Source organism: Jaculus jaculus, chromosome 9, assembly GCF_020740685.1.
Source record: "Jaculus jaculus isolate mJacJac1 chromosome 9, mJacJac1.mat.Y.cur, whole genome shotgun sequence".
Taxonomy (NCBI): domain Eukaryota; kingdom Metazoa; phylum Chordata; class Mammalia; order Rodentia; family Dipodidae; genus Jaculus; species Jaculus jaculus.
The window spans coordinates 99150498-99221148 of NC_059110.1; the positions used below are offsets into that span (position 1 = coordinate 99150498).

At 47.4% G+C, this 70651-nt stretch overlaps 2 protein-coding genes across 3 annotated transcripts; one reads left to right on the top strand and one right to left on the bottom strand.

Annotated features, from left to right (window-relative positions):
- Positions 1–13360: 13360 nt before the first annotated feature.
- On the top strand, positions 13361–23016 carry Mpo (myeloperoxidase). The gene is made up of 13 exons (XM_004669962.2): positions 13361–13445; positions 13562–13655; positions 13931–14106; positions 14280–14403; positions 14502–14631; positions 14720–14926; positions 15924–16242; positions 17486–17646; positions 19207–19462; positions 19830–20000; positions 20974–21211; positions 21870–22081; positions 22928–23016. Exons 1-12 carry the CDS (start codon positions 13370–13372, stop codon positions 22072–22074), a joined length of 2157 nt encoding a protein of 718 aa, XP_004670019.1. The 5' UTR covers positions 13361–13369; the 3' UTR covers positions 22075–22081; positions 22928–23016.
- Positions 23017–25948: 2932 nt separating this feature from the next.
- Lpo (lactoperoxidase) lies at positions 25949–50328 on the bottom strand. 2 transcript variants are annotated; one of them, XM_004669963.2, is made up of 12 exons: positions 50253–50328; positions 48999–49086; positions 44372–44529; positions 43509–43626; positions 43071–43200; positions 41328–41534; positions 39861–40185; positions 36007–36167; positions 30538–30790; positions 27904–28077; positions 26342–26579; positions 25949–26156 (listed from the first exon to the last, which is right to left on the bottom strand). In XM_004669963.2, the coding sequence occupies exons 1-12, from the start codon at positions 50326–50328 to the stop codon at positions 25949–25951; spliced, it is 2136 nt and encodes a 711-aa protein (XP_004670020.2). The 2 variants fall into 2 exon arrangements, with proteins under 2 accessions (XP_004670020.2, XP_004670021.2); XM_004669964.2 differs by lacking the exons at positions 44372–44529; positions 48999–49086.
- Positions 50329–70651: the final 20323 nt, after the last annotated feature.

Genomic DNA, 70651 nt, shown 5'->3' on the forward strand with positions numbered 1-70651 from the left:
GTGTTTGTTTGTAGCGGTTGGAGGTCCTGGTGCACCCATTCTCTCTGTCTCTCTCCTTGCCTGTTTTTCTCTCTCAAATTAAAAAATCAAACAAAACAAAACAAAAAACAGAACAAGGGCTGGAGAGATGGCTTAGTGGTTAAGGCATTTGCTTGCCAAGCCAAAGGACCCAGATTCAGTTTCCCAGGACCCGTGTAAACCAGATGCGCAAAGTGGGGAACACATGCATCTGGAGTTTGTTCTCAGTGACTGGAGGCCCTGACATGCCCATTCCCTATGTGCCTCTATCTCCCTCCTTTCTCTCTCAAATAAATAAGTAAATAAATATTCTTTTTTAAAGGGCTGGAGGAATGGCTTAGCAGTTAAGGTATTTGCCTGCAAAGACAAAGGGCCCAGGTTTGATTCCCCAGGACTCACATTAGCCAGAGGCACAAGGGGGCACACACATCCAGAATTCATTTGCAGTGGCTGAAGGCCCTGGTGTGCCCATTCTCTCTCTGTCAAATGAATAAATAAATAAAAATAAAATATTAAAACAAACAAACAAACAGGAGCTGGGCATAGTGGTGCACACCTTTAATCCCAGCACTTGGGAGGAAGAGGTAAGATGATCATCATGAATTTGAGGCCACCCTGAGACTACATAATGAATTCCAGGTCAGCCTGGGCTAGAGTGAAACCCTACCTCAAAGAAACAAAACAAAACAAAAGAAAAAGAAAAAGAAAAAGAAAAAGAAATAATCCTACTGGGATAGGGAGATGTATCAGTGGTTAAAGAAATTTGCTGCAAAGTCTCTCAGCCAGAGTTCAATTCCCCAGTACCCATGTAAAGCTATAAACACAAAGTGGCACACGGGTCTATAGGCCCTGACACGCCCATTATCTCTATCTGCCTCTCTCTCTCAGTTAAATAAATAAATATAAAACAGGAAAAAGGGTATCTGAGGAACATCACTTGCAAATGGTCTCTGGCCTACACACACGCACACACACATAACACACACACGCACGCACGCACGCACGCACTCACACACACCTAGGAACCTAGTGGGAGGAAGGCAAAGTGACTGATCACTGAACAGTCACATCTTGCAGAGGCTGAGGAGCCTCTGAGTGAGCTGACAAAAGGCAAGGTGTCTGCCTGTAGACGAGAACAGTGGGGGTGATATTTTGGATCAGAGACCTGGTGGTCACCTAGGTGGCTGGCAACACTAGGTAGAAACAAGAAGCATTCCTGCTCAGGGGAGGAGCCCTGGCACTACCATTATTGTGCCTTCCTCCCAGTCTCCCCCAAACCCTCCAAGTCAAAGCAGCAGCTCCCACCTTGTTGTCTGACAGACTCTCAGCCACATCGAACACAGTGAAGACTATCTTTTTTTATTTTATTTTATTTTTTATATTTTGGTTTTCCGAGGTAGGTTTCACTCTAGGTCAAGCTGACCTGGAATTTACTATGTCATCTCAGGGTGTCCTTGAACTCACGACGGCCCTACCTCTGCCTCCCAAGTGCTGGGAATAAAGGCATGAGCCATCACAGCTGCCCCCCACCCCGCTCACTTAAGCATACAAATGAGAGAAATATTCAACTCTATTTGAAGATATCTTCCACTTCTGATGCTCTTTCTTCTTTCCTGATTGCTGAAGTTTTCTTCTGGTGTCAATTTGAAGGTATGAGAGTGAGTGATGTAGTGATTGAGAATGTCAGAACCTTTCTCAGCTCATATGGGCTTAACCAAAAGGTCTAAGGCGGGGCTGAAGAGATGGCTTAGCAGTTAAAGTGTTTTCCTGCAAAGCCAAAGGACCTCAGATCAATTATCCAGGAACCATGTAAGCCAGATGCACAAGGGGGCATATGCATCTGGAGTCCCTGGTGTGCCCATTCTCTCTCTCTCTCTCTCTCTCCCTCTTTCTCAAATAAACTAAGTAAATAAAATTAAAAAAAAAAAACCAAAATATTTTAAAAAAAAGGTCTAAGGTGTTGGGCAAGTCACTGGTCATGAGATCCATGTCCTGAGCCAATGGCTCTCAGCTTTGTCATACTGAAGTGGAACTTAGGGATCCAGACAAGGGGTGAGCAAGCAAAAGTAGATTTATCAATTAGATACTTAGGAGGACTCACAAGAAGGAGGGGAAATGAGAGAGAGAGAGACCGAGGTGGCTGACTTGTAATTCACTATGGACCTCCTCACCCTTACTGCCTACAGGCAGCTAACTCATATCTTAATAGCAGTAAATTCTCATAGTTGTTCCTCATCTGAGAATGTCTTTATTTCACCTTTGTCCCTTAAGGATACTTTACTAGGTAAAGGATTATTTTGGGAGGGGGAAAAAGGAAGGGTTGTAGGAGGGGATTATTATCATGGTATACTGTTTATACTTATGGAAGTTTTCTTTTTCAATTCTTTTTTTACCTTTATTTATTTGAGAGTGACAGATAGAGAGAGGGAGAGAAAGAGGGAGAGAGAGAGAGAGAATGGGCACACTAGGACCTCCAGCCACTGCAAACGAACTCCAGACGCGTGCGCCCCCTTGTGCATCTGGCTAACATGGGTCCTGGGGAATTGAGCCTTGAACTGGGGGACTTAGGCTTCACAGGCAAGAACTTAACCACTAATCCATCTCTCAGGCCCTGGAAGTTTTCAATAAAAAGTTTAAAAAATAAAAAGGAACAATAAAACATTATGGCTGACAGTTATTTTAGTACTTAGTATTTAGAAGCAAAATATTATTTTACTTCTTGTGTTGCATAATTTCAATATTGTTTTCTTTTTAAATTTTTATTTATTTATTTATGAAAGAGAAGTGGAGAGAGAGGGAAGGAGAGAATGGGTGTGCCAGGGTCTCCAGCCACTGCAAATGAACTCAAGATGCATGTACCACCTTGTGTATCTGGCTTTATGTGGGTACTGGGGAATCAAACCTGGGTCCTTAGGTTTTGCAGGCAAGTGCCTTAACCATTAAGCCATCTCTCCAGCCCATCTTTTTTTTTTTTTTTTTTTTTTTTGGCTTTTCAAGGTAAGGTTTTGCTGTAATCCAGGCAGACCTAGAATTCATTATGTAGTCTCAGGGTGGCCTCAAATTTACAGCAATCCTTCCACCTCGGCCTCCTGAGTGCTGGGATTAAAGGCATGTGCCACCACATCTGGCTGATTTTTGTCTTTTTAAAGAATATTTATTTATTTATTTGAGAGAGAGATAAGGGCAGATAGAAATGCTAAAGTGTGGGGCTGGAGAGATGGCTTAGCGGTTAAGCGCTTGCCTGTGAAGCCTAAGGACCCCGGTTCGAGGCTCAGTTCCCCAGGTCCCACGTTAGCCAGATGCACAAGGGGCGCAAGCGTCTGGAGTTCGTTTGCAGAGGCTGAAAGCCCTAGCGTGCCCATTCTCTCTCTCTCCCTCTATCTGTCTTTCTCTCTGTGTCTGTCTCTCTCAAATAAATAAATAAAAAATTAAAAAAAAAAAAGAAATGCTAAAGTGTTTATGTCTAAAGATGAAAGAATGCAATTGGAGTTGGGGATGATACTAAAAACCTAATTCACAGGAGAACTTGAACCTCAACTGCCATTTAAAATCACTATGTATTATTATTATTATGATTTGGCTTTTTGAGGCAGTGTCTTCCTCTACCCCAGGCTGACCTGGAATTCACTATGTAGTCTCAGGGTGGCCTTGAACTTATAGCATTCCTTCTACCCCTACCTCCCAAGTGCTGGGATTAAAGGCATCCACCACCATGCCCAGCACTTTTTTTTAATTAAAAAAAAATTTATTATAAGAGAGAGAATTGATGCACCAGGTCCTTAACCATTGCCAACAAACTCCAGACACATGTGCCATTTTGGGCACATGCATCACCTTGTGCATCTGGCTTACATGGGTTCTGGGGAGTCAAACCTGGGTCCTTAGGCTTTGCAGGCAAGTGCCTTAACAGCTAAGCCATATCTCCAGCCCTTAAATCTTTTTTGTTTTTTTATTATTTTATTTATGAGAGAGGGAAAGAATTGGTGTGCCAGGGCCTCTAGCCACTGAAATCAAATTCCAGATGCAGATGGTACATCTTGTGCACATGCGTCACCTTGTGCATGTGGCTTATGTGGGTCCTGGGGAGCCAAACCTGTGTCCTTAGACTTCTCAGGCAAGTAACTTAACTGCTAAGCCAAATCTCTAGTCCTTAAGTATTTTTTAAAAATTATTTATTTAGTTAGTTAGTTAGTTAAGGAGAGAGACAGAGAAAGAGAGAATGGACGCACCAGAGCCTCCAGCCACCGCAAATGAACTCCAAATGTGTCTGCCACCTTGTGCATTTGGCTTTATGTGGATACCCTGGGTCCTTTGGCTTTACTGGCAAGTGCCTTAACCACTGAACCATCTCTCCAGCACTGTAATTTTAAATCTTATTCAATATACCACCACCTGTAGAATACAGAATTAAATAAAAAAAAAGATTTTGAAGAAAGTTAATGCAAAATCTATCTTTGGGTTGGGTGTGACTGGTATGTCCACACAGTCCCTGTCCTTACTGGTTCCTAGCTTTCAAAGCTTTCTGGAGGTGCCTCCTTCTCTACACACACACACACACACACACACACACACACACACACACACACCTAACATACATCTCCCTGAAATTCAAACTGAATTGTTTCCTAAACAGCATTAAGAAAGACCAAGCTCTTTTGCAAGCAGTAGCTGAGGGCCCGTTATCCCACAGGAAGTTGGGTCAAACCGTGGGGGCAGAGATGTTTTGGAAAACTGGGGAGAAGGGAAGGCAGAAAGAACGGTCTTGAGCTGCTCCACTTCCAGCAGTGACCTCCAGAGGCTGGCCCTGGGACGGGGAGCCTGAGCCCGACCGGTGGGACAAAGCTTGTTTGGGAGCCCTCTTTTCTTCCTAGTTCCTCTGCATTCTCAGGCCTTGAAGTCTCGAGCACACACAGGGCTTGGGGGGAAGCGTTAACAGAGGTGCAGATGGGGCCAGCTGCACACTCAGGCCCACAGCCGAAGCCCCCCGAGGAACAGGTCAGGGTTTAGAGAGCTCCGCCTTGAGACTTCTCCCCTCCCCATGGATAGAGATCTACAGACATGTGCTTTAGCTTTCCTGCATCCCTTGCTTCCTTGCTGCCTGAGGGAAGTCAGGGCCGCCCTCCAGACCATCAGATTGCAAGATGCGCTTGGCTTGTGGGGCAGGGGTGTGAGGCTGCCCCTCTGTGCATCCAGCCAGCGCTGCCTGAGCGCTTGGCGGCCGTTCACTCTCCCCACTCACAGCCCACTCGCTTGCCCGTTAGCTCCAGGCGCCAGTGTGCTCCTTGAGGAGAAGGGTCATACCTTGCTCCGCAGAGTGTGCCCACTGCACAGCCCAGCCCAGCACCCAGCACATGGCAGGGCTCAGTTAGTAATTGCTGAATAAGTGATTGGACTAAGATCAGAGGATGATTTGGAAGTCAGGGGACCTGATAAGGAGATTATTTTGAATTGGGAATACTGATACTCTTGGCCAAGTTATTTCCTTCCTAAACTCCCTCTTTATCACTCTGTAAGGAGATGTTTGTACTAAATCAGGGCCAACCAGGGCAACTGGCACAGGTCTCTCATACCTGATTGATGGAGGGTGAAGTACAATCTTCATGAGGCCACTTGGTAATAAATATTATGAAATCATAGGGCTGGAGAGATGGCTTAGCAGTAAAGGTGCTTGCCTGCAAAGCCAAAGGACCATGGTTTGATTCCTCAGGACGCATGTAAGCCAGATGCACAAGGTGCTGCATATATCTGGAGTTTGTTTGCAGCTGTTGGAGACCCTGGAGGCGCTGGCATGCTCCCCGCCACCTCTTTCTCTCTCTTAAATAAATAAATAAAGGGCTGGAGAGATTGGCAGTTAAGGCACTTGCCTGTAAAGCCAAAGGACCAAGGTTCCATTCCCCAGGACCCATGTAAGCCAGATGCACAAGGGGGCCGCATGTGTCTGGAATTCATTTGCAGTGGCTGGAGGCCCTGGCATGCCCATTCTCTCTGTTTCTCTCTTTCTCTTTCTCTCCCTGCCTATTTCTGTATCTCTCTCTCAAATAAATAAATAAAATAATAAATAAAAATAAAATATAAATAATAAAGTGATTCTTTAAAAGAATTAAGAGGTCCTAAAAACGTACATTCAGCAATTTTACTGCTAACACTTAAAAAAATATATATATATATATATATATTTTTAATTATTTATTTATTTATTTGAGAGCGACAGACATAGAGAGAAAGACAGAGGGAGAGAGAGAATGGGCACGCCAGAGCTTCCAGCCTCTGCAAACGAACTCCAGACGCGTGCGCCCCCTTGTGCATCTGGCTAACGTGGGACCTGGAGAACCGAGCCTCGAACTGGGGTCCTTAGGCTTCACAGGCAAGCGCTTAACCGCTAAGCCATCTCTCCAGCCCTAAAAATATATTTTTTAATTCATTTGCTTGGAAGAGAGAGAAAGTATGGACGCACCAGGGCCTCTTGCACTACAAACTCCAGATGTGCCACTTTGTGTAATTGGACTTATGTGGGTACTGGGGAATTGAACCCAGGGCTCCTAGGTTTTGCAAGCAAGTGCTTTAACTTTGGAGCCATCTCCCCAGCCTATGCTAACACTTAAAAAATCATTTGAAGGCTGGGCATGGTGGCGCACGCCTTTAAGCCCAGCACTTGGGAGGCAGAGGTAGGAGGATTGCTATGAGTTGGAGGCCACCCTGAGACTACATAATGAATTCCAGGTCAGCCTGGGCTAGAGTGAGACCCTACCTTGAAAAGCCTTTATTTTTTTGAGAATAAATCTTGCTATGTCACACAAGTTGGCCTCAAGCTTGGGATACACCTGACTCAGCCTCCCCAGTTCTAGGGTTATAGGCATGCACTATTGCCCTTAGCTCGAGACTTCTTTTTTGTTTTTTTGAGGTAGTGGCTTGTTTTAGTCCAGGTTGACTTGGAATTCACTATGTAGTTTCAGGCTGGCCTCAAACTCACAATGGTCCTCCTATCTCAGCCTCCCAACTGCTGAGATTAAAGGCATATGCTAGCTTTTAAATCTTGTTTGTTTATTTTAGTTTTTCAATGTAGGGTCTCGCCCTAGTCCAGGCTGATTTGGAATTCACCATGTATGTAGTCTCATGCTGACTTTGAACTCACAGTAATCCCCTATCTCAGCCTCCTGAGTGCTGGGATTAAAGGTGTGCACCATTACACCTGGCAAGATTTCTTATTTTATTTTATTTTTTTAAAAAATATTTTATTTTTATTTATTTGACAGAAAAGAGGAAGAGAGAGTGATAGAATGGACGTGCCAGGGCCTCCAGCCACTGCAAACAAACTCCAGACACATGCACCACCTTGTGCATTTGGCCAACGTGGGTCCTGGGGAATCGAACCTGGGTCCTTTGGCTTTGCAGGCAAATACATTAACCGCTAAGCCACCCCTCCAACCCTGTTTTATTTTATTTTAGTTTTAGTTTTCTGAGGTATGGTTTTACTCTAGCTCAGGCTGACCTGGAATTCACTATGTAATCTCAGGGTGGCTTCAAACTCATGACAATTCTCCAACCTCTGCCTTCCAAGTGCTGAGATTAAAGGTGTGTGCCACCAAGCCCAGCTAAGACTTCTTAGTTGTTTTTTTTTAACATATATTTTTTTTTGTTTTCCAAGGTAGGGTCTCACTCTAGCTCAGGCAGACCTGGAATACACTATGTAGTCTCAGGGTGGCCTCAAACTCATGGTGATCCTACCTCTGCTTCCCGAGTGCTGGGATTAAAGGCATGCACCACCATGGTTAGCCTTTAAAAATATTTTTGGTTTTATTTATTTATTTGAGAGGAGAAAAAGAGAGACAGATAGAGTGAGAGTGGGTGCACCAGACCTCCGACTGTGCAAACAAATTCCACATAACTGTGCCACCTTGTGCATCTGGCTTACATGGGTCCTGGAGAATTGAACCTAGGTCCTTTGGTTTTGCAGGCAAGTATTTATTTCTTTATGAGTGTGTGTGAGAGAGACAGAGGGTGGGGAGGGAGAAAGGGAAAGCATGTGTGCACAACCAGGGCCTCCTGTGGCTTCAAATGACCTCCAGACCCATGTGTCACATTGTGCATCTGGTTTTACTGAGTACTGGGGAATCAAACCGAGCTAGGTAGGTTTTGCAAGCAAGCACCTTTAACCACTGAACCATCTTCCCAGCCCAGTTTAAGACTTCTTGCCTAAGCAAATTACTGAAGAGATGGCTAGAGATTTAATTCCATGAATGTTCCTTCAAATGCTATTACAACAACAAAATTGGAAACAATGTAAGTACTTAACAAGAAAGGGCTAGTTTGTAAATCAATCAAAGTATGCAGTCCTGGGTGTGGTGGTGCACGGCTTTAATCCCAGCACTCAGGAGGCAGAGGTAGGAGGCTCGCCAAGAGTTCAAGGCTACCCTGAGACTACATAGTAAATTCTAGGTCAGCCTGAGTTAGAGTGAGATCCTGCCTCGAAAAAACAAAAAATAAAAAAGTAAGCAAAATATGCACACAGAAAGATGAGGCAAATCTATATCATTGACAGGGAGATGTGTCAAAAGAAAGTTGTAACAACCTGAGTGTGGTGGCGCCTGCCTATAATCATATAGCACTTCAAAGGCTGAGGCAGATCTCAACTTTGAGGCCTGTCTAGGTAATTATAAGACCTTGTCTCAAAAAAGTCTTAAAATAATATTTAAAGTTGCTCTTGGGCTGGAGAGATGGCTTAGCAGTTAAGCGCTTGCCTGTGAAGCCTAAGGACTCCGGTTCGAGGCTCGGTTCCCCAGGTCTCACGTTAGCCAGATGCATAAGGGGGCACACGTGTCTGGAGTTCGTTTGCAGAGGCTAGAAGCCCTGGCACGCCCATTCTCTCTCTCTCCCTCTTTCTGTCTTTCTCTCTGTGTCTGTCGCTCTCAAATAAATAAATAAAAAACTAAAAAAAAAAAAATGTTTAAAGTTGCTCTTAACATTGTTTCAAAATTGCTATGATTTCCATACAAAGATACCAAATTATTAAATAGGTATTTGTGAGCGGTACTGAAATATTTTCCTTCCTACTATTTATTTATGTTTAGACTACTGACAAATCTTGAAAGAAAATCACCCACAATTTCACCTGATTATAACTAGGGTGGCTTATATGAGGGAATTGAACCCAGGCAGGCAGGCTTTGTAAGCAAGTGCCTTTAAGTGTTTATTCATCTTTTAAGCCCCATTAAAAAATATTTTAAAATATTTAATTAATGAGAGAGAGAGAGAGAGAGAGAGAGAGAGAGAGAGAGAGAGAGAGAGAGAGAGAGGCTGGGCCTCTAGCCATTGCAAATGAACTCCAGATGTGCCACCTTGTGCATCTGGCTTATATGGGTACTGGGGAATTGATCCTGGGTCCCTAGGCTTTGCAGGCAAGTGCCTTAACTGTTAAGCTGTCTCTCTAGCTCCTCAAGCCCGATTTTTTTTTTTTTTTTTTTTGGTTTTTCGAGGTAGGGTCTTGCTCTAGATTATCACTATGTCGTCTCAGGTTGGCCTTGAACTCATGGCAATCCTCCTACTTCTGCCTCTCAAGTGCTGGGATTAAAGGCATGCACCACCACACCTGGCCCTCAAGCCCTATTTTGTTTTTTAAAAGATTTTGTTTCTATTTATTTATTTATTGGAGACAGGGGAGAGAGAGAGAGAGAGAGAGAGAGAGAGAGAGAGAGAGAGAGAGAGAGAGAGAGAGAGAGAGAGAGAATGGTCATGTCAGGGCCTCTAGCCACTGAAAATGAACTCCAGATGTATGTGCCACCATCTACATCTGGCTTACATGGGACCTGGAGAATTGAACCTGGGTCCTTGGGCTTTATAGGCATGTGCTTATCCACTAAGCCATCTCTCCAGCCCCTCAGGCCTATTTAAAAAAAAAGTATTTTTCAGAGGGCATTACCATGAGATGTTTTTCATAATCATGGAAGATGTTAATAAAAATTTTTTTTGAAGAAAAAAAATATTTTTCAGAGCTGGAGGTATGGCATAGCAGTTAAGGCATTTTCCTGCAAAGCCAAAGGACCCAGGTTCGATTCTCCAGAACCCACGTTAGCTGGAGGCACAAGGGGCGCACGCATCTGGAGTTCATTTGCAGTGGCTGGAGGCCCTGGCGCGCCCATTCTCTCCCTCTCTCTCCATCTCTCTCTGTCAAAGAAATAAATAAGTGAAATATTTAAAAAATATTTTTCAAAGCCAGGTGTGGTGGCACATGCCTTTAATCCCAGCACTCGGGAGGCAGAGGTAGGAGGATCATCATGAGTTTGAGGCCAGCCTAAGACTACATAGTGAATTCCAGGTCAGCCTGGGCTATAGCAAGACCCTACCTCAAAAAATCAATATATATACATTTTTCCCCCAAATTTAAGATGTTATGAGTAAGCCATATGGAAACTTACTTTTTTGGACAATGGCACAGCCAGAAGCCATAGATTGTTACTAGAAAAATTTCAGTGCCAGGGATGGTACATCTTCCAGTGAGTTGTTGGCCAGGGAGGTTCCTGATGCCCCCAAAACATTACAGACCACCACCAAGGCTCTTGATTTCCCACCAGAAATAGATAATAAAGATGCTATTGCTAAAGACTCCACATGCTTGGGCTACAAGGTCCCTGAGAAATCAAGCTGGAGATGAACTGAAAACCTCCTCCCTGTAGACCAGCTGACAGAAAACTGGAAAAAGTTATGCTGCATACAGCCCTATGGGAGAGAGAAGTCATCAGAGGTGATAAACAACAGTGGACACTACAAAATTTAAGTTTGGCCAGCCAGGCCAAATGAGCCAACAGGTGCAATAGTGGCATGTCTGTTATAGGGGAAACCAACCACTCTCTACTAGGACTGGAGGCCCACTCTACGGGAAGTAATACATGGCTGGTAATGAAAACCTGGAATTCACTATGTATTCTCAGGGTGGCTTCGAACTCTCGGCAATCCTCCTACCTCTGCCTCCCGAGTGCTGGGATTAAAGGCATGCGCCACCACACCTGGCTCTATTTTTTTTTTAAACTACTGATTTTCAAATTTTTTTTTGTATCATGCAACTTTTACTGAAACTTTTACTTTTACTTATCAGCTCTGTAAATTTTCTTTTTTTAAAAAATTATTTATTTATTTATTTATTTGAGAGCGACAGACACAGAGAGAAAGACAGATAGAGGGAGAGAGAGAGAATGGGCGCGCCAGGGATTCCAGCCTCTGCAAACGAACTTCAGACGCGTGCGCCCCCTTGTGCATCTGGCTAATGTGGGACCTGGAGAACCGAGCCTCGAACCGGAGTCCTTAGGCTTCACAGGCAAGCGCTTAACCGCTAAGCCATCTCTCCAGCCCTAAATTTTCTTTTTTAAAAAATTTTTTGTTTATTTTATTCATTAGAGAGAGACCGGTAGAGAGTGAGAATGATGGGCATGCCAGGGCCTTTAGCTGTTGTAAACAAACTCCAGATGCATGTGCCACCTTGTGTATCTGGCTTACGTGTTTCCTGGGGAGTTGAACCTGGGTCCTTTGGCTTGGCAGGCAAACGCCTTAACCACTAAGCAATCTCTCCAGTTCCCCCTTTTTTTGAGACAGTGTCCCATGTAGGTCACATGGAGCTCAGATTAGCCATATAGCTGAAGCTGGCTCTTAACTTCTGATTCTCCTGCCTTTGCCTCCCTCATGCTGAGATTACAGTCATGCACCACCACACCTAGCTCAATTTATTTTAATTTTTGCTAATTCATGTTTTCATAGTTTCTCATCAATGAAAATATATTATGTATAGGCTTAAATATTTCTAAAATCCTAATAAATGAGGTATAAAAAATGAAAGATGTGGCTTCCTTGGTAACAAGGTGGCAGAACATCAGAGGTGTGGCCAGACCAAAACAGGACTGCCCCAGGAGGTAGCACAGTCCCAAGTACTTTTCCTGGCTGAGAATGACAGCCCCCCTGCCAGCCTTTTTCAAGGGAGCAACTGCCTCTCTTCTATTTCAGAATAACCCGAAACCTCCTAACTGACTAGTCTTGTACCAGAGGTGCTCTGGGCTGTGTCACCAACTGACCACTAACCACAACCAGCTCCACTCTTCTCTGGTCCTGAAAACCAGGTGCAGAGACAGTCCTCTTCCATAAGCCAAGAACAAGGGTCTGGGTAGAGACAGAGGAAGTTGCTTTGCTTCTTAGCTTGCAGCCCACCCCCTCATCCAGGGTCCTCCTTCCTGTAAAGCCCAACTGTCTCCAGCCAGATTTCCTGTTGCCTTGTGCCCAATGAGAACTTGGGGCTGCCCACTAGGGTTGGTCATAGGGGTCAGGTGACTGTTGATGTGGTCCTGAGACCCTCTGAGGGTTCAATATTTGCTCCAGTTTTTTTTAAAAAAATATTTATTTTTTATTTATTTGAGAGAGAAAGAGGCAGATAGGGGCTGGAGAGATGGTTTAGTGCTTTTAAGGCACTTGCCTGAAATGCCAAAGAACCCAGGTTTGATTCCCCAGGACCCACTAAGCCTGCTACACAAGGTGGCACATGCATCTGGAACTCGTGTGCAGCAGCTGGAGGCTCTGGAGCACCCGTTCTCTATCTGCTTCTTACTCTCTCATATAAATAAACAAATAGATAATTAAAAACAAAGAAAGTGGCCTCCAGCCACTGCAAATAAACTCCAGACACACGTGCCACCTTGTGCATCTGGTTTTACACCGGCACTGGGGAATCAAACCTGGGTCTTTTGGCTTTGCTGGCAAGCACCTTAACCACTAAGCCATCATCATCCCAGCCCTGCTCCTGTTTTCACATCATGCTCCCTTCCTCCTGAGGTCCATAATCCCCATAATTCCTTAGCTGTTTTTTCTTTCTTTCTTTTTTTTTTTTTTTAAACACAGTTTAATCAGAAGTTTGAGGGTTAGCTGTCTGTACCTTCAGGTCCAGGCACTCCACAGGGAGCTGAGAAGCCCTGGGGGCACGTGTGCTTCAGTCAAAAGCTGGGGAAAGCTCTGGTGCCTTCTCTTGCCCTTGTCTCCCATTCCAAGGGCCCATCTCTGTACACCCCCCGACCCCATTGTGGGAGGAGAAAGTTCAGTCTTGGGACAGACCCCACCCCCAGTTTAGAGGACATAAAAGCCCAGCTGCAGCAATCAGAGCTGTGGGTGTCAAGTGAGCGGCTGCAGCTGAGCTCGTGGGGACTGGTAACTGAAGGCGGTTTTGGTGCGCGGTGGACACCTCCCTCCCGGAGGTCCCAGCATTGTCCTTAGAACGGGCTCATCGAGGTGCAGTTGTGGCCAAGGTGGGACTAGGGGGAGGCCGGGAAGAGAGGGACTGTGGGCTTTCTTTTAAGTGCTCAGGGTTGGGGTCTCATTGCAGATGAGGCTGCTCCTGGCCTTAGCAGGCCTCCTGGTCCCTCTGGCCACGGCTCAGCCCTCTGAAAGTGCCACTCCAGGTAATGGTGCCGAACAGCGCTGGGGGGGGGAGGCTCTGCCTTCCGCGCTCCTTCCTCCCAGCGCTTTGAGAGGCTTTGGGGACACTCACCTACGTTGTGATTCCTGCTCTGGGCAGCTGTCCTGGGGCAAGTGGAGACTTCGGTGGTGCTGACCTGTATGGAGGAGGCCAAGCAGCTAGTGGACAAGGCCTACAAAGAACGGCGGGAGAGGTGGGGGCGCCAGGCATTGGGCAAAACTCAAACATTTTGGGGGGGAGGAGTGGAGAAAGCAGTAGGTTGTGGAGGGAGGTGGGGATGTTGGTCTACAGAGAGGCTTACATCTCTGGTGTGAGAGTATCTTCAAAGCCGGTCTGTGATGGGTTTGCTTTGGGGTGTGTGTCTTCACATTGGTGGATTTTTCTGCATGGTCCTGCCTGCTCACCTCTGGGCTGGGGCTCTGCTGAGTGTCCCTGAACCCCTTCTCTGGTCCTGTCTTATCCAAACAGCATCAAGCACCGGCTTCGCAGCGGCTCTGCCAGCCCCATGGAGCTCCTGTCCTACTTCAAGCAGCCGGTGGCGGCCACCCGGACTGCGGTGAGAGCTGCGGACTACCTGCACGTGGCGCTGGACCTGCTGAAGAGGAAGCTGCGACCCTTGTGGCCAAGGCCTTTCAATGTCACTGGTACCGCAGCTTTCCCCACCTGCCCCAAGTGCACCGTCCTCCCGACGCCTCCCTCTAACGAGTTTCGGGGGGCACCCCCTCCACTTCTCAGCTGGCACCCCGACATCCAGGCCTCTTTAGCCCCTCAGGTTCGCTAGGATAGGAAACTCCCGCACCCGCATTCTCCTTCACAGATGTGCTGACGCCAGCTCAGCTGAATCTGCTGTCCACATCGAGCGGCTGCGCCTACCAGGACGTGGGCGTGAGGTGCCCTGAGCAGGACAAGTATCGTTCCATCACCGGGCATTGCAACAACAGGTGCGGGTCCAGCCGGGCCAGGGGCCAGGGAGATGTGATCCTCAGTCCAGCCAGGTGTCACTTAACGTCCATGCCCTGTGCTCCCTCCACCCCCGCAGACGTAGCCCCACGCTGGGGGCCTCCAACCGGGCTTTTGCGCGCTGGCTGCCGGCAGAGTACGAGGACGGCTTCTCGCTGCCCTTCGGCTGGACGCCGGGGGTCGGGCGCGCGGGCTTCCCGGTGCCCCTGGTGAGGGCGGCACCGACCGGGGCGGGGGCCGAGGCTGGGGCGGCGCGGGTGCGCGAGCGCCCCCTGACGCCCGCCTCGCGTCCTGCAGGCCCGCGCGGTCTCCAATGCCATCGTGCGCTTCCCCACCGAGCAGCTGACCCCGGACCAGCAGCGCTCGCTCATGTTCATGCAGTGGGGACAGTTGATCGATCACGACCTGGACTTCACCCCGGAGCCAGCCGCCCGGGCTGCCTTCCTCACTGGCCTCAACTGCGAGATCAGTTGCCTGCAGCAGCCACCTTGCTTCCCCCTCAAGGTGTTGCCAAACGTGGTCGCCTCCCTTCTGTGCTCAGGAAAGACGACCCTGTCTCCTGGGGTCTCCGGGAGTCTGTCTGGTTCCACAGAGTCAGCTGTCAATCAGAGCGTCCCATTTGTTTTCTGTGATCCCAGGCTGAGGAGAGAATAATTGTCATGTCGTTGGGTGGGGCGTGGTGGCGCACGCCTTTAATCTCAGCATTTGGGATGCAGAGGTAGGAGGATTGCTGTGAGTTCGAGGCCAGCCTGAGACTACATAGTGAAGTCCAGGTCAGCCTGGGCTAGAGCGAGACACTAACTCAAAAACAACCACCCACCCACCCAACAACAACAAGCAAACATTGCCCTGGTTGGTAGAATGACTGGCTTTTGTGAGGCTGGGAGAGTCCTGGGATGAGAACGTGGTCAATGTTCCTCACGCTCCCATGCCTCCGATTTCCTCTCTATTGAGGGGCCTTTCCTCACCCACATCACACAAAGGAGAAGTGTGTATGTGTGTGTTCAGGTTTCCCAGTGGGTAAGGTTAAGGCTAAGTAGGGAGGAAAGTAGAGAGAAAACAGAGAGAGTCGGCCAGGGAGGGAGAGAAAGCGATGGGAGACTGTCAGGGCCAGAGTGACAGATAGGGAAGGGACTAGGGGAAAGTAGGAAGAGGATGTAGAGAGGAAGAGTGTAGGAAGAGGATGTAGAGAGGAAGAGTATAGGAATCCACTCCACAGAAGAGAGAAGGGAAGAAAGAGTGAGAGAGAGAGAGAGAGAGAGAGAGAGAGAGGAGAATTTAGTGAGGACCCTTGCCCAACCCCAGGGGACTTTCTGCGTTCCAAGTTTGGTATACTGTGGGTCACTCCTAAACCTCAGAGGTGCCCAGCTGGCTCAGACCCAGACAGTGATCCCACTGGCACTTGAGAGGCCTCCCTGCAGGTTACAGGGCTAGAGATCCTTTGACTCATGCCCACTGTCCCCAGCCTCATGAACCAGCCTTGCCTCTCTCTGTACCACAGATCCCACCCAATGACCCTCGCATCAGGAACCAGCAGGACTGCATTCCCTTCTTCCGCTCCTGCCCAGCCTGCCCAGGGGGCAATATCACCATCCGTAACCAGATCAACGCGCTCACATCCTTCGTGGATGCCAGCATGGTCTACGGCAGCGAGCACCCCTTGGCCATGAAGCTGCGCAACCTGACCAACCAGCGAGGGCTGCTGGCTGTCAACACCCGCTTCCAAGACAACGGCCGGGCCCTGCTGCCCTTCGACAACCTGCACGATGACCCCTGTCTCCTCACCAACCGCTCGGCGCGCATCCCCTGCTTCCTGGCAGGTCAGCCTGCAGCTTGGACCTGAGGCGGCACCGAAGTGCTTGCTCTCTGTGGGAACCGCAGTAAACCTGGGTGTGGGCACTTGGTGGTTTTATGACAGATACTGGCCTCACCAACTTCATGATAGTCTAGTTGCCTTGGCAACAAGTTGGCTGGAGATAGAAAGGGGAAAAAAAAAGCCACTCCCACCCTCAATGTAAAATGGAGATGCAGGGCTGGCCCCAGAGCCTTTGTTCATCTATCCATCCTTTCCTCTGTTGAAGAGAGGAGAGCCGAGTCTCTCGGGGGCAGGGAACTAAAGAGACAGAGGGCATTTTGGTACCCTTACCTCCTATAGCCACGTTGTCCAATCTGGATCCAGTAGACTATTTTAATTTGAGTTTAAATTCAATAATCTGGTGTCTTGGCTGAAGTAGCCACATATCAAGTGTCCAGTAGCCTCATAGGTTAGTGGTTCCCCTTCTGGGCAACGAAGAAGTGGTTGTTTTAATCATCCTAGAAAGTTCTAGTAGGCTACAGTGTCACTCTGCCCAGCCTGGTTACCTATATAGACAGAGGGCGGGATTTCAAATGCAGAAACCTGGCTGTTTGGGCATAGAATGGGGCCGAAAACTGTGTTCAAATGGTCGCGGGTTTCTGAGGTCTTGTGTGGGGAGAGTCTGAGGTTGCGTCCAATTTTAGCCGGAAAGAGTGCGGTGATTATTAGCCGTGTTTGTAGTGGGCATATAAATAGGCTGTGACAACATGTCTGCTACTTTTTGGCTTTCTCTGAATCAAGACAATCTGCTAAGTAGCTAGTGTTCATAGATCTCTTATTTTGTACCAGGCATGGTGTTGAGCTCTCTGTGTATGTGTGCATGTGTGTGTGTGTGTGTGTGTGTACCAGGCATGGTGTTGAGCTGTGTGTGTGTGTGTGTGTGTTGCAAAGGGTAAAATACAGAAAAACACAAGCCTTGGACCTCATCCTCAAGGAGCTGCTGGTTTGAGCTAGAGCTAGGCGAAGGTGGCAAGACAGGGATTGGACCTAATGTTGAGGCAGCCTGAGAGCCAGCAGTGTCTCTGAGCCAAGGACGACACCTGTGGGAGTCTTGGGGCACCCTCGTGTACTTGGTCCTAATGTGGGAAGCAGGTGGAGAGGTGACAGGTAGAAGACCTTGCAGGTCTTGGCTGGGTGTGGCGTACCCGTGGATCAGATGTTTTCTGGGCTAGAGGACAAAGAAGTGATAGTGGCTTTGCTTCCCTAAGGGGACACACGCTCCAGTGAGATGCCCGAGCTCACCTCCATGCACACCCTCTTTGTTCGTGAGCACAACCGGCTGGCCACACAACTCAGGCGTCTGAACCCTAGATGGAACGGGGAGACGCTCTATCAGGAGGCCCGGAAGATTGTGGGGGCCATGGTGCAGGTAGGCTGTCCTGAGTGTCGGATAGACTTGGCATCCAGGTGAGTTGCAGCACCTGGTGTTGTGGCCTTAGGCAGGCTGCTAACCCCACTGACCCTTAGTTCCTTCATCCACAGTGCTGTAAGGATTCAAGGATCCCACATGAAAACATGTGACAGATATAAAATGCTTGATGAAGTCTGCTTCCCTGCCCTCCCCAGGCTTTCTTTATTTTATTTATTTATTTATTTATTTATTTATTTATTTATTTATTTATTTATTTATTTTAGGTAAGGTCTCACTCTAGTCCAGGCTGACCTGGAATTCACTATTTTGCTGTGTGGCCTTAAACTCACGGTGATCCTCCTATCTCTGCCTCCCGAGTGCTGGGATTAAAGGCGTGTGCTACCATGCCCAACTCTTTTAAAGAATATATTTTAATTAATTTATTTCCAAGCATAGAGAGAAAAACAGAGACAGACAGAGCAAGTGAGCGAGGGAGAGAGAGAGAGAGAATGGCAGAGGGAGAGAGAGAATATGAGAATGCCAGGGCCTCTAGCTGCTGCAAATGAACTCCAGATGCATGTGCGACTTTGTGCATCTGGCTTTATGTGGGTGCTGGGGAATTGAACCCTGATCATTAGGCTTTGCAGGCAAGTACCTTAGCCACTGAGCCATCTCTGTAGTCCCCAGGCTTTCTTCTTTCCTGAGGGCCTGGGAATGGTGTTGAGAGAGTTCATCCAAGGCCGATGTATAACAAGTGTCGATGCACAACTGCTCAGCGAATCACTCTAGGCTCCTCTACCCTGTCCTCTCTTCGTATGGCCTTTGTCACCACCTACCCCCCTCCTGGGTATCATTCTTCCCTGGAGCAGTGTTTTTGGATATCTTTCCCAACTCTGGATGCTCCTCAAGAAGTAAACACACACACACACACACACACACACACACTCACTCACACACATACCCCTCTGCTGGATTCTGGAAAGGGAGAGAGGTGAAGGGGCTGAGGGTGACCTCTTAATTTGCACGAAGATTACAAATGGGACTCATTTCAGCTTTGGAGAAAAGTCTAGTCTAGAGTCCAGCACGAGGCTGCTCCATGGCTTCTCTTTCCACTGGGGGACATCACGCCCAAGCAGACCTCTTTCCTGTCTTCCCCTTCCATAACCTTCTATTGAGCCCTACTGTGAGCCAGGTGCTGGCTGGGCACTGTGACTCATCATCTCAATCATTTCCATTTCCCTGCTTTCAAGGAGAAATGAGACATTAGTATACTCAAGGGCAAGAGAGATAGTACAATGACTAACAATGTGCTGTTATTTAATTCTTCAAGGGAACGGGCAATATAATTATTACTAATTTACATCTGCAGTCTCGAGAGGTTCATAAGTGACCCAAGATCACACTAACAGTGTCAACAGAGCTCTGTTTGTACCCTTTAGTGCTGCTCTGTTAGGTTCAAATCCAAGACTATGGAGGACCCCTGACCCTGGGCAGATGGGAGGGATCCCCTATCCCCGGATGAACGAGCATGCAGAGGCTGCAGGGAGGAGTGAGGCTGTTCCAATGACTTTCCTGTAGATTATCACTTACCGGGACTACCTGCCCCTGGTGCTGGGGCCAGCGGCCATGAGGAAGTACCTACCCAGGTATCGCGGCTACAATGACTCGGTGGACCCACGCATCTCCAATGTCTTCACGAACGCTTTCCGCTATGGTCACACCCTCATCCAGCCATTCATGTTCCGCTTGGACAATCAGTACCGGCCCACGGGGCCCAATCCCCGAGTCCCACTCAGCAAGGTCTTTTTTGCCAGCTGGAGGGTGGTGCTGGAAGGTGAGTGGAACCTAGGCCAGGAAGTGGGCAGCTGAGGGTGAGGTGGGGTGGGTGAGGTTGTGGAGAGATATTTCCTTTCTGCTTTGGGAATCTGGTTTTGCTTTGTGGTTTCACTGCACCTATCCTGCATCTGAATCTGAGAGAATATGGAGTGTGGTGGAGACGGCTCTGAGAAACTGGCTTTTCCTATGTGTGGTGATCCAGGAAGCTGGGGCTGGAACCATCATCTCCTGGCATCATCAGGGAGATGGGATCACTCACTAGGGCCACCTTGGCACTGAGTGTGGCATGTGCCCAGCCCTCCAATCCACAAGACTCCATCCGACTTAATTTGCTCTGGTACCAACCTTGCTTCTTTTGCCCTCAGGAGGCATTGACCCAATCCTCAGGGGTCTCATGGCCACCCCTGCCAAGCTGAATCGCCAGAACCAAATTGTGGTGGATGAGATCCGTGAGCGGCTGTTTGAGCAGGTCATGAGGATCGGCCTGGACCTGCCGGCTCTGAACATGCAGCGCAGCAGGGACCATGGCCTCCCAGGTCGCCTATAGCTGTCCTTCTCATGTGGGGCGCTCCCCCTGCAGCACCCCAGCCGCCCCAACCTTCCCCCACTCCAGCACTTTGCTCTCAGGAAGTACCTGGCCTTACCTTTCCTTCTGGTCAGCTTACAGCCTCTCTTGGCTCCTTCAAAATCTGGGTCCTCCTAACCTACAGCTGAAGTTGGTAACCCACAGTCTGAAAATCCTTCTCCACCATCATTTATTCCAACTCATTCATGAGTTCTGGGGGAGATTATCACCTCCATTTTACTGAGGAGGAATCTGAAGGTGGGAGGGGTGCAGGGCCTGGCGAGGAGCTATAGCTGAGTTAGCGGCAGATCTGAAGTTCAGACTTGGGTGGACCAACCTAGCCCAGAATCCTGTGCCCGTGTTATGGTTAAGTGGCCAAGCCTTGTCTAAGGCACACTTCACCCCTCACATTTACTCCAGGGGACAATATGATGCCCCTGTTTGTTTGTCTATTTCTTTAAGATGGAGAGAGAGAGAGAGAGAGAGGGAGAGAGGGAGAGAGGGAGAGAATGGGCACGCCAGGGCCTCCAGTTGTTGCAAACTAACTCCAGATGCATGAGCCATCTTGTGCATCTGGCTTATGTGGGTCCTGGGAAATCGAACCTAGGTCCTTTGGCTTTGTAGACAAGTGCCTTAACCACCATGAAATCTCTCTAGCCCTGATGCCCCTGCTTTTTTTTTTTTTTTTAACCTGGTAGGAGTTTTGGCAACTTAAGGTTTGTCTTGAGGTGAAGTGGGAAAGATAGTGAGCACTTGCGGAGGCCCAGCAGCCCCACTTGGTCTGAGGGGAGCATTCTGGTCCCCTGACTACAGCCTAGGTGTTTTGAGAATGCTGACTTCTGGGCTGACAGCTACTATGTAGATCTTCCCTGCTGTCCCCAGGGCTCTCCACACTTGGTGGCAGAGGTCCCTACCCACAGCTAGCTGTCTTCTCCCCAACGTAGGATACAATGCCTGGAGGCGCTTCTGTGGGCTCCCGCAGCCCAGCACGGTGGGAGAACTGGGCACCGTGCTAAAGAACCTGGACCTGGCAAGAAAGCTGATGGAGCAGTATGGCACACCCAACAACATCGACATCTGGATGGGCGGTGTGGCAGAGCCCCTGGAGCCCAATGGCCGCGTAGGACGGCTCCTGGCCTGTCTCATCGGCACCCAGTTCAGGAAGCTACGTGATGGTGATCGGTAAGGAAGCAGTGGGGTAGCTCAGGCCTGCAAGGTGGCCATGGGTCTATCCCGGCGCCTCTAGGGCCTCCCTTTCCTCCTGCAAATGAAGGACTGCAGAGTCAGGGATTATCCACTGTGTTGCAGGGAGGCCTCAGGTCACCCCCGGTGTCCCCTGAACCTGTTGGGGTACAGCAGGGAGAAAACTGGGACCCTAGTTAGAAAGGAAGGAAGACAGAAAAATGACCACCCTTAGTACTTGTTCCTCGGGGTTTGTGTGCGTCGGCCACCACCAAGCAGTTCCAGTGTAGTCCCCTTCGGTCTCATTGCATCATGGCCCTGACAGCTTCACGTCTAATTCTTACATAGCCTGGGGTGCACCTTCAGGAATATTAGGAAAAGGTGTCCCACTCAAAGTAAACAAATTATAAATGATCCTAAGGTTTTCTTCCACTGCTATAAATGCCTGGGCTAGGGTAAGTCTGGGAGGCCCCTGGGCTGGGGCAGCGGACACACCCAGGCAACCGTACTCTTTGTCCTTTCCTGAGTAGGGACCTGCTGGAGTACTCCTGTGCTTCCGGGAGGAGGCTTTTCACACTCCAGGGAGCATCTCAAGCTGGGGGACGTTCTCCCAGCCCAGGGTACTCTTAGGCACGCTGTCCACGGTACTCCCATGCAGGTTTTGGTGGGAGAAGCCGGGCGTGTTCAGCGCACAGCAGCGGCAGGCCCTGGCCAGGATCTCCTTGCCCCGCATCATCTGTGACAACACTGGCATCACCACTGTGTCCAAGAACAACATCTTCATGTCCAACTCGTTCCCCCGAGACTTTGTCAGCTGTAACTCCCTCCCTGAGCTGGATCTGGCTGCCTGGAGGAGCACGTAGAGGCCGGGTAAGGGCACGGCACCTGCGGTGTCTACGTGACTGGCTGGTGGGAGCCATAGAGAATGCTCTTTCCTAGGCCAGCCTATTGCTGCTCTGGGTGCCAGCTAAGACAATGACTTGACTTGTTGATTTGTGTGTGCATGGGGGTGAATGTTTGTCTGCAGGTCTGTATATGTAACATGTAAATCAGCATTTCATTTGCGTGTTACCTGTGAACATGGGTAATGTCTGATATGCCGGGCATGTGTGGCATTCACATGAGGGTGTGCGTGCTGCTCATGTGAGTATTAAGTACGTGGGAGGCAGCAGAACTCAGGACAGAACGGCCCGGGTTCGAGTCCTGCCTCTGCAGCTTTACTGCTGAGTAACCTTGGCCAAATGGATCTCCCTAAGCCTGAGTGTTCTTCCCTGTAAACCACAGCGATCATGGCTCCTTACGTGTACATTTTCTTGCTCTATGTTTGTAGAGTACCTATTACATCCCAGGCATTGTATTTGGTGTGGGAAACATTTACAGGCAAAAAAAAAAAAAAAAAAAAAAAGACTGAAGCCAGGTGTGTGGTGGCGCACGCCTTTAATTCCAATACTAGGAGGCAGAGGTAGGAGGATCACTGTGAGTTCAAAGCCACCCTGAGACTGCATAGTGAATTCCAGGTCAGCCTGGACTAGAGGAAGACCCTGCTTTGAAAAACAAAACCAACAACAACAAAAACCCCTGATGTCATTTGTTGCTGTCAAGGATCCAAGGCCTTGACCATGTTCTAGGTGGCCGAGGTGACATAGTGGCCAGCGGGGCTCACCTCAGGCCCCCCCTTGTGTGTCTGCCTTACTCTGTTCTCTTGCTTATTCACAGGAGCCTGTCTGGAGAGGAACTGGGGCCGGTGGCTTTTTGTACCATTTGTATTTACGGGACATTGACAGTAATAAAGCGCTGTGGATGGGGATCTGCTCTTTGTGTTTGTGAAGGGGCCAGAGCCTCAGCGAGCGGCTCCCTCTGAGTCACTGTGCTCTGTGGCTCAGGCACTGTGTTTCTGGACGCGGTGACAGCCCTGGGGAGGCTTCCTGTGGCCCGCCCGTACAGGGAGGGCAGTAAGCTCGCTGATCAGCCCTCTCTCGCCTCTCTGCAGAGCAGGGGCGTGGGCACTAAGCTCTGGCATTTGCACATTGCTTTGGCAAACACTGGCTACTTGCTCATTGTGTCTAGGGCTGGGAAAGAGAGGGGGGCGAGCCCTGTCCTGAAAGCCAAAGGGGGGCAGGAAGACTGTCCCCACCCGCACTCCCGCGGCCCGGTGGCCTCGAGATGTTGGCCCTTTCGGGGCAGGGATGGCTGGGCCCTGAGAGCCGAGCTAGGGCTGAGGGGTGGCGAGCAGTGCATGTCTCTCTGGTCTTACTTGCAGGTAGCCTGCTGAGGGTTTCACCTTTCCATATGCCGGGAGAGGACACCCAGGGCCAGAAGCTGAAGGGGTGTGGCGGGATAAGGCTGTGCCTTCCCTGTGGGGAGCAGCTGGAGCTGCGCCACTTGTCCTTCCCTCACCGAGAAGGACGCTCAGGAAGGGGAAGGCCGCGAGAGTGGGTGCCCGAGCTAGCCTGCAGTTCAGGACCGTCCCAGGGGGTCTCCAGGACGATTCCTCCCCACATCGACAGGCAGGGAATCTGGAATCCCTGGCTGTGTTGGCCTTACCTGGAGGGTATTTTCTTTTTTCAGTGATGAAATTACTATTTATTTATTTGAGAGACACAGAGAGAGAATGGGCACGCCAGGGCATCCAGCCACTGCAAACAAACTCCAGATGCCTGAACCACCTTGTGCATCTGGCTTATGTGGATCCTGGGGAACTGAACCTGAGTCCTTTGACTTTGCATGCAAGTGCCTTAACTGCTAAGCCATCCCTCCTGCCCACAGTGCCACAGGAATTAAAGTTAAGGCCTTGCACATGCTAAGCAAGTGCTCCACCACTAAGCTACCTTTTCAATCCTTTTTTTTTGAGATAGGGTCTTGCTAAGTTGTCCAGGCTGGGCAGCTGGGCTTGAACTTGCTCTGTAGCCCAGAAACACCTTGAATTTGTGACCTTCTTGCTCAGACTCTTAAGTAGTTGGGATTATGGACTTGTACCAACAGTGCAAGTGTTATGGTGCTGGGGACTGGGCCCAGGGCCTTGTGCAGTGGAGTGTCATTTTCTTATTTTTTTTGGAGACAGGGTCTCATGTAGCCCAGGTTGGTCTCAAAATAACTATGTGGTCAAGGATGATGTCGATTCTCCTGCCTCCACCTCCCAAGTGCTGGGATTATATGCATGCATTACCATGCTTGGTTTATCTGTTGGGTGCTGTATTGAACCCAGGGCTTTGTGAATGCCAGATAAGCAAGCTATAAACTGAGCTATATCCCCAATCCTGGAGAGTCAGTTTCAAAGAAGAATGTAGGCTGGACATGGTAGGACTCACTTGTAGTCCCAGGAGTAAGGAGGTTAAAGCCTTCTAGGAGGATAGAGAATTTGAAGCCAGCCTAGGCTACATAGAGAGTTCAAGTCCATCCTGGGCTGCATTGTAAGGTCCTGTCTCAAAAAATAAAATTCAGCCAGGCATGGTGGCACATGCCTTTAATCCCAGCACTTAGGAGGCAGAGGTAGGAGGATTGCTATGAGATCGAGGCCACCCTGAGACTGCATAGTGAATTCCAGGTCAGCCTGGACCAGATCGAGACCCTACCCCCAAAAAACAACAAAAAAATTTTCAATATAAAGAATGCATGAATGTGCATTGGGCAGCAGCAGCCCAAGGAATGTTCTGGAGCTTCCCCTTTGGATACTTGACAGGCTCTGAGGACTTCTCAGGAAGAAGAGGGTATTCCCTAGAGGGCTGGAAGAGAGGTCAGTTTTCACTCCAGGAAACCCAGGCTACGGCACCAAACAGCATTGTCACCCCAGGTTCCCTCTCGTCTACTCTAGAGCGTTGCATCTTTCCCTAGAAGCCCCTCATCTCTTCCCTGCTTTGAGAGCTTTTGGACCTCCCATTAGTCACTCTCCTCACAGACTGGTACCCAGCGCATCGTAACTGTAAGCCATATCTAGACTGTAAACCTCTCCTTATGTGTAGTGACCCAAAGGCTTGCTTCTGAGAAGGAACAATGCCATCACTAGCATCTTTACTCAATCATCAGATGTTTTTTTGGGCACTTTGTAGGCTGAAGGCCATGCAGTGGGCCACGGGACATACTCAGAAGCAGGCAGAAGTCTCTGGCTCAGGATGCTTGCAGTCGAGTCTGGGTGGACTGGAGGAAAGATAAGTCAGAGGTCACAGTCTCAGCCAAAGCTGTTCAGGGGAAAGATGAGTGGCCTTTGGTGAGCTGGACTGGACAAGCATCTTGGAAGGTCTAAGTCTTGCTGGAGAGGTTGGTTTCCACAGGCTGAGAGGATGAGGTGGAAGCAGTGAGAGCCAAGTGGAGGAGCTGGAATGGCTGAGGGGGTGGCCCTTGGCCTTGAGTGAGCCATTCTTCTGGCAAGTGCAAGAGAAGCCTGGCTGCAAGAAAGGCCTGGAACTAGGGTGTGGGGGGTCTAAGGGAGCTTGCTTGAAATGACGTCATGTGCCAAAGACATGTACAGCATAGAAGGTTGTGGAACCCAGGCCCCTAATTTTTATTTTATTTTGTTTATTTATTTATTTATTATTTTATTTAGTTGAGAGAGAAAGAGAGGCAGATAGAGAGAAAGACAGGATGGGCACACCAAGACCTTCAGCCTCTGCAAATGAGCTCCAGACGAATGTACCACCTTGTGCATCTGGCTTACATGGGTCCTGGGGAATTGAACCTGGGTCCTTTGGCTTTGCAGGCAAGTGCCTTAAAAACTAGGCCATTTCTCCAGCCCCAGGCCCCCTAATTCTTCACCGAGGCCCAGGGTGTCAGATCCAGCTTATCAATGGCTGAGCAGTTCACAAAGCCTTGGGGATAGCTGTTGGCCTGGAATGGGTTCAGCGGGACCTTGGTGATGTGGGTGTTGTCACAGACAAGGCGTGAGAAGGACATCTTCCGCAGAGACTCACGCTGCTTCTCGGTGAAGACCCCTGGGTTTTCCCACCAGAATCTACAGAGACAGATCAGGGTCACAGCACACAGTCGGGCTGTCAGCTCCTCCCCATACTGCTCAAGGGGGTCACTGGAAAAGTCCCACCTGTGCTGGGGCTTGGAGTCAGTCCTCACATAGGCTGTTGGGATCCCCACCTTGGAAAGGGGTCACCTCCTGCCCTCTCAGGTAGACGTTTCACTTACCTGTCTCCATCACGGATCCGCTGGAACTGCTGGCCTAGGAGGCAGGCCAGGAGAGGTCCCACTCGGCCCCTGGCTACCAGGGGTTCGGCAGTGGCCCCTATCCAGATGTCGATGCTGTCAGGGGTCCCATAGAGGCCTAGCAGCTTCTTGGCTAGCTCCTTGTTCCTCAGCACGGTGCTCAGCTCCTCTACTGTCCGTGGCTGCGAGAGGCCACAGAAACCTCTCCACGCGTTGTACCCTAGGGTGAGGAGACTGGGGCTGTCTCATGCCTGCTTGTGTTCCCCTTTGGGGACATACCCCCTCCACCTCCAGATGCCCCAGAGTATCTGGACTGAGAGCCTTTGGGACAGCGGAGATACTGGTGCACTGCTTTACATGTGTGGCACTGCAGACTTAGGAAGGGCTAGTGGCTTACCTGATACTTACTGTGGGTCTAGACAGTACCATCAACACGTTATACACAGGTAAAAAGAAGAGCCAAATCTTGAGTAGGTCACCCAAAGTCAGTTCCATAACTAGCAAAAATGGCATAGCAGGGATTTGATCTCAGGAAGTCTGGCTTTTTTTTTTTTTTTTTTTGGATGTAGGGTTTCATTCTAGCCCAGGCTGACCTGGAATTCACTATGTTGTTTCAGGGTGGCCTCGAACTCATGGTGATCCTCCTACCTCTGTCTCTCAAGTGCTGGGATTAAAGCCATGTGCCACCAAGCCTGGAAGACTGGCTCTTAATTATATAAAATTGGCTTTCATGGTGTGGTGGTTTGATTCAGGTGTCCCCCATAAACTTAGGTGTTCTGGATTCTAGGTTCCCCAGCTGATGGCAGCTGGAAATTGAAGCCTCCTGGAGGCAGTGTATTGTTGGGGGTGGGCTTATGAATGTTATAGCCAGTGTCCCCTTGCCAATGTTTGGCACACTCTCCTGTTCCTGTTGTCCACCTTATGTGGGCCAGGGGTTGATGTCCACCCTCTGCTCATGCCATTGTTTTCCCATGCCATTGTGGGGCTTCCCCTTAAGTCTGTAAGCCAAAATAAACCACTTTTTCCTACAAGCTGCTCTTGGTTGGGTGACTTCTACCAGCAATGCGAACCGGACTGCAACACATGGGTAAACAGGGAAGTCCAAAGAGCCATTATTTTCTCCATATTCTTTCCTACCTTCCTCTTCCTTTTCCCTTCCACTCTCTGGAAAGCTCTCCCTAGTTTCAGGGTGGCCTTGAACTCGCGATCCTCCTACCTCAGCCTTCCAAGTGCTGGTATTACAGACCTGTACCACTACACCTGACTCATCTTAATCTTTTCTGAGCTTGTAACTGTTTTAATAAGTTACTTGTTGACCTCTTTTTTTTTTAATCTGAGGAACAAAGATAATACCAGATATGTTTTCATGTCTCCGCATTAGGAAAATGGAAGAAAATTCTATTTCATGGATGGATGGGTGTTAAAAACAGCCCGCTCCCAGTTTCAGGATTGATCAGCCCCCAAAGATCTAAAAGAGGGCGTCTAGGAGCCTCCTAAGGTAGCTAAAAGGTCTCCAGACGAGGCCAGACCGTAGACCCACTCACCAGGCTGTCCATGGTCCCGGGAGCGCTGTATGTTGATGGAAGCCAGGTCAAAGCCATGGATGGTATGAGTTTGCTGGAAAAGCTTGTTGCGCAGTTCTCCTGTCATCATTGCATTCTGAGTCATCAGCTTGGCCTTCGTAGCCAGCAGGCCCCTCACCAGGGGATCAATTCCACCTGCAAAGGGAGACCGAGAGGCCATCCTTAGGCTGAGCACAGGGTGGGGACATCTTCCATGCTGGCCCCTTCTTCCTCCAAGACATCATCTGTCAGTTGGAAGTGGGGCCAACGGATCATCTCCGACTGGAGGCAGGAAGAGAAGCGCACAGCGCAGCCTGTGAGAGTGTGTACGTGCAGGGAAAGGGAGGGTGCCCCTTCCGGAGTGGCAGAAATGGGCACTTCTTGACTGATGGCATGTCTCATGAGAGGAGTTCTGGGAGTCAGCTCCTTCTCCTTCCATGGGAGTGAAAGGCCCAAGAATTCAGAAGCTCAGAAATACTATCACGCTCCAAGGGGAGCTTAAGCGGGCTCCCTGCATACCTCAAACTCCAGGCTTTACTCTCTGTTGGAAGCAAGTAAAAAATCCCTCTTCTCATTATATCAGAGCCCACTCCTAATATAAAACTAGGTAAAAGGGCATGAGATAGCCCTCAAGGATGGGAAATGAGTAATGAAGTGAACCACTTATTTGGTTTCTGTAAATAGCCTGCACTATAAGCCTTACACTATAAGCCTTAATAGCCCACACTGTTAGCCTTAGTAGCTCGCACCATAAGCTATAGCAGCCTGCCTCAGACCACCAAGGTCATAGGAGGCTGATACCATACTCTGCTACCCCCACCTAAGGAATTGCACAAAGGCTGACCTCCAAGGTCATAGGAGACTGGTACCACACTCTGCTACTCCCACCCAAGGACCTGCGCAAATGCTGACCACCAAGGTCATAAACTAATTGGCTTAGAAACTATGGGGTGGCACCAACTGATTGGCTAACACCCTGCGGGGCTCCTAATATTAGAAAATGATTGGTCTAAGGCACAGGCTTTGTTAGAAACCCTATAAAAACTGTCCCGTTCCTGCATTCGGGGCTCTGCAGTCCTCTACCCCTGTGCGGTGTACGACTGTGGGCCCCAGCGCGCTTGGAATAAAATCCTCTTGCAGGTTGCATCAAGAGCGCTTCTTGTGAGTGATTTGGGGTGTCGCCTTATCCGGGCAGAGCGTGGGGGCCCCCTGCGGGGTTTTTTTTTCCTACAGGAGCAGTGCAGCATGGGAACAGGTACCAAAAATCTCCAGGAAATTAGGCTGGAGAGATGGTTCAGTGGTCAAAGGTGCTTGTTTGCAAAGCCTGACAACCCTGGTTCGATTCCCCAGTACCACATAAAGCCAGATGCCCAAAGTGATGCATATGTCTGCAGTTTGTTTTCAGTGGCAAGAGGCCCTATTCCCTTACTTTCTTTCTGTCCCTCTCTCTCTCTTCATAAATAAAAATAGTTTTAAAAATAAATCTTCAGGGGCCTGGAGAGATGGCTCTGCAGAGTCTAATGAGCCAAATTTGATTCCCCAGTACCCACGAAAAGCCAGATGCGTGTGTCACTTTGCATGCTGTTGGCAGTGGCTGGAGGCCCTGGCACACCCATTCTCTATGTCTGTCTCTCTTCTATTTCCCTCTGCTTTCATGTAAATACAAAAAATTAAAACAAACAAATAAATCTTCAGGAAATGACCGAACTTGCTAATCCTGGAGCAAAGTCCATCTCGACACGGGCCAGTCCAGGAATAAGAGATTGTCGCACCCATCCTCTCCCACTTCATGGAGGTAGAAGGCTACAGAGAGGAGCGGGAAAAGCTTACCCAGGCTGCAGAGATGGCTCAGGGGGTAAGTGTGCTTCCTGCACAAGCACGAGGGCCCGAGGGGGCCTGAAACTGCCAGAGTGTGAATCTCCACAGCCCACAGCAATAGCTGGGCGTGGCCACTTGCACCGGTAACCCCAGTCCTGCACAGGGGAGCAGAGACCAGGGAATCGCTCTGTCTCACAGTAGACGGCAAGCTTTGGAGCCAGTCAGAGACTCTGGCTCAAACAAGAGCAGACAGAAGATTGATGGGGAGGGACACCCTGCGTTCTGCTCCGGCCACCACAGGTGAGCGTCCCCTTGTGGCAGGAAAGAGCATGACGTGCCCAAGGGGACATACATGTGCCCATACCACACACAGTGCATACAACACATACTCACACCATTACATAAACACAAGCACCCCCCCCCAAGAGTTATTTACTAAGCCCACAAATTCTCTCTCCATAAGTTAGAGAAGCCTAGGGTAGGGAGAAATGTAGGGGGCTCCCAGGCACCTTGAAAGCCAGAAAGAGGAAAGAACTATTTATGGATCACTTCCTGTGTATTAGGCACCATTGTAGGGTGCTCTGCACACCTATCTCATTTAACTCATTGTGTATGCTCATGAGATGGGCGCTATTGGTGTCCTTATTCTACAAAGGAAATGAGAGAATCAGTGAGATGCAGTTACTTGCCCAAAGTCACATGGGGAACGCTTGAAGTGGGGCTCTGGAGCTAGGGTTCCCTACAGGCAGGTTGCAGAGTGGCCGGGCTAGGTAGGAGCACTTTCCTGAGAGGATTTACCATCTTTGACCATTCTCCAGGTATTGAAGAAGACGGTGTGCAGGGGGAGCTTGGGCTCTGGACCCCACGGTTGGTAATTCTCATCCAGGCGGGACACGGTAGACGGGACCTCCAAGTGGCCAAAGCGGAAAGCAAAGGTAAAGACATTGGAAATTCTAGGGTCCACAGATTCATTGTAGCCTTGGTATGGGGGTATCCACTTCTGCATCTCGTCACCCAGCACAATGGGCAGGTAGTCCTTAAAGGTGATGACCTGAAGAAAGAAGCCACAGGGAAAGGTTTATGCCTCTGCAGAGGGAGGCTGCAGACGAACCGCTGCCAAGAGGCATGAGCAGTCAGAATTCAAGGATGATAAACGGTCAGTGTTTGTAGCCAGTTTCTGTTCCTATGACCATAAAGGCATTGCTAGTCGTTCATTACATTACTATTTATTGTTATTATTAGTTTTCATTTTTCAAGGTAGGGTCTCACTCTAGCCCAGGCTGACCTGGAATTCACTCTGAATTCTCAGAGTGGCCTTGGATTCATGGCGATATTCCTACCTCTGCCTCTCGAGTACTGGGATTAAAGGTGTAGGCCACCATGCCTGGCTCATGACAGTATCTTTTTTTTTTTTTAAAGAAATCTGAAACTTGCCTCTTTTCATCTTTTATTTATTCATTTGAGAGAAAGAAAGAGGCTAGAGATAGAAGATAGAAAGAGAGAATGGGCGTGCCAGGGCCTCCAGCCACTGCAAACAAACTCCAAACACATGCTCCACCTTGTGCATCTGGCTTACATGGGTCCTGGGGAATTGAACCTAGGTCCTTGACCTTAACTGCTAAGCCATCCCTTCAGCCCCATGACATTCTTTATGTTTTCTCTCATGTCTTCACATAGGTCCTACTAATGGGTTATTTGAATTTGACATATAGGATATACTCACTGCTCTATGCAGTAAGATTTCTGCCTCTACTACATTTATGTGGAAATTAGTTACCTTGGTGATTAAAAATAATTGCGTGCAACTTCTAGCATTAGAACAAGGTGTTGCAGGGTGATTTCTATCTCTCTCTCTTTCTTACTTTTTTATTGTGGTAGGGTTTCATTTTAGCCCAGGATGACCTGGAATTCACTATGTAATTTCAGGGTGGCCTCAAACTCATGACAATCCTCCTACCTCTGCCTCCCAAGTACTGGGATAAAAGGCATGTGCCACCACACCCGGATCATGATTTCTTTTTCCTTTCCATTCATTGAAACTAAACATTCTGGAAAATATTCAACAGGCAATAATACAAGGACTCTGAGCCAGATATAGTGACAAATTCCTCTAATCCCAGCACTCCAGAGACTGAGGCAGGAAGTTTTCAAGTTTGAGGCCATCCTCAGCTACATAGTGAGACCCTGTCCCAAAACAAAATAAAAAACAACAAAAATCTGGATGCAGAGGCACTTGGGAGGTGGAGGCAGGAGGGTTAGGAGTTCAAGGCCATCCTCAGCTACATAGTGAGTTTGAAGCCAGCCTGGGCAACATGAGACCCTGTCTCATAACCAAAACAAAGACTCTGAAGGCTAGGAAAAAATAAGATGGGGCTGGAGAGATGGCTTAGTGGTTAAGGCACTTGCCTGAGAAACCTAAGGACCCATGTTCAACTCTCCAGATCCCACATAAGCCAGACTCACAAAGGTGAGACAAGCTCAAGGTTACACATGCCCACTAGGTGGCACAAGCTTCTAGAGTTCTATCTCAGTGGCTGAGGCCCCAGTGCGCCAATTCTCCCCCCCCCGCCCCAAAATAATAATATGTACTGGTTGAGGACCTCAGGCCTTGAGGAATCACATCGTGGTGAGTTCTTACATACTACATACAGCCAGACTGGAATGGGGGCAAGAGAAACTGGCAGTCTGAAGTCTCCTGCAGGAACGGGTGGAAGCAGCCAAGAAGAGCCTGCTTTCTCCCTTCAAAGGATTTAAGGTGAGGAGAGCCCAATACAGGCCTTGCCGAGCACCCCAGTCCTCACCTCACACCCCAGCCCTCAGAAACCCCTGACTGCTCCGTTGCAGCCTTTGCTTCTTGCCAGCTGGGGAGCCCTGTGTCTGTCTGCTCTTCACCCTTGGCTCTTCACCAAGGCGACCCCGGCACAGTGGCTCTGCTTCTCTAGAAGGTTGCTTAGTAACAGCATGCAGCCAAAAAACACTGGTGCCCTGCAGACAGCATCGGCTGGGACTGACTGAGAAGCTCAGAAGCATGAAGTGGACCAGAACAGCAGTGAAAGGACTCAGGCAAATACACTGGCATGGGAACTGAAAGTCACAAAAGTAGGTCAGAACCTGCTTGCTACACCTAAGCAAGTAACTACAGGCTAGAATAGGCAATTGAAACAGTCTCATGATACCAAAACCCATAATATCAAGCACCCTTCATGTACATGTGTGAGGGGCGTGAGGAGGGTATTCCAGGGGCTCTTGCTGGTGCATGTTGGTAGGTCTTGCAAGTGATTGCCTTTAACCGCTGGGCCATCTCCCTAGCCCTGAAACCCACATTTTGATTGAAAAAGGCAACGGGTATCAATACCAATATGAATCAGGCATTGGAATTTACTGATATTTTAAAGTTGCTACCTCAGTAATCAAGTTCGGATTTTAAAGTGCCTCCATAATCAAGTTCAGATTTTCCTGAAACAAGTGGGGGAAAAAAAAGAGAGAACGATCTCACGCAAAGAAATCAAAGTTGCAAAAAAGAAATAAAATTAAATTATGGAATTGAAAATACACTATTTGAAATAAAAATAACAACGTGAACAGACTCAGCAATACAGTGGAAATGACAGAGGACAAACAGATCAATTAGGATTTACTCAGTTGGTACAACAGAGAGAAAACAGACTAACAGGAGACCACCAGCAAAACAGAGCCTCATAGTCATTAACAAAAAAGCTACCTACCATTCATATCAGTAGAGTGCCAGAAGTAGAGGAGAAGGGATGAAACTGGAAAAGTACTTAAGAAATAATGCTTGTAAGTGTCCTCTAGTTGGTGAAAGACATACATTTACAGATTCATGCTGAATGAACCTCAAATCAGAGAAACCCAAAGTTCACTTCATGATGTATTATAATTAAGGTTCTGAGAACTAAACACAGTGAAAAAGAATTTTGTCAAAAAGAAATAACATTACTAAACAGAAGTAGCAATTCAAATAACAATAAATTTCTCATCTGAAACAAGAGAAACCACAAGGAAGTTACACAACATTTTCGACATGATGGAAGAAGAGAGTGGCGAACCCTAAATTTAGTATCTGGTGAAATTGTTGTTGTGGAGGAAAAGAGAAAGGAAGACTTTCTCAGGCAACGGAGAACAAAGAGGATGGATCGCGAGCTGATCCATCGTTGGCATGCTAAAGAAAATGCCGAACACAAAGAAAGGATAATTGCAAGAAGACAGTCCTTTAGAAAGGCAAGAAAAATGCAATGGGCAAATATGAAAGTAAACGTTGTTGTTTTTAACCTTAAGAGTTTATTTAAACAAATGCATGGTTCAATCACCATCTTACAAAATGGTGATAAATAAGTGGGGCGTATTTAATGTTATGCTAATTGAAGAGCCCGTCTCCAAAGGATACCTGGGATATCACTCCATGCATACAACCTTTGTGAACCAGCATAGTGACAGCATAATGACAGAGATGGAGAACAAATCAGTGTTTTCCAGGGGTTAAGGATCTAAGAGTGAGCGTGGGCCTTGCTATAAAGGGTAGCAGGAGGGCTCGACAATACAGTTAAGTCTCTTTATTGTGGTGGTGGTGGTTATGTAAACTACACCTGATAAAAATTGCACAAAGCTGCACCCGCACATACATGTACCCAAGCAGATGGTTGCATTTAAAACTGGTGAAACTGGAATAAACTATATGGTTTTAATCAATATTAGCTTCTTGGTTTTGCTACTGAACCACAGTTATGCAAAATGTTAGCACTGTGCTAGACACTGTGTGTACAAGGGCATGCAGACTTCTCTGTCACTTGTTGTGGAACTTCTTGAGAAGTTATTATAATTATTATTTTTAATTTTTTTTTGCTCGTTTTTATTTATTTGAGAGTGACAGACAGACAGAGAGAGAGAGAGAGAGAATGGGTGCGCCATGGCCTCCAGCCACTGCAAACGAACTCCAGACGTGTGCGCCCCCTTGTGCATCTGGCTAACATCGGTCCTGGGGAATCAAGCCTCCAACCGGGGTGCTTAGGCTTCACAGGCAAGCGCTTAACTGCTAAGCCATCTCTCCAGCCCTTATTATTGTTTTTTTGAGGTATGATCTCGCTCTAGCCCAGGCTGACCTGGAATTCACTATGTAGTCTCAGGTCGGCCTCAAACTCACAGCAATCCTCCTACCACCTTTGCCTCCCAAGTGCTGGGATTAAAGTTGTATGCCACTACACCTGGTTGTAATTATTTTAAGATAAAATGTTCATGGCTGGGAATAGAGCTTAATGGTAGACTACTTTCCACATATGCACAAGGCTCTAGATTTGATTGGCAGTGCTGGAATAAAAAACCCCCCAAAACTTGTTGGGATGGTGGCATTTAGCTATAATCCCAGCACCTCGGTGGTGTAGGAGGATCCTGAATTCAAGGTCATATTCAGCTACAAAAATTCAAGACTATAGGGCTAGAGTGATGGCTCAGCCGTTAAAGGCCCTTGCTTATAAAGCCTGCTGACCTGGGTTTGATTCCCCAGTACCCATGTAAAACCAGACACGTGCATGGCGCATGTGTCTGGAATTCATTTTCAATGGTAAGAGGCCCTGGTGTGTCCCTCCTTTCTGTCTCTGTCTGTCTGCCATTTTTTTCTCTCTCACTCTGTAAGTAAATAAATAAAAACATTTAAAAAATTACAGACCAGTTTGGGCTACATGAGACCCTGTCTCAAAAAAATGTTTAAAATGTATGTGTATAGTCTGTACCAATCTATGAGCCAGGGGTGACGGTGCATGCCTGTAACCCTAGCACTTGAAAAGCAGAAGCCAGAGGATCAGAAATTCAAGGCCAGCTTTGGCCACCCTGTCTGGAGAGAGAGAAAGGGTGAGAAGTCTTTTTTAATTGGTTCATCAGTGAATCCACAGTTGAGTATATTTATGCGGTGAATTCGAAAGGAAGAGAAGCGATCCAAGGAAGCTCAAGTCATTGTTAGGAAGCAGTCTAGGAGTGAGAGGGCTTGTAGTCCCCATGATGGCATTGGGGCAGGCACACGGAGGGTACCACACATGGGTGGATGATCCTCTCACAATCTGAACCTAGGCCTTCATTCTGAGACACAGAAGCAGAACGAACAACGGAGGGTTTAAAAGAATGAAGGCGGTAGAGAGAAGTGGCAGCAGAGAGAAAGGAGAGAGTGAAAACCAGGGACAGCTAGACGAGAGCAGCGAGCGGAGGACAGAGGCGGGCATCCAAGCCAAGTGGCCATGGCAGGTGCTCTTGTCTCCAAACCTGCATGAAGGCTCCTAGGATTTTCCGGGCTTCCTGGTAGAGCTTCTCTCCATCCCACTGAGGGTTGAGTCTCTTCAGTTCTCTGGCCAGCCGGTTGTGCTCCCGGACAAAGAGGGTGTGCAACGCGGCCAGCAGGATCTGCTCAGAGGCACGGGAATCTCCTGGAAGTCAGGAAGTCAGGAAGGTGGGCTCTCCCTGAGTGGAACTGGGGCTGGGCTACACAGAAAAAGGTGGCTCCCCAGAGATCCTTTTTCAAGTCCCTCATTCTAGGCACCCTAAGAATGTCAGGTGAAGGTGGGGGCGATTGTAGGTTTGCATCTCAGTTCTGTACATGTCTTTTTCAGCTGTGTGATCTTAGCAGGTCACTTCCATTTCTAAGCCTCAGGGTCCTTATCTGGGAAAATGGGGACAAAACAGGCACCACACAGGATTGCTGTAAATGCTACAAATGAAGTATTAAAAAATAAACTTTTAATTTTGTTTTTTCTTTCGTTGTATCCCCAGGCTGGCCTTGAACTCACAGTGATCCTCCTACCTCAGCCTCTCAGAGGGCAGGGATTAAAACCATGCACCACTGCCCAGCGTGGTGGCGCACGCCTTTAATCCCAGCACTTGGGAGGCAGAGGTAGGAGAATCGCTGTGACTTCGAGGCCACCCTGAGAATACAAAGTGAATTCCAGGTCAGCCTGGACTAGAGTGAAACCTTACCTTGAAAAACCAACCAACCAAACAAACAAACAAAACAACAAAAAAGAATGTTATATAAAATAAAAGTACCACCAAGCCCCCCTCCAAAAAAAAAAACTTAAATTTTTTTATTTTTATTTTTTGTTATCTCAAGGTAGGGTCTCACTCTGGCCCAAGCTGACCTGGAATTCACTGTGTAGTCTCAGGGTAGTCTTGAACTTACGGTGATCTCCTACCTCTGCCTCCAGAGTGCTGGGGTTAAAGACATGTGCCACCATGCCTGGCTAAAACTAAACTCTTTTTGTTCAGTTTTGTTTTTCAAGATAGGGTCTCGCTCTAGCCCAGGCTAACCTGGAATTCACTATGTAGTTTCAGGGTGGTCCTGAACTCACTGTGATCCTCTTATTACTTCTGTCTCCTGAGTGCTGCCACCAAACCTGGCAACTTTTGCTAATTTTAACCTAAGTATCTTCTAAGCAGAGCAATTCAAATAAATAAGGGGCTCTTTCTGTTGCATGGCAATGTTGAGGAATGCAGGTTTGTGGGTTGAACTGGGGTAGGGCTGAGTTTTTCTGGGTGGGAAATGGGGAAGGGGCACCTATTAAGGGAAGGAGAAAGGAGCCAGGATGTGGGGACAGCTAAATGGTGAGACCAGGTATTTCTCTCTCTACCTCTTTCTCTTTCACACACACATAAATAAAATAAATAAATAAATAATTAAAAAAAAAAAAAAAGAACAAGCCAGGTGAGGTGGCACATACCTTTAATCCCAGCACTCGGGAGGCAGGGATAGGAGGATCACTGTGTTCTAGGCCAGCCTGAGACTACATAGTGAATTCCAGGTCAACCTGAGCTAGAGCAAGGCCCTACATTAAAAAACAAAAACAAACAAACAAACAACAAAAATGGATACGTGATAGGATACTGGACAACCATTCAAAATCATATTATAAAAGAGTTGATGGCAGAAGGCATGTTAAGTGAAGACACTGGTTTTTAGCGTACATTATTTATAGTATGAACCCAATTACATAAAGCAATGTAGAATTATACACTGTGTTTCCTTTTTTATTTGTTTGTTTGTTTTTTGAGGTAAGGTCTTGCTGTAGCCCAGGCTGACCTGGAATTCCTATATAGTCTCAGGGTGGCCTTGAACTCACGGAGATCCTTCTACCACTGCCTCCTGAGTGCTGGGATGAAAGGCATGAGTCATCTCACTCAGCTCCTTTATTTTTTTCTACTGAGGATTAAACCCAGTGCTCCCAAATGCTAGGTAGCACTCAGCCATTGAGCCATACACCCTCAGACCTTATGTCACTTTTTGACACATGGTCTCACTAATTTTCCCATGTTGGTCTTGAACTCTCTCTGTAGCTCAAGAAAGCCTTGAACTTGTGATCCTCCTGTCTCAGCTCTCTAGTAGCCATGATGACCAGCCTGTGCCACTGGGACTAGCTGCCACTGAGACTAGCTAGAACTGTACCTGTGATAGAAAATACGGGAAAGATTAGCATTTAAAATGTTAGTAATGAGGGCTGGAGAGATGGTTCTAGTGGTTAAAGGCATTTGCTTGCAAAACCTAGTGGTTTAGGTTCAATTTTCTAGGACTCTTGTAAACTCACACACACAAAGTGACACCTGTATCTGGAGTTCATTTGCGGTGGCAGGAGGTCCTGGTGCACTTACTCTTCCTCACAGGTAAATAAAATAAAAGTTTCTTTTTGAGGTAGGGTCTCACTGTAGCCCAGGCTGACCTGGAATTCACTATGGAGTCTCAGGGTGACCTCAAACTCAGGTCAATCCTCCTACCTCTGTCTCCTGAGTGCTGGGATTAAAGGCGTGCACCACCATGCCTGGCATAAATAACAAATTTTTAAAATGATAATAAATATTAGTGAGTGCTAGGATTATGTGACTTTTCTGGACTTTCTTATTTATAATTATTATTATTATTGGCCTGGAGAAATGGTTTAATGGTTAAGGTGCTTGCTTGTGAAGCTTAGGGACCCAGGTTCAATTCCCCAGAACCCATGTAAGCCAGATGCACCTGCATCTGGAGTTCATTCATAGTAGCTACAGGCCCTGGTACACCCATTCTCTCTCTCATAAATTAGTAAATAAATATAAAATATTTAAAATTATTATTGTGTGTGCCATTGTGCATGTGTGGAGGTCAAAAGCTAATCTTAGCCGGGTGTGGTGGCACATGCCTTTAATCCCAGCACTCGGGAGAGACAGAGGTAGAAGGATCACCATGAGTTCAAGGCCACCCTGAGACTATTACATAATGAATTCCAGGTCCAAGTCGGCCTGGGCTACAGTGAGACCTTACCTTGAAAAACCAAAAAGAAAAAATAATCTTAAGGTGTTGGTTCTCTCCTTCCACATTTTTTTTTTAAAAAAAACTTTATTTTTTTAAAATATTTATTTATTTATTTATTTGAGAGTGACAGACACAGAGAGAAAGACAGATAGAGGGAGAGAGAGAGAATGGGCGCGCCAGGGCTTCCAGCCTCTGCAAACGAACTCCAGACGCATGCACCCCCTTGTGCATCTGGCTAACGTGGGACCTGGGGAACCGAGCCTCGAACCGGGGTCCTTAGGCTTCACAGGCAAGCGCTTAACCGCTAAGCCATCTCTCCAGCCCCATTTTTTTTTTTTTTAAAGTATAATTTCACTCTAGCCCAAGCTAACCTGAAATTCACTATATAGTCTCAGGGTGGCCTCGAACTCACAGCATCCTCCTACTTCTCCTTCCATCTTGTTTTTGAGACAGGGCCTCTCTTGTGTTTTTGCCAGTGGGAAAGCCAGCCTAGCTGGTCTGTGGGCTTCGGGATTCTCCTGGCTCTGCCTCTGAATGCTGTAGGTGTGTTGGCATCCAAGACACACGCACCACTTTGCATCCAGCTTTATGTGAGTGTCAGGGATCAGCAGGGTCATGGAGCAAGTGCCTTCAACTGCTGAGCCATCTTCCCAGCCCCCTTATTTTTATAGTATACATACATTCCTAGTCTTTTTCACATGTGGGCCCTTCTGCCACTCCTAGTTCAGTGCCACGGTGGTGATTTTAAAATGATAATAATATAATGTAATGATAACAATAAGGACCCATGGTAAAGCCTGGCTTGGTGATTTTCTTTTCTCTGGGCCCCTTAGCCCAGACCCACCTGCCAGGAAGCAGGGAACGGCCGCCGTGGTGTTGATGAACTCGCAGGGGCTGGGTTTCATGGTGACAAAGGGTAGGTAGGGCAACCCGTGGTCCGAGACCTCTTGATTGACAGCCAAAAGGCCCAGGGGACTGCTGAGGTTGCGTAGGCGGCCAGCCAGGCTTGGCTCAGGGCCATACACCAAACTGGCATCCAGGAACGAGGTGAGAGCATTGATTTGCTCTCGGGCCAGAGACTTGTAGGGCTGTGTGGGGCAGACGAACCCAGCCCTGAAGAAAGGCAGGCATTTTCCTTGAGTCTTCACCTTGGAGTCACCGGGTGGAAACTGCAGAGAGAGAGGGGGCTGGGGTGCGTGGCTGCTCGGGCAGCACATCTGGGCCCTGGCAACCTTTCCCAGGGTCACGCTGGATGCCAGGATGATGATGTCCTCCTGGACTCATGCCAGACACTAGCCCCAGATGCCTCCTGCTGACATTACCCAACCTGGGCCCACAACACCCCAGAGTTCATCACATCCTGCTATGCAAAGGAGCAAGGGCTCTTAATTTTTAGTGGAGCAGATGTCCCCAGAACCCTGGACAAGGAAGCAGCATACCAGATGGAAAAGGGTTGATTAGTAATAATGACTAAAAATATCAACCCTCTATTTATTTTGGAACTGCTGCATGCCAGGCATTTTGCACACTTTATCATACTTTGACCCTCAGAAAGTCTGAAAGATAGGTAATTTTACACGTGAGAAAACTGAGGCTCAAATAGCTTCAATAACTTGCCTAAACACTTACAAAACTAGAAAGGAAAGTTGTGAGATTCAATTCCAGATCAGCCATGAAATCTCTCTCTCTCTCTTTTTGTTTTTTCAAGGTAGGATTTCACTCTAGCCCAGGCTGACCTGGAATTCACTATGGTAGTCTCAGGGTGGCCTTGAACTCACGGCAATCCTCCTAGCTCTGCATCCTGAGTGCTGGGATTAAAGGCATGCACCACCACGCCCGATTTAACCCATGAAATCTCTTTATGTCATAGCACGTAGTCTTGATTTGCTGTTTGAGTGAATAAATAAGCCTCTAATGGCAAAATCCTTAATGAAGGGAAAGTGGGGCTGGGGAGACCGCTCAGTGGAGAAGAGTGCTCAGCACTCATGCCTGAATTCCTGAGTTCAATCTTCAGACCCCACATAAAAAGCTAGAAGCCATGGCAGGCTTCTGTAATGCCAGCATGCGCATGGGGAGATGGGAGATGAGTTCGAGAGAACTCCTCAGGAGCTCTTGCGGAGCACAGCAGGAAGAACAGCTGCAGAGCAAGGTCCAGAGAAGCCCTCAGCTGAATAGGTGGATGACTACGTGAATGGATGTTAGAGCTGTGGGACACTAACAAGTCAGCCTCCACAGCTATTAGGAGACCCTGGCCTTGGGCTGGGAATGTGGGCTGCATCGGGAAGGTGGGACATTTGGCTGCGGAGCCTACCATGATGGGGAAGCAGTTGTCTCCCTGGACACAGAACTCATCACACTGGGCTTTGGAGTAGTTGCTGCTCCCCAGCTCAGTGTCAGGGGCAAAGTCCAGGTCATGGTCCACAACTTGACCCCATTGCATGAAGAGCAAGGACCTGTTTTGGTCTAGAACGCCCTCCTCGTTCAGGTATCTGGCAATCTTGTTGGAGACTTCACGGGCCTGCACGTGGAGAGGAGAGGGGAGATTGGAAGAAAACACGCTTAGAGGATTCAGCTTAAACCACAGTTGTTTTTTTTTTTAGAATTTTGTTGTTTTTAATAATCCTTTATATAAGTTAAAGTTGACCTAGAATATAAACTCAGTAACTATATTTATGATATTATGTGACAAAGTATGGTATTGTTTATATAAAATTTCAGCTCACCATAGGCTTTAGTTAAATCTTAAACCACAGTTTTTAAATGTGTGTGTGATGTGCGTGCATGTATCTATGCATGTGCAGATGTGTGTGGGTTCACGTGTGTGCACAGGTAGATGTGCATATGTGTATGTGTGATTGTGGAGGTCAGAGGTTGGTGTAAGGTGTCTCCCTCAGTGGCTCTTTACCTTATTATTTTTTAATTATTATTTACTTATTTGAGAGAGAGAGAGAGAATGAGCATGCCAGGGCCTCCAGCCACTACAAATGAACTCCAGACATGTGCACCACCTTGTGCATCTGGCCTATATGGGTTCTGGGCAATGGAATCTTGGTCCTCTGGCCCCGCAGGCAAGTGTCTTAAGTGCTAAGCCATCTCTCTAGCCCCTATTTTACTTTATTCTTTTGTTCTTTTTCAAGGTAGGGTCTTGCTCTAGCCCAGGCTGACCTGGAATTTACTATGTAGTATCAGGCTAGCCTAGAACTCACAGCGATTCCCCTACCTCTGCCTCCCAAGTGCTGGGGTTGAAGGCGTGTGACATCATGCCTGGCTACCTACACACTGAACCTACAGCTCACCTATTCAGCTAGACTAGTTAGCCAGTGGGCCCTTGGGATTCACCTGTCTCTGCCTCCTTAGTGCTGGGATTCAAAGTGTGTGCCACCACACCTGGCATTTTAGGTGGGTGCTGGGGATCCAAACGCCTGTCCTCATGCTTGTGCAGACAGCTCTCCCCACTGAGCAACCCTCTCAGCTCTCAACCACAGTTTACTAGGATCTGTGATGGAACAGGTGCTCTTAATCCCATGAGGAGCTTTTCCGCTTTGTAGATGAGGACAGAGCTGAAATCTGTGCTTGTAGGTCCTGCAGCTACAAAAGGGCAGGCACGGAACTGATGCCAGGTCTGTATGACTCGATGACATGCAAAACCAGTGTCCTTTCCGCCATGGAGAGGAAAAACAAAGACAGGCTGCCTCTGAAGTTAGCGCCAGGTGTCTGGGCATAAGAGATGGGCCCTGGGGAGGGGCTGCCAACACAGATAAGGCCAACAGCTCAGACCTCCAGGAAAATGACAGCTGATACACTCCAGGGGCTAGGGTCGGGAAAGCGTAAGTAGGATGGGGCAGGGAAGCCATCTGTCAGGGAGACCCCAGGGTATCAGGCTTGTGACAGTTGGGACAAGACCATCACCTGGCTGGGCCTCTGGGGCTCTGCTGCCCTCTCGTGGCATTTGCTGGGAAACATCGCTAAGGAGGTAGTGCAAATCTTAGTTCCATTTGTGTGTGTGTGTGTGTGTGTGTTGATGACTTCCCTTCCGCACCCCGCCTGCCCTCACCAGCGGGACAGGGAAGCCGTTCCGCTTCTTCCCCGGCGTCCACCCGAAGGGGAGGGAGAGCCCATCCTCGTACTCAGCTGGCAGCCATCGAGCCAGTGCCCTGTTGGCAGCGCCCAGAGCTGGCTTCTTCCTGAAACCCAGCAAGACTGCCCTCAGCCTCAGCCTGTCACTCCAGGGCTTGCCACCACACACAGTCACAGCTACCCTGAGCTCTGTGGGAGGGAAAGGGGACATGGAAAGAGGGGCCTGTCAACTGTGGGGTTCTGACTTCCTCCAGCCCCCAGGCTGTAGGCACTGGTGAAAGAGACCACTTCCAGGGTGCCAGTGTAGCCTCCCTGGAGACACGTGATCTTTTGGAAGGATCTAGAGGGCCCAGCAGCAGGAATTCTGCCTGGAATGCCCAAGGCACACAGTGGGGGTGGTGCCTGGGGCTGTCACCTGTTGTTACAGTCTCCAGTGATGGTTCGGTAAGGGCTATGCATGTTACAGGTCACCGTGGGGGCAGAGGCACCACAACCCACCTCCCAAGACAGTGAGGCCAAGTCCAGGCTGGGACCTGAAACAGAAGGGACCCCAAAGTGACTGAGTTCTGAGGCATAGACAGCAGGCAAGTAATCAAACTAGCACTCGGGAGACAGAGGCAGGGGGATCACTGTGAGTTTGAGGCCACCCTGAGACTACATAGTGAATTCCAGGTCAGCCTGGGCTAGAGTGAGACCCTACCTTGAAAGGCCAAAAAGAAATCAAACTAGAGGGGACAGCTCAGTGTTACCTGGAATAAGATGAAAATCTCCGATCTTTTGATATATTCCCAACAAATACACCTGACACAGGTGGCTTGGATGTCACTTTCACCTACAGAAGTGATAACACTACATGGTTTGGGACAGGAAGCCCGAGTTTACTGATTTGGCACTTTCTTCAGGCAGAGTCCTTATAGACAGTTTTATACTAAATGCATGTATATCCCCTCACTAGGAGTTGGCAATATGATCTTGCCACAGAAAGTTCTTTCATCTGCAAACAAATGACATTGGCTTAGCAGTTCCCTAAGGCCCTCTGGGTTCTGCTGGTCTATGGAGGTCTACGAAGGGAGACAGAAGTCCCTCTCTGTACAGAGTCTTGCTCTAGCCCAGGCTGACCTGGAATTCACTATGGAGTCTCAAGGTGGCCTCAAACTCATGGCAATCGTCCTACCTCTGTCTCCCTAGTGCTGGGATTAAAGATGGACAGAGGACAGTTTTTGGTGGCTTCTGCTCTGTTCCCATCCTATCATCAGAGGGTCAGAGAATTTTCTGTACCTGTGACATTGGTTAAGGCCACCTGCCTCAGCTTCTTCAAGGACTCCTCCCAGACCTGCCCGCTGCGAATGACTGTGCGCGTCTGGCCTCTGGCATGTTTGAGATACTCTGACAGCTGGCGGGTGGTGGGCCTCCGGGAACTCATGGCGGTCTTCAGCCTGTGGTGGGGACAGTGGAGATCAAGAGCTGGTGTGGTGGCTCACTAGAGGGGCGTGAGGTTCTGTGTGAACAGAAAGAAGCCACAGTGGGTGTGGGAAGTACACAGGAGACAAGCTCTGGACCCTCAGGACTGTGCCTTCATTTCTGATGCTGATGGAGAAAACTCTTCTGGAGGGGGAAACAGTGGTTCTGGACTTTGTTGGGTCTGGCCCTAAAGGAGGGCAAGTGGACGGGCTCGACGTTCCTGAATTCCAACTATAGGCTGTACCTGGGCTAGCTGTGGCAGAACTAACTAGGAATCTTAAAACCCCCCAGGCCCTATGACCCACTGATCCAGGCTTGAGGAGCCCCTGGCACATAACTAGAATGTCAAGAAGCCTCGAAGAGCTGGAGTTCTAGGAATAAAATAGTTCTACCCATGAAAACAGCCTTCGATGCTTCCGGTCTTAGAGCTAGCGTGGTTTGTGACCTGAAGTGTCCAGCTTATTGCTAAACATCTTGGACAAGATGCTCAGGCCTTAACTTTCATGGGCACACCTGACACCCCAAAGCCTTCTCTTCTGAAGGCTGCAACAATTCAGGACTGAGGCACGGGACCCTATCCCTTCGCTATGCCTCAGGTTCCTTGCACATAAGTGGACGTTCAGGATGATCTCTATGTCTTTAAGCCTCTGAAATACTGGAAACGACCCACAGCCTCACAATAGTCAGTGTTCCATTTGGGTACAGTTCACTGACTGTACTTGCATGGCCTGTGGCTAGGTTCTGTTTAACTCTAGTTAACATGGTAGCAGGTGTGAGCCTGGGGCACTACTGAGGTGCAAGGGCAGACGCGAGGCAAACCGTGGTGATTGGGATCTTATGGCCAGGTCTAGCCCCACCTCTCCAAAAGGAAGCCAGGAAATCAGTCATGCTGTCTTTTTGCGGCTCTTGCGAGAGACAGCAGAGCCCAATAGCCCAGAGCGGGGTAGTGGCAAGAGAGGGAGACAGCTATATTCATCAGGAAGGGTTATCAGCTCAGAGCAAGAATTTTCCAACTTTGGAGATGACAGCAGATGCTAAAAGAAACTGGAAAAGTGCCCGAGGAGAGGCACCGAGTTGTCCAGTGGAGTTGAACTTAGCAGCCTTTATCCCTGTCTGCTCCTACCTCAGCTCAGTTCCCGAGGAGGAGGCCAGAGGAGTCCAGGGGAGAGGGAGGGGACCTCTCAGTTCTCTGCTGTCACCACAGGGCCCCTGAGCCAAGAAAGCTGAGTAACCTAGGACTTTTTCTTCTTTGGCCAACCTTTGAATTCCTGAAATAAAACTGTTTGTGGGGCCTCGAGGTGACCAGAGCATGCGTCATTATTTGAAAGTTATCACAAGAGCAATGGGGCTGGGTGAGAGTTCACTCAGGGATTAGGCAGAGAGAAGCCCCCCATGAAGTGTCAGCGATGGAACGAGAGGGAAGACTAAGGGTGTTTTCTGCTCAATGCCATGATGGCCAGGCTTTGCACACGCTAGGCAAGTGCTCTACCACTGGGCTATATCCTCAGCCCTCGTTTTACTTTTTCTTTTGAGACAGGATGTTGCTAATTGCCTAAACTGTCCTTGAACTCACTCTGTAGCCTGATTGGAGAGAGAGAGAGAGAGAGAGCGAGAGAGAGAGAGAGAGAGAGAGAGAGACAGAGATAGAGACAGAGACACAGAGAGAATGAATGTGTGTGTTTCCAGGCAGCCCAGGATGACCTGGAACTCACTCTATAGTCTTAGTCTGGCCTTCAACTCACAGTGATCCTCTTACTTCTGCCTCCCAAGTGTTGGGATTAAAGCTGTGTGCCACCATATCTGGCTGCTTTCCCCCTCCTTATTTATTTGCAAGCAGAGAGAAAGAGAGAGAGAGAGAGAGAGAGAGAGAGAGACAGAGAGAGAATGGGCATACCAGGGGCTCTTGACTGTAAATGAACTCCAGACACTTGTGCCACTTTGTGCCTTGGCTTTATGTGGGTACTGGGGAATCAAACTGGGCTTTTCAGGATTTTCAAGCAATTATCTTTAACCTCTGAGCGATCTCTCCTGCTGCAAGCTGGCTTTGACATCTGCCATTCTCCTGCCTCAGACTCCTGAGTACAAGGCCTGCACTGCCAGGCCTGGCTCCACAGTTGCTCTGTCTTTCAGGCAGCTCTCTCGATGGAGGGATGCAGGCTCCTGGGCAGGGACCCGGTCTGCACTGCTTGTTTCATGAATCTCTGCCCTGCCTCTTCACTGGGTGGATGGCAGCTGGCTCTGTTGGTGCCCTGGGGGGGGGTGTCTCTGACCTTCTCAGATGTTTTAAGAGGGTTGTGGGTTTATTTTAAGAGTGACTAAGGCACTTGCTTGCAAAGCCTAATGACCCAGGTTCAATTTTCTAGTACCCATGTACCAGATGCACAAAGTGGTGCATGTATCTGGAGTTCGTTTGCAGTGGCTACAGGCCCTGGAAGGCCTATGTTCTCTCTTTGTCTCTCTCTCTCCCTGTCTTTCTCTGCTTGCAAATAAGTAAAAAATTAAATACTTAATACATTTACCAAACAAAAAGAGTTTTCAAGGCTGAGAGATTGCTCAGTGGTTAAGGCACTTGCCTGAGAAACCAAGGACCCAGGTTCAAGTTTCCCCATACCCATGTAAAGCCAGATGCACCAAGTGGTGCATGCATCTGGAGTTTGTTTTGCAGTGGAAAGAGGCCATGTTGCTTCCATTCTCTCTCTCTCTCTTTCTGCTTGCAAATAAATAAATATATATATTTTTAAATAGCACACAGGAGCCATAGATTGTTACCAGAAAATTTTCAGTGCCAGGGATGGGATATCTTCCAGTGAGTTCTTGGCCAGGGAGGTTCCTGATGCCCCCAAAACACTACAGCCATTGCTGAAGCCCTTGGTTTCCCACCAGGAATACATGGTAAGACCCTATTGCTAAAGACTCCTCATACTTGGGCTGTAAGGTCACTGAGAAACCCTGCTGGAACTGAGCTGATAACCTCCTCCAAGTAGACCAGTTGACAGAAAGCTGAAAAAGCCACACTGCATGCAGTTCAATGGGAGAGAGAGAAATCACCAGTGAAGATACCAGTGGACACTACAAGCCTTATATTTGACCAGCCAGGCCAAATGAGCCAACAGGTGCAATAGTGGCATGTCTGTTATGGGGAAAACCAACCGCCCTCTAATTTGACTGGAGGCCCACTCCATGGGAGGGAATGCATCCCTGATACTGAAAACCTACAACAGAGGTAGTCATGAGCCCTAGGGGTGTAATATCTGTTGCTGTCTGGCTAAATGTATATACTATGCTCACCAAACTGCCCAGCAAGCACTTCTCTTAATGTTTATACCATATATTAAAGCCACTCTAACTTTTGGTTAGAAAACCTTCTCTTTTCAGATGGCAGGGACCTTGGGATGACTCAGAAGGCACCATGGTGCTGAGAAGAAGTGACAGAGGAGTGCTCAGCACTGGAGTATCACTATCACACCTTCCAAGGCTCAGGATCCATTGCAGAAGAGGTGGCAGAAAGAATGTAAAGGCTAAAGGAAGGGCAGACTCCTCCAGACATAAAATGGCCTGGATATCCATGACCTCACAGTGCCTGAAACTACCTACATAAGACCATCATAATAGGAGGAAAAGATCATGACATCAAAATAAAAGAGACTGATTGAGAGGGGGAGGGGATATGATGGAGGGTGGAGCTTCAAAGGGGAAAGTAGGGGGAGGGAGGGAATTACCATGCGATACTGTTTACAATTATGGAAGTTGTCAAAAAAAAAAAAAAAGGTTTCAAATACTTAAAAAAGAGCATGGGTGTGCTGCTTACCCCTAAGGGTTCATCCCTGTGACCTTGTTGGGCATTTGCTCTGGGCGATTAGAGCTCCTGGCTGGAGGTGCCAGGGGTAACACGTTTGGGGGTCACATTTGGGGCCTGATGTGAGCATATGAAAGCTGCTTTTCTTACTCCACATGAGACAGCCTTTGAAGTGTGCCTCACACTATAGGTCTCCTTGAGGAGGGCAGAATCAGGCTGAGGCTAGACTGGAAACCACAGCCCCATTTAACTTTGCATCCTGTGATAACTTCTCTGAGAACACTCCCCTGGTAAATCACCCATACTGACTGGTTCTGCCTTGGGTAAAACCTGACTCAAGTCAGGTCATATTAGTTGAATGAAAGCAGATTTCCGAGGCTGACATACATGACCCAAGGAAACAACTGGGCCACATGGGGGCAAGTCCTTATGGCATTAGGTTAGAGGCTCCTTCAACCTTAGAGGGTGGGGGTTTTAGCAGTTGGGACTATTGCTCCTGTGGCCACATACTTGGGGATGTTTGATAACTGGGGCAAGTTTGATAATTGTTTTGGCTCACTGGCTTGTTGGAGTTGGTCTGGGAGTGCTTATTGATAACAGGATAGCTGTGAAGGGAAGTACACACATATGTATGTGAATCCCACTTACCTGGTCCGGGACTCCAGGAAGGCCTTGTTGACACGGACCTTGACCTGACTCACAGTGTCACAGATAGTGGCAGTCTTGGTGACCTGAGCTTAGAGGGGAGCAAGCAGGAAGCAGGGTGTCAAACATCACTCCTCTGAGATGACCTCTGAGATGATCTTTGCTTCTGTTTCTCTTTCTCAGCCATCATCCCTATCTCTCAAGCCTGAGCACGAGATTGGGAAATTTTACAAAAGCTCTTGTGGGACTGATAAACAGGACAGAGCTGGGCGTGGTGGCATATGCCTTTAATTCCAGCACTTGGAAGGCAGAGGTTGGAGGATCACTGAGAGTTTGAGGCCACCCTGAGACTACATAGTGAAGCTGGGCTAGAGCAAGACTGTACCTTGAAAAACAAACAAACAAAAAAACAAGGCTGGAGAGATGGCTTAGTGGTTAAGGCGCTTGCCTACAAAGGCAAAGGACCCAGGTTCGATTCCCCAGTACCACATAAAGCCAGATGCACAATGTATCTGGAGTTCATTTGCTAGTGGAGTTCATTTGCAGTGGCTAGAGGCCTTGGTGCACCCATTCTCTCTCAAACAAATAGATAAAATCTTAAACAAAGGACAGAATGGGAAGAGTCCTCTCTGATCTTCAACAAGATATTCAAATGGTCTTTCGGAATTCCACCAGAATACTCAGGGATCTGACCTCTGGGTGTCCAATTGGCATGGGCGACTTGGTTCCTGGTGAGATGGTTCCATGGACCCTTGCCAAGCTCAGCAAAAAGCATGCCAGTTGCCAGGACCCCAGCAGTGAAGGGGAGGGCATGAAGGGAGAGGTAGGGTTCTTTGTTTTCTCTCCTGTTGGGGTGTAGAGCATGAGGGGCAGACCCCATTTGCATAACAGGGAGATCGTTTGTGGATTGAACACCTGCCTGGAACTTCAGCATGTATCTTCATTTCCAAACAGTGTTTGCAGATGTAATTACTTTAGATGAAGTCATGCTGGAGTAGGGTGGACCCTAAGTCCAATAGCTGGTGGGTTTTGTAGCTAAGGAAAGGATGCATAGTGAAGGCCTGTGAAGGCTGAGGCAGTTAGGGACAGTTGCCTGGAGCTACAGGAAGCCTGAAGAGCTTCCCTTAGGGCCTTCAGAGGGAGCATACCCCTGCCCTTGCCTTGATCTTGGACTTTCAGCCTCCTGGGCTGCGTGAGAATGAATTGCTATTGTCTTCAGTCACCAGTTTATAGGAACCAGTCCAGGGTGACACTTACCATTTGTAGCAGGTGCTGCACTCAGTAGCAAGATCAGGGAAGCCAGGAGAGCTGGGAGATGGAGAAGGCCCCTCATCACTGCAATGAGACCCCGGGTCATGCTGTGAGACTCGGTGGAACCCCAGTAAAAGAGATGGAATTGCAGAAAGCAGAAAAGGCCCAGAGAACACCAGATGCCTACACCACATAAAGTCTCCAGGAGGGCTGGAGAGATGGCTTAGCAGTTAAGTGCTTGCCTGTGAAGCCTAAGGACCCTGGTTTGAGGCTCGATTCCCCAGGACCCACGTTAGCCAGATGCACAAGGGGGCACATGCATCTGGAGTTTGTTAGCAGAGGCTAGAAGCCCTAGCACGCCCATTCTCTCTCACTCTCTCTCTCTTTTGGTCTCTTTCTCTCTCTGTCACACTCAAATAAATAAATAAATAAAAATGAATAAAGTCTCCAGGAATCTATTGAATACATGGGCCTAAGCCTGTCCCGCGAGAGCTGAGAAAGAGACAAGGTGGGAGGCAAAGAACTTGGACTCCAGGGTCTAGTGCCCTAAATTATAGCTCTGCATTTGCTCTACTGCTCTGTGATCTCGGGCAAGTTGCTTAACATTTCTGGGCCACTGATCGATTGATCCAGGTGTCCTCATTCGGCTTTGTTTCATCACAGGTGGGAGAAATGCTGTTTCCAAGCCTTTGGAGTTCTCCTTCCTCCTCTGCAGGATGCCTCTGCTTCCTGCCAGCCAGGTTCTGGCACAGCACAGGGTGTGGGCCTGTGAGGAGGGCACCACACCTCTCCCCAGAAACTCTACAGGGCTTCCCCCTCCCTCGAAGAAGCAATCTGATGGGAGCATATACGAGAAAGTTGTGGCAACGCTGAGATCCCTGAGTTCACAGCTGTGTCCCAGGCTGCTGGGAGAGATCCCAGCCACTAATTTAATGCCTTCATCATGACACTAAAGTCCTGACAGGTTTTGTCCCCCACCCACCAATAGGAATTGACTCCGATGGCTTTGCCTATGTTAGCCACATGCTCTGCTATTGAACTGTATCTCCAACCCTCCCTGATTTTTTTTCTTGTTCAATTTTTTTTTTTTTTTTTTCAAGGTAGGGTTTCACTGTAGCTCAGGCTGTCCTGGAACTCACTATGTAGCCTCAGGGTGGCCTCAAACTCACAGCTCTCCTCCTACCTCTGCCTCCTGAGTGCTGGGATTAAAGGCGTGCACCACCATGAACGGCTTGAATATGGTTTCTGTAAGGTAAATTTTTAAAAATAAAGTCAAGATATGAGTAACTGTCTCACTGGATAAGACTTTTTCTTTCTTTCTTTCTTTTGGTTTGGTTTTTCGAGATAGGGTCTCCTTCTAGCCCAGGCTGACCTGGAATTCACTCTGTAGTCTCAGGGTGGCTTTGAACTCTTGTCTATCCTAGATTTCCCACCCAAGTGCTGGGATTAAAGGTGTGTGCCACCATGGCCAGCTTTAAATTTTAACTTATTTACTTTTTCCGTGTGTGTGTGTGTGTGTGCGCGCGCGCGTGAGTGTGTGTGTGTGCACGTGTGTGTGGCCAAGGATTGAGCTCAGGGCCTCACATATGCCAGGTAAGTGTTCTGTCACTGAGCTACACCCCACCCCCAACGTGTGTGCCCCCTCTGCTACCCTTTCTCTGTGAGCGCAGGAGAACTATTGCAGGGTCTATTGATTCGACAGAAATCTGCCCTTTCAGGCAAACATAAGCAGCGGCTATCTATAACTATGTACTGGGCATATAGTACAGGAATGTTACGTATACCCAGACTGTTGTGCAGCCACTCTCTAGACTATTTCCATCTTGCAAAACTGAGACTGTGGCCAGGCACGGTGGCCCACTCCTTTAATCCCAGCACTCGGGAGGCAGACGTAGGAGGGTCACTGTGAGTTCAAGGCCACCTTGAGATTACATAGTGAACTCCAGGTCAGCCTGGGCTAGAGCAAGACCCTACCTTGAAAAACAAAACAAAACAAACTGAGACTATCTGAATTCTACCTCTACATTTGCTTCTTCAGTCCTGGCAACCACCACATCTGAATAGAAAGCAAAATTCAGCTATTTGCTTCTCTATTCTTTTGCTTTGAGATAGTCTTCACGCTCTCCTCACTGGGAAGGAAGGAAGGGAGAAATTCAAGACCAAAGCTAAGTTATTCTCCATTTCATGTCCAAGGTTCCTAGATGGTGTGAGAAAAGGGCACTGGGGCTGAAAGAAGAGCCACGAAAATAGGAGATCATGGCACTGGAAAACTTGTGTGCAGAAAGTTCTGGAAAGATACTGTCTGCAGTCAGAACCACACAGGTCAAAGAACAGAGAGCACGGAGATTCAGAGTGTGGGCCAGTGGGGGCCTCTGTGATGTTTGGGAGTGTACCACATTCTTATCTTCCCGGTAATATCATGTCCTCAGCCCCCTTGGGTTATCAGCCCAGCCAAGAGCCTCCCCTGGAGCACAGAGCATGCTCTGAAGACAGGGCCCCAGCCTCTGCCCCTCCAGTGCTGCACTGATCCACAATCCCACTCTCCATTTGTGCAGCTCCCTCTCCGCTTCCTAAACTTCTATGTAGTCTTGCCAACCCAGGCCCGTGCCACCTCCTCTGTGAAGTCCACCAGGTTTCTCACAGCAAAATCCTCATTTTTCTTCCTCCCTCAGCATTGTACTCATTTTTTCATTTTTTTTAAAAAATATTTTTATTTATTTGCAAATAGAGAGAAAAGACATAGACAGAGAGAATGGGCATGGACATGGGCACGCCAGGGCCCCCAGCTACTGCAAAGAAACATCACATGCCTGTGCATCTGGCTTTACATGGGTCCTGGGGAGCCCGGGTCATCAGGCTTTGTAGGTCAGCACTAAACTGCTCAACCATCTCTCCAGCCAGTCACATTTTTTTTTTTTTGTTTTTAGATAGTTTTATTTATTTGCAAGGAGAGAGACAGCAAGCAATAGGGCCTCTTGCCACTGCAAATGAACTACAAATGCATGTATTACTTTATGCATATGACTTTATGTGGGTACTGGGGAATCAAACCTGGGCCATCAGGCTTTGCAAACAAGTGATCCATCAAGAGGCCCTGGTGCACCCATTCTTTCCTTCCTCTTCTCTCTAATAAATAAATTAATTAAAAAAAAAACATGCAGGTTTGGAGAGATGGCTCAGTGGTTAAGGCACTTGCTAGATAAGCCTAAGGACCCAGGTTCAATAACCACACAAGCCAGATACACAGGGTGGCACATGCGTCTGGAGTTTGTTTGCAGTGGCTGGAAGCCCTGGCACGCCCATTCTCTTTCTATCTACCTCTCTCTCTCTCTTAAATAAATAAATAAAAGATAAAAGATTTTTTTAAAAAGACTTTTTAAAAACAACTTTTTGTTCATTTTTAGGTATTTATTTGAGAGTGACAGAGAGAGAGAGAGAGAGAGAGAGAGAGAGAGAGAGAGAAAGGCAGAGAGAGAGAATGAGAATGGGCACATCAGGGCTTCCAGCCATTGCAAACAAACTCCAGACGCGTGCGCCCCCTTGTGAATCTGACTAACTTGGGTCCTGGGGAATCAAGCCTCGAACTGGGATCCTTAGGCTTCACAGGCAAGCACTTAACTGCTAAGCCATCTCTCCAGCCCAAAATATTTTTTTAAAAACGTGCAATAGTAGGCCAGGCATGGTGGCACACGCCTTTAATCTCAGTACTCGAGAGGCAGAGGTGGGAGGATCATCATGAGTTCGAGGCCACCCTGAGACTACCTAGTGAATCCCAGGTTGGCCTGAGCCAGAGTGAGCCCCTACCTTGAAAAAATCAAAAACAAACAAACAAACAAAAAATAAAAAAGTACAATAATGCCCATCTATATCCCCAGTGTTCCTATGATGAGATGAAAGGCAGAGGCAGGAGAATCCCCAGAAGTCCTCAGACCAGCTAGCCTGGTGTACACAGCAGTAAATAGACCCTATGTCAAGCAAGGTGAGAGGCAAGGGCCTTTGACTTTCAAACTTGTGTTGTGGCATGTGCATGCCCACACAATGAACACACACATACACACAGTACATCTCAACAGTTTTACAATAGAGAAGTCCTATTATTTCACATCAGCTTTAAGAATACTATATAGGGCTGGAGAGCTGGCTTAGTGGTTAAAGGTACTTGCCTGCAAAGCCCAACAACCCAGGTTTGATACCCCAGTACCCATGTAAAGCCAGATGCATGGAGTAGTGCATACATCTGGAGTTTGTTTGCAGCAGCCTTGGCACACCCATTCTCTCTGCCTATTTGTGTCTGTCTGTCTCTGTTTGCAAATAAATAAAATATTAAAAAATAATACTATCTGAATATGATTTAGTTACTGTCTCCCCCAAGTGTTCTGAATGACACGTGCCTTGTGCCTTGTCCCTAAACACACAGATAAGAGCAGTCTCTGGCACTTTCTAGCCCTGAGAGTTGTGCTGAGATGAAAGGCATTTTTATGTGTCTGTTCACCTGCTGCATATTTCAGGAGCAAAACTGCCTTGCCAGGCAGGGTTTTCAGTCATTCTCTCTCACAACCAGTGGGAATAACTTGCCCTGTAGTAGTCAAATCTGGTACCAGAAAATGCCCCAGGAAGACAAGTTTGAATCCAGTACTCAGTATTCTAAGAAACCCTTAGGAAATTTCATTACCCACTTTGCAAGAACCAGGAAAGGTACATGAGAGCCTTACCTGCCTTGTGCCCTGGCCTCCTGTGGCAGCTAGAGAGTTGCTGTGCTCAGAGGAGTTGGTCTTTTATACCTCCCCACAAGAATTTACTTCTGGGAAAGGCCCAGAGGGAAGGATTTTGAGAGGCTGGAGTGAGTTGGAGGACACACTCAGGCTTGGTAGGAAACACCCCGTGACTCCAGGTAGACGCAGGGAGGAAATTGTAGAGTGGCAAGGAGCACTTGATGCCAGGTCACTGAATGGGCAGAGTAGCTCCTCTTCTTCCCACTGACCATCTTAAATCTGCCATCCCAGTCTAGCCATGGAAGGCAAAACCCCCAGCCCCTGTACGTGCTTAACTCAGAATCCCCAGTGGGTTCTGAAGAGCTCTTGAAACTAAGTCTCCTTCCCGTTCCTGTGTTCATCACCCTTGGATTTCTCCCTTACCTCCAGTCCATTTTAGAATCAGGGAATTCACCTTGTGGATTTATAGTGATTAAAAATATTAGCCAGGCGTGGTGGTGCCTGCCTTTAATCCCAGCACTCGGAGGCAGAGGTAGGAGGATTGCTGTGGGTTCGAGGCCACCCTGAGACTGCATAGTGAATTTCAGGTTAGCCTGAGCTAGAGGGAGACCCTACCTCGTAAAACCAAAAGAAACAAAAAACAAAGTACCTTTTTTGGGTGAAAATCCCAAAAGACTTATTTTTTGGAGGAAGCCACCACAGAGGTAAGAAGGGTCCCGGACTTGCCACTGGGATGGTGGGTTGCAGTCCCCGCGAGTCACTTCACCTCTGGTGCCTTAAATTTCTAGTAATGAAATCAGTGGTTAGCTTTGATGATTGTAATGATTCCTCAACTTCATGCCTTCTACAGGGAGTCCCATTAAAAACACCAGGCTCACAGAAGTTATTGTTCTAAAGCCAAGGGATTAGTATTACATACCTTCTACTCCAGTGACCTGGAAATATCAAGTTCATTAAGAGTCATATAAAGAAGAAATAAGGGGCTAGAGAGATGGCTTAGCAGCTTAACAGTTAAGCACTTGCCTGTGAAGCCTAAGGACCCCAGTTCGAGTCTCGATTCCCCAGGACCCACATTAACCAGATGCACAAGGGGGCGCACGCATCTGGAATTCATTTGCAGCGGCTGGAGGCCCTGTTGAGCCCATTCTCTCTCTCTCTCACTGCCTTTCTCTCTGTGTCTGTTGCTCTCATATAAATAAATAAACAAACAAACAAACAAACAAAAAAGAAGGACATAAGGGGGCTGGAGAGATGGCTTAGTGGTAAAGGCACTTGCCTGTGAAGCCTAAGGACCCATATTTGACTCTCCAGATCTCACATAAGCCAGACGCAGAGGTGGTGCAAGCACACAAGGTCGCACATGCCCACAGGGTGCTGCAAGTGTCTGGCATTTTCATTGCAGTGGCTGGAGGCCGTGGTGCACCAATTCTCTCTCTCTCCGTCATATATAAAAAAAGAAGGAAATAAGAAGAGGAAGTGAAAAGAAAACTTAGCAAAAGTATATTTTACAAGATAAAAAATTTAAAATATGGGCCTCTATGAAATTATAATTTATTTTTACTTATTTACTTATTTTTGGTTTTTCGAGGTAGGGTCTTGCTCTAGCCCAAGCTAACCTGGAATTCACTATGTAGTCTCAGGATGGCCTCCAACTCACAGCGATCCTCCTACCTCTGCTTCCCACGTGCTGGGGTAAAAGGCCTGCGCCACCACGCCTGACTTGTGCTTTATTTATTTATTTTTGTAAATTTTATTTTTATTTATTCATTTGGGTGAGAGAGAGAGAGAGAGAGGGTGGGGGAGAGAATGAGAATGGGCATGCCAGGGCCTCTAGCCTCTGAAACCGAACTCCATCCCGACTCATGCACTGCCTTATACATCTGGCTTACGTGGGCTCTGGGGAATTGAACCTGGGTCTTTTGGCTTTTCAGGCAAGTGCCTTAACCGTTAAATCAGCTCTCCAGAACAATACTTTATTTTCTTAAATATTCTTATTTGTTTATTTATTTGAGAAAGAGAGAGAATGGGCATGCTAGGGCCTCTAGCCACTGCAAACAAACTCCAGACACATGAGCCACCTTGTGCATCTGGCTTACATGGGTACTGGGGAATCAAACCTGGGTCTTCAGGCTTCACAGGCAAGTACCTGAACTACTAAGCCATCTCTCCAGCCCTGAAACCATCTTTAAATTGGAGATACTCAAAGAGGACATTCACCTTCCAAAAACCCAGACCTCTTGGTTTACCTTCAAAAGAAAGAAGCTGGAGAGCTGGCTCAGTGGCTAAAGGCGCTTGTTTCAAAGCCTGATGGAGCCAGTTTGATTCTCCAGTATGTACATAAAGCCAGATGTACAAAGTGGCACATGCATCTGGAGTTTGTATGCAGTGGCAAGAAGCCAGGTATACCATTGTCTCCCCATCTATCTCCTTCTTTCTCTCTCTGTCAAATAAATGAATAAATGTTTTAAAAGAGTGACATCCCTTCTCTAGTGGTTGAAATATATCTGAAGACTATTTTTCCTTTTCTTCATTTTTTTTTTCCAAGACAGGGCCTCATACTGTAGCCCACATTGTCCTGAACCTTACAATGTGCTCCAGGATGGCCTTAAACTCATGGCAATCCTCCTGCATCAGTCTCCCAAGTGCTGGGATTGTAGGCACAAACTACCACATCAGGCTTAAAGACTGTTTCTCTTATGAAGAATCCAGGCAAATGATCTGGCCATCCCAGAAGCAGGCTGTCCAGGAAGGGAACAGACATCAGGCTCTTCTTGCTTTCTTTGAAATAAATTTCATCTCCCTGGCTACACACTGTTTGGTTGTTGTTTGTATCTAACTACTCCTGAATGTCGGAGCCTGTTTCTGGGTTCATGCTTATGGTTCAGGAAGCTATGTCTTCAGATGGCCATTTATTTTTTTTATTTTTTTAAAAAATTTTTTATTTATTTATTTGAGAGCGACAGACACAGAGAGAAAGGCAGATAGAGGAAGAGAGAGAATGGGCGCGCCAGGGCTTCCAGCCTCTGCAAACGAACTCCAGACGCATGCGCCCCCTTGTGCATCTGGCTAACGTGGGACCTGGGGAACCGAGCCTTGAACCGGGGTCCTTAGGCTTCACAGGCAAGCGCTTAACCACTAAGCCATCTCTCCAGCCCCAGATGGCCATTTATTTATTTACTTATTTATTTTTGTGATACTGAAAATCAATCCCAGGCCAGGTGCATGCAAGTGCTCTACCACTGAGCTACACCCTACCTTTTAGATGGGTATTGATCTACTTGGTTCTGAATGACTCAAGACAGAACTTCCTTCTAGAAGGATCCATGGAATAACAACAGCTTCCTATATGCAATATACAGTGAACCACAGCAAGCACAAAGTAGGTGGCAAAGGCAGGTCTGAGGATCTCTGGGTCTTCCTCATGCTGTGATTTGATACGGAACGCCCTAGGCTTACCCTTTCTGCAATGGCCAGGCCTGGAGCAATATCAGCTCCATCCCAGCGCGGCCCATCCTTTGATGTTAATATAAATCAACTGCTAGCAGGAGGATCAGGTGGCTGGGTGTGAGGCATGCCTATGAACATACACTGCCCTAAAGCAAATTGGTATTTCCATAGCATCGTTGACAGGTTTTCACGGATTCTGTATCCAGATCTCTTTAGCACAGGTAGAGAGTCAGAGAATTGGCCAACTAGCCTGGGAAACGATAATTAGGGGACAGGAAGCTGCTCATCAGTCAGCGCAGAGATTCGAGGATATTTTAGCAGTCACCGCAACATCAGTAACCGCTGAGAGAGCCCAGTGAAGACAGAGCACCCCTGCATTGCCGGCCCATGCATGCATGTCAATGCAGACAGACACACAGACACATTCCAGGAATTCACAGGTTTATAAATGAAGCTGACTTCAGACATGCTTCTCTTACCTTTGCTGTCTTCCAGGATTAGAAGGCTGCCTGCTCACACGTGACCTTTGCCCAGTCACGGGGACCCCCACGATCAGTGGCTGGGTGACTAGTTTGCTTGGGGTGATGGTGGCCCTCACACTGGTGCCAGCTCCTTTGAAAGCCAGCTGGTCTCTTCCCTCCCTGCCTGTTTCACCCTTTTCCTCACTGGTTTGGCAGTCATTAGTGGTTGGGCAAGTTATTATTTTTTCCTTTCATATTAAAATGCATTTCCTCTTGTTAGTTTCCTAGAATAACAAACAAATGAACGTTGTGTCCCCAGGAGGGCTCCACCTGCCAACATAAGCTCTTTGGGACTCACCCACTTGTTCTACCTTAGAGAATGGAGGGTCCTGGGTGCTCTGGCTTAGGTCATCCTGGTGCCACTGGAGCAATAGTATAACTGCTGTCCGAGATCAACACGAACCCTAGGGACAGAAACTGTCAGACAGATCTCTTCAGAAATGGAATTTGTGGAACAAGAAAAGTGTCCATCATGAATTGTGTATTTCCATTGGCAATCAGAAAGAGACTCTATTATCTTCTCTGAAAATTTTTTAGTTGCTTTTTTTTTTTTGGTTTTTCAAGATAGGGTTTCACTCTAGCTCAGGCTGATCTGGAATTCACTATGTAGTCTCAGGGTGGCCTCGGACTCATGGCGATCCTCCTACCTCTGCCCCCCAAGTGCTGGGACTAAAGGCGTGCGCCACCACGCCCGACCTGTTTTGTGTTTTAGTGGAATGATTGATCAGCTATTTGGTTGCTTCTGCTATTGGCATAATATAACAAACATAATATAACATAGCAAAAACATAACATAATGACTATGAGCAGGAAATTCCTTATCAGTGAGTTTTTCTAGTTAATCACAACCTAGTGGTACTTATGGACCATTTTTGTTCAGGGACTTCCCGGGAACCAACCTATCAGGGCAGGCAGGGGGAATTCCAAAGAACCACTTTGGTGGGTGGGAATTCTAAAGAACCACTTTGGTGGGTGGCTCTTCATGGGAAATGCTGCCCCCCAAGGCTACTCTCCCACGTCTCATCGATGAGTTTCCCCTTCCTTCCTCTTAAATATTTATTGCGCTCATAGTGTGATGTGCTTTCTATTTTTAATTCTATTCCTCCCTCCCCATAGCTAACTTACACATTATGAATTCTGATAAGTTTACTTCAGATGAGAAAGGTGTCACATACATGGCTGGCAAAGAACAGAGCTCAGCTCTTAGCCAAGACAACTTGCCCCAAATAAGTCCTGAGTTGATAGACGTGAAGTGCTATGCTATCATACAAGTCACAAGTTAACATAGAATTTTATTATTTTAATAATTTCTTTAATTTTTTTTTTCCAAGACAGGGTCCCATTCTATCCCAGGCTGGCCCGGGAACTTACTTTTTACCCTTAGGCTGGCCTGAAAATCATGGGCAATCCTTCTACCTCAACCTCCCCAGGGCTGGGATTAAAGGCATCTTTCACCACACCTGGTTTCTATTTTATTTACTTTATATTTCATTTCATTTATTTATTTTGTTATTTTAGGTAGGGTCTTGCTCTAGCCCAGGATGACCTGGAATTCACTATGTAGTCTCATGGTGGCCTTGAACTCACAGTTCTGCTTCCTAAATGCTGGGATTAGAGCTGTGTGCCACTATGCCCAGCTTTATTTATTTATTTGTTTTGTTTTTTTCTTTTTTTTTTTAATTAATTTATTTATTTGAGAGCGACAGACACAGAGAGAAAGACAGATAGAGGGAGAGAGAGAGAATGGGCGCGCCAGGGCTTCCAGCCTCTGCAAACGAACTCCAAACGCGTGCACCCCCTTGTGCATCTGGCTAACGTGGGACCTGGGGAACCGAGCCTCGAACCGGGGTCCTTAGGCTTCACAGTCAAGCGCTTAACCGCTAAGCCATCTCTCCAGCCCTGTTTTGTTTTTTTCGAGGTAGGGTCTCACTCTAGTCCAGGCTGACCTGGAATTCACTGTGCAGTCTCAGGTTGGCTTTGAACTCACAGCGATCCTTCTACCTCTGTCTCCCCAGTGCTGGGATTAAAGGCGTGTGCCACCACGCCCGGATTATTTTTTAATTAATTAATTTTTATTTATCTTTGAGACAGGGTCTCATGTAGCTTATGCTTACCTCAAACTTGATATGCAGCTGAGGTTGACCTTGAACTTCTGATCCTGTTGTCTCTGTCTCCAGAGTGCTCGGATTTATAGGCCTGCACCACCACACCCAGTTTGCGTGGCACTAAGGATCAAACTCAGGGCTTTGCGCATACTAGGTGGGCACTCCACTAACTGAGCCACATTCCCAGCCCTTAGTTTATTATGTGTGTGTGTGTGGGGGGGGGCACATGTGGAAGGCAGAGGATAATTTCAGGGGCTAACCTCAGGAACAGAGTCCATCTCTCTCTCTCTCTCTTTTGATGCAAGCCCAATAGACTGGCAATTTTTTTTTTTTCTTAATGAGAGAGCAACAATGAGAGCGAGAGAGAGAGAGAGAATTGGTGTGCCAGGACCTCCAGCCACTATAAGGGAACTCCAGATTGTGTGCTACCTTGTGCACATGTGTGACATTATGCATGTGTCACCTTGTGCATCTGGTTTATGTGAGATCTGGGGAGCTGAACATGGGTCCGTAGGCTTTGCAGGCAAGCGCCTTAACTGCTAAACCATCTCTCCAACCCATCTCTTTCTCTCTCTTTTTAAAAAAAACTTATTTATTTATTTATTTGAGAGAGCAATAAAGGAAAAGAGGGAGAGAGAGAGAGAGAATGGGTGCAACAGGGCCTCCAGCCACTGCAAACAAACTCCAGACACATGCACCACTTTGTGCATCTGGCTTATGTGGGAATCGAACTGAGGTCCTTTGCTTTGCAGGCAAACACTTTAAACACTAAGCCATGTCTCCAGTCCCCATCTCTCTCTCTCTTTTTGAGGTAAGGTCTCACTCTAGCATAAGCTGGCCTAGAATTCACTCTGTATTCTCAAGCTGGCCTTGAACTCACGATGATCCTCCTACCTCTGCCTCCCAAGTGCTGGGATTAAAGGTGTGTGCCACCACACCTGGCTATTTCCTTGGTTTGTCTTATTGTTTTGTTTTTTTTCAAGGTAGGGTCTCTAACCCAGTTCTGGGATGACCTGGAACTGACTGAATAGTTCCAAGCTGGCCTTGAATTTACAGTGATCCTCCTCCCTCTGCCTCTTGAGTGCTGAGATTAAAGGTGTGTTTCACCAGATCTGGTGCTGTCCATCTCCTTTTGAAACAGGATCTCTCTTTGGTCTGAAACTCACCAGTTAGGCCAGACTAGCTGACCAGCAAGCTGCAGGAATCCTATCTCTGTCTCCCCTCTGGGATTACAGGCATGTGCTGCCACAGCCAGCTTTTTATTTACTTGTTTTATTTATTTATTTTGGTTTTCTGAGGTAGGGTCTCACTCTAGCCCAGGCTTATCTGGAAGTCACTATGTAGTCTCAGGGTGGCCTTGAACTCTTGGTGATCCTCCTGGCCTTGCCTCCCGAGTGCTATGATTAACGGCGTGCGCCACCATGCCTGGCTAGCTTTTTAAATTTGGTGCTGGGGAGTTGAACTCAGCTCTTCATACTTGAGAGGCAAAGCACTTTATCAATTGAGCTACCTCTCCAGCCCCAACATAGGATTTTAAACAAGAAAACACTCTTATTATTGCTATTGTTATTCTCTGGGGCATCTGATGACATATGCTTGTGGAAAACCCATGGAGAACATCCGGGATGACTGGTGTGCGTCACCGCGGTTGGAACCCGGGGCTTCAAGCATACCAGGCAAGCCCACTACTAACCGAGTTACATCCCCAGCCTTCCTCTTTCCTTCTTCCTTCCTTCCTTCCTTCCTTCCTTCCTTCCTTCCTTCCTTCCTTCCTTTCTTTCTTTCTTTCTTTCTTTCTTTCTTTCTTTCTTTCTTTCTTTCCTTTCTTTTTTTTTGAGCGTGTGTGTGTGTGTGTGTGTGTGTGTGTGTGTATGTGATAAATCACTTTATTAGGCAGCTTGAGGGAGGGAGGGGCTGAAGAGGTCAACTGAATCTGACATCCTTAACAGATCTCCATGGCTTCCTTGTCACTGAAAGCCTATTTATTTCTTTATTCAACGTTCTCATTGACCCAATTAGATCAAAGGATTCTGCCGAGGCTGTAAACAATGCAGAACACTCAATCACATTTGTCTTTGATGATCAGGATGATGACACTGCATAGAAAGTAGCTTTTCTTAACCTACTTCTTCACTGTCCTGACTGTCGGTTCTAAAGCTGCTCCTGGAAGCCAGTTCTCTAGCTTGACACAATGCGGCTATTCAAAATGTAGCTAGAGGCTATGCTCTCTGTATTTTTCCTTTGTCCCTGACTCAGAGTCTCTGCTGCCCATCACAAGGGGCACAGAATCAGAGAGCCCACTGATCAGGAGGACACCCACTTGCAGCCAGGAGAAAGGGAGCTGCCTTGTCACCCTGCTCCCAGGTGCCCAGAGAATGCTTCAGAAGCAACAAGCCCGTGAGCCCCGAGTCTGGGGCCGCTGCGTTCTTCCGTCTCTGTGCCAGCCAGAGGTGAGAGTCCCAAGTGGACGTCTCTGAGGAGGCTTCCCGCTCTCCTGCTGACTACCCGGTATGTGCCCACTGGAACATACTATAAGTGGCTGAGTTCTCTCTTCTTCCCTCCGGGGCTCCACCCAGATTATATGGAATACATCTGGATGGTGGATGCTCTGGAAGACTGGTGAAGGCTAGAATGAGGTGAGGTCTGGAATGGAATTCCTTCTTCTCTGGTGGAAACCTCCCTTTTCTTTGTGCCAAGAAGGGGACAGAGCCCAGGATGAGAATCTTCACTGTCCTGCACCCTTGTCTTCTTTTATTTTTAAATTTAAATTAAATTTATTTATTTCAGAGAGAGAGAAAGAGAATGGGTATACCAGGACCTCCAGCCACTGCAAACAAACTCCAGATGCATGTGTTACCTTGTGAATCTGGCTTACATGGGTATTGGAGAATTGAATCTAGGTCTTTGGGCTTCATAGGTAAGTAAGTGCCTTAACTGCTAAGTCATCTCTCTACTCTCCTTTTTTTTTTTTTATAAAACAAACAAACAAACTTTTTTATTATTGACAACTTAATTATAGACAATAACTTCTCAATCAGTCTCTCTTTTGTTTTGATGTCATGATCTTTTTCTCCTATTATGATGGTCTTGTGTAGGTAGTGTCAGGCACTGTGAGGTCATGGATATCCAGGCCATTTTGTGTCTGGAGGAGCACATTATAAGGAGTCCTACACTTCCTTTGGCCCTTACATTCTTTCCACCACATCTTCTGCAATGGATCCTGAACCTTGGAAGGTGTGATAGAGATATTTCAGTACTGAGCATTCCTCTGACATTTCTTCTCAGCACCATATTGCCTTCTGAGTCATCCCAATGTCACGGCCACCTGAAAAGAGAAGGTTCTCTAACCAAAAGTGAGAGTAGCATTAATATATTGGTATGAACATTAAGAGAAGTGCATACTGGACAGTTTGGTGAGCATAGTATATACATTTAGCCAGATAGCAGGAGATGTTACACCCTAGGGCTCATGACTACTTCTGTTGTAGGCTTTCAGTATCAGGGATGTATTCCCTCCCATGGAGTGGGCTTCCAGTGAAATTAAGAGGGCAGGTGGTTTCCCCCATAATAGACATGCCACTATTGCACCCATTGGCTCATTTGGCCTGGTTGGCCAAATATAATGCTTGTAGTGTCCACTGTCGAGTATCTCTACTGGTGATTCTCTCTTTCAAATTTAACTGCATACAGCATAGCCTTTTCCAGATTTCTGTCAGCTGATCTACATGGAGGAGGTTTTCAGCTCAGCTCCAGCAGGATTTCTAAGTGACCTTGCAGTCCAAGTATGTGGAGTCTTCAGTAATAGGGTCTTATCATCTATTCTTGGTGGTAAACCAAGGGCCTTGGCAATGGCCTGTAATGTTTTGAGGGTGTCAGGGACCTCCCTGGCCAACAAATCACTGGAAGGTATCCCATCCCTGGCACTGAAAATTTTCTAGTAACAGTCTATGTATGGCTCCTGTGTGTTCAATTGTCCAAAAAAGTGGGTTGCCATATGACTTATTTATATCCTCTTAGATTTTGATTAACCCTCCTCCACCTTTCCTTTACTCAATCTCTTCCCCTGACCTCACTTAGGCCTTTTCACCCCCATTAATCTGTTCTTCTACTTACATATATACAATATCATCCTATTAAGTCCCCTCCTCCCTCCCTTTCTATTCCCCTTATATCTCCTATTTAGCTTACTGGCCTCTACTACTGAGTTTTTTCCTACTTACACAGAAGTCCAGTCATGTGTAGCTAGGATTCACATATGTGTGAGAACATGCGACGTTTGGCTTTCCAGGCCTGGGTTTTTTCTCGAATTTTTTTGTTTTTTTCCTAGGTAAGATCTCACTCTAGCCCAGGCTGACCTGGGATTCACTATGGAGTCTCAGGGTGGCCTTGAACTCATGGCAATCCGGCGATCCTCCTACCTCTGCCTCCCGAGTGTTGGGATTAAAGGCGTGTGCCACCACGCCCGGCTTTTTCTTGAATTTTTAAGTCTTGAATTTGTAAGAGAAACTGGATAGCTCTTGTTGGAGGAGGAGGGGCCATAGGAACCCAGTATCATCTTAGACCTAGTCTTTGGAACATTCCTATTGCTCCATGTGACATACTCATGGAAACCTGGGCTAACCTGCTGGGACACCCTGTAGGGGAAAGGGAACTACTCAAGACAAAAAGCTATTCATCACAGGAAGCTCAGTATGTTTCTTGGGACAAGGCATTTGCGATCTGCCTGGGACATCTAAGCAAATGGCTGAACTTCTGGGTGCTGCTGGCCTGTTTAACCTTCCTACTGACCCCGGTAATATCAGCGGTAATGTTCATGCAGGCTCATCTGTGCTGCCTACGGCCACACTGGTAGGGGTGCTGTGCACTCTCTTGGTGCCCTGGGTAAGTTGACCTGGTACATGAGTGACTTTTGTATAGCTGCAACCAAAATACCCGAGAGAATAACTTAAAGCAAGAAACTTTAAATAACTGAAAGAAACCATGGATGACTTATGGTTTCAGAGTTTTCATCCCATTATGGTGGGTAGGGTGTGGCAGAGCAGCTCGCTTTGTGGTGGGCAAGACCAGAGCAGTAACAGGAAGGGGCTGGGGTAAGCTGTAGCTCCCAAAGGCACCTCCTCAGCCCTCTCCTTCCTCCAACCAAGCTCCACCTCCCAACAGTCTGCTCAACATTCGAATTAATCAATAGTTTAATTTGCTCAATAGGCCAGAGCTATCATGATGTGATCATCTTTGAAAACATGCTCACAGACGCATCCTAAGTGTGTTTTACTAATCTCCCAGGCATCGCTCAATCCAATCAAGTTGAAAATCAAGATTAATGGACACTCCCGGGTTTGACCCCCCCATACATTGTTTCCTGGGATCACTGTGCCCACCTGTACTTGTAGCAGATGCTGCTCGTGCATTTCCAAATCCTCTACCAGCCCCAAGCCTATGGATTATTAACCACACATACCTGCTCCCTTATTAGGACTGACCTTGGCTAATGGGAGCTACCTCACCAACAGGTGTGTAAGAGGTTCCATTCTGGGGCTGGAGTGGCTTAGCAGTTAAGGAGCTTGCCTATGAGTCTTCAGGACCTAGGTTCAATTCCCCAATACCCACATAAAGTCAGATGCAAAGGTGGCACATGTGTCTGGAGTTCGTTTGCAGTGGCTGAAGGCCCTGGAACACCCATTCATTCTTTCTCTTTCTCAAATAAATAAAGAAAATATTTTTATTTTATTTTTAAATATTTATTTATTTATTTAATTTTTATTAACATTTTCCATGGTTATAAAAAAATGTCCCATGGTAATACCCTCCCTCCCCCCCCCGACACTTTCCCCTTTGAAATTCCATTCTCCATCATATTACCTCCCCATCTCAATCATTGTACTTACATATATACAATAACAACTTATTAAGTACCCTCTTCCCTTCCTTTCTCTTCCCTTTATATCTCCTTTTTTTTTAAAATATTTTTTTTGTTCATTATTTATTTATTTATTTGAGAACGGCAGACATAGAGAGAAAGACAGATAGAGGGAGGGAGAGAGAATGGGCGCGCCAGGGCTTCCAGCCTCTGCAAACGAACTCCAGACGTGTGCGCCCCCTTGTGCATCTGGCTAACGTGGGACCTGGGGAACCTAGCCTCGAACCGGGGTCCTTAGGCTTCACAGGCAAGTGCTTAACCGCTAAGCCATCTCTCCAGCCCTCTCCTTTTTAACTTACTGGCCTCTGCTACTAAGTATAAGCAAATATTTTTAAAAGCCATTAAAAAAAAAATGGTTCCAATGACTCTTCTCACTACCTTAGAGATACTTACACAACCATGTTTATTGCTGCTCCATTCACAATAGCAAGGAAATGGAACCAGCCTAGATGGCCATCCACAGATAAATGGATAATAAAGATGTGGTACATCTACACAATGGAGTTGTATTCAGCAATAAAGAAAAATGAAGTTATGAAATTTCTAGGGAAATGGATGGATTTGGAAAGGATTATACTAAGTGAGGTAACCCAGGCCCAGAAAGCCAAATGTTGCATGTTCTCTTTTGTATGTGGATACTAGCTACAAATGTATAGACCTGTGTGTGATCTGGAACTAAAAATCAGTACCAGAGGCCCATGAGCTAGAAAAAGGCTGTAAGGGAGGGAGGAGAGGGAAGATCTTAAGAGGATGATATTGTATATATGTAAGTAGAAGAACAGATTACAGGGAAGGGAAAAACCTAAGCGAGGCCAGGGGAAGAGATTGTATAAAAGAAAAGTGTGGGGGAGGGTCAGTCAAAATTCAAGATATTCTGAGTAAGACATATGAAAATCTACTTTCTTAAATAATGGCACATCCAGAATCCATAGATTGTTACTACAAAATTTTCAGTGCCTGGGATGGGATACCTTCCAGCGAGTTGTTGGCCAGGGAGGTCCCTGTTGCCTCCAAAACATTATAGGCGATTGCCAAGGCCCTTGGTTTCCCATGAGAAAGAGATGGTAAGACCCTATTGCTGAAGACTTCACATGCCTGAGCGGCAAAGTCACTGAGAAATCAAGTTGGTGCTGAGCAGAAAACCTCCCTGTAGCCCAGTCAACTGAAAGCTGGAAAAAGTTGCACTGTATGCAGTCTTATGGGAGACAGAAGTCATCAGTGGTGAAAACAGTGGACACTGGAAACCTCAGGTTTGGCCAGACAGGCCAAATGACTGAACGAGTGCAATAGTGGAAATGTCTGCTCTGAGGAAACCAACTTCTCTCTAGTTGGACTGAAGGCCTACTCTATGGGAGGGAATACATGCCTGGTACTGAAAACCTACTCAAAAACCTATGGCAGGGGAGGTCATGAGCTTCAGGGATATAAAGCCTGCTCTTGTCTGGAGAAATGCATAGATTACTCTCACCAAATTGCCCTGAAAGCGCTACACTTAATGTTCATACTCATATATTAATGCTACTCTCACTTCTGATTAGAGAAGCTTCTCTCTTCAGATGGCAATGACCACTGGGATGACCCAAAAGGCAACATAGTGCTGAGAAGAAGGGACAGAGGAGTGTCCAGCACTGAAACATCTCACACCCTCTAAGGCTCAGGGTCCATTGCAGAAGAGGTGGTGGAAAGAATGTAAGAGCCAAAGGAAGGGCACCACTCCTTACGTACATCTGTCTGGACAGAATTTGGCCTTGATATCCAAGACCTTGCAGTGCCTAGCAATACCCACACAAGACCCTCATAATAGGAGAAAAAGATGATGACATCAAATTAAAAGAGAGACTAATGGAGAGAGGGAGGGGGTATAATGGAGAGCAGAGTTATGAAGGGGAAAGTGGGGGAGGGGGGGGAGGGGAGGGAAATACCATGGTTTGTTGTCTGTAAGTATAGAAGTTGTCAATAATATCTCTCTCTATACACACACACACACACACACACACACACACACACACACACACACACACATATATATATAAAAGAAAATAAAAGAGGTTCCATTCTGATCCTATTCCCCTGTAATAGAGAATAATATCAGAAAATTAAGGTCTGTGTGCTAACTTGTGCTCACTTCTGCTGGGGAAGACTGTGTAGGCTCTGTCAGTGGACAGAGTTAGGAAGTGCATATATGTATATTAACTAATGCACACATATTCACATAGCTATACTGATTTCTGACTCTGTCTTTATACTTTACAATAAACATCCATGGGTTTTTATTCCCAACTCCAATTTCAAGCAAGCATCTTTAACCACTAAGTCATCTTCCCAGACCCCTTCTTTTTTTTGTGTGTGTGGGGGTAGGGTCTCGCTCTGTAACCCAGGCTGACCTGGACTTCACTATGTGGTCTCAGAGTGACCTCAAACTCACAGTAATCCATCTACCTCTGCCTCCTGAGTTCTGGGATTACAGGCATGCGCCACCACACCCAGCCCCAGACACCTAAATCCAACTTCAATCCAACATCGCTGGGTCCATTCTTGTTGTAACTCCTTTATTTACTTTATAACTTCTTTTCTAAGAAAAATGGCTCCCATAATCTACTACATATTTGGTTATTTTCAACCTTAATATGCATATAAAATAGTTTCAAAATTTCTGACCTAAGGCTAGGCATGGTGGCACACACCTTTAATCCCAGCACTTGGGAGGCCAAGGTAGGAGGATTGCCATGAGTTTGAATTCATTCTGAGACTACATAGTGAGTTCCAGGTAAGCCTGGGCTAGAGTGATATCCTACCTCGAAAAACAAAACAAACAAACAGAACAAAAAAAATTTCTAACCCAACTCCGCTGAAAAAGAAAAAAAATATTTTATTTTTTGAGGGAAGCCCTAGGGTACAGAGTTGGTAGACAATTCATTTTGGGTTTAGTTTGCAGGTTTCTGTCAAAACACAATTCTCCATATTTTCTTAGTTAGTTCCCTTCTTCCTTAATCCCTTCAGTGTGGCTATAAGATTCATGTATAATACAATTATATTCATCTAGTGAAGTGTGCATTCTATTTTAAGTACCCCAGTACCTGGTAAGTAGCTAAAAATCTACATGTAATAGAATTCACTCATTGTTGTGGGACCTTGGGAGGTGGTTAGATCATTAAAAATTCATGTTTTTTTTTTTTTTTTAAGTAGGGTCTCACTCTAGCCTGGGCTGACCTGGAATTTACTCTGTAGTCTCAGGCTGCCTTCAAACTCACAGCGATTCTCCTATGTCTGCCTCCAAATTATTGGGATTAAAGATGTGTACTACCACACCTGGCATTCTATATGTTTTTCTTCATATTCCCTTTCTTCTTTTATCATTTATTTATTTGAAAGCAGAAAGAGAGAGAGAGGAGAGGGAGGGAGGAGACAGACAGAGAGAGAATGGGCACGATAGGGCCTCTAGCCACTGCAAACAAACTTCAGACGCATGCGCCCCCCCCTTGTGCATCTGGCTTACTTGGGTCCTGGAAATCCAACCTGGGTTCTTTGGCTTCCCAGGTAAACGCCTTAACTACTAAGCCTTCTCTCCAGCCCCATGAATAAAATTTCTGTTCACATTCACAGACATTATCATTTCTCTTGAATAAGTGAATGGGAGTGCTAGATAATATGATATATCAATGTTTCACTTTATAGGAAATTTCCAGTTTTCCCAGGAGGCTGC

Coding starts and splice junctions, on each gene's coding strand:
- Mpo (XM_004669962.2), top strand. CDS start 13,370: ATGAGGCTGCTCCTGGCCTTAGCAGGCCTCCTGGTCCCTCTGGCCACG. Junction 20,001..20,973: donor CAGGGACCATGGCCTCCCAG/GTCGCCTATAGC, acceptor TCCCCAACGTAG/GATACAATGCCTGGAGGCGC. Junction 21,212..21,869: donor AAGCTACGTGATGGTGATCG/GTAAGGAAGCAG, acceptor ACTCCCATGCAG/GTTTTGGTGGGAGAAGCCGG.
- Lpo (XM_004669963.2), bottom strand. CDS start 50,328: ATGAGGGGCCTTCTCCATCTCCCAGCTCTCCTGGCTTCCCTGATCTTG. Junction 40,186..41,327: donor ACAACTGCTTCCCCATCATG/GTAGGCTCCGCA, acceptor CTCTCTCTGCAG/TTTCCACCCGGTGACTCCAA. Junction 26,580..27,903: donor CCGGGACCATGGACAGCCTG/GTGAGTGGGTCT, acceptor TCCTCACCCTAG/GGTACAACGCGTGGAGAGGT.